This window comes from Ciconia boyciana, chromosome 9 (genome assembly GCF_034638445.1).
Source record: "Ciconia boyciana chromosome 9, ASM3463844v1, whole genome shotgun sequence".
Classification (NCBI taxonomy): Eukaryota; Metazoa; Chordata; class Aves; order Ciconiiformes; family Ciconiidae; genus Ciconia; species Ciconia boyciana.
This window is the reverse complement of record NC_132942.1, coordinates 26,855,161-26,927,249: the sequence shown is the minus strand read 5'-3', so window position 1 is coordinate 26,927,249 and position 72,089 is coordinate 26,855,161. Positions and strand designations below refer to the sequence as shown.

The following is a 72,089-nucleotide window of genomic DNA, read 5'->3' as shown; positions in this document are numbered from 1 at the left end:
GCCCACTTAGTGCAGAACACTTCTCTCGAACCTGTATAGTATAGAATACCTATCCTTTCAGGTCTGCAGTTTACTGATTAGTACAGCAGAAAATGATCTTGAGCTAAAAAGACTAGTGTGGTGGGTTTCTGCTAAGTCTGAGAAACCAAATCTCCTTCCAAAGTGGTGTCACTCCCAATGAAATTCTCTGGGACATGCACAAAAACATTCCAAAGTTCATGCCAAGAGGCATCTCCTGTTTCTCAACCCTTATATTAGCATCCCTTCTTGGACCTAAAGTTAAGTTTAGTGAGTGTCTTTAGCTTAAGAACATAAGAAAAGCCATGATAGTTCAAAGAAAAAGTCCCATCTAGCTCTGTTGTGGCTGTCCCTGGTGGTCAGGAGTACATGTCTAGAGAAGAACATAAAGACAAGAAGCACATAGCATGATTTTTCCGTGTATAAACTTGACAAGCTTCTAAGAGTCAGTGGTTCAGGGGCTGCCAGAGCTGGAGGATGCCTTTAGACCACTTTGACAGCAACTGATTGATTTGTGAACACGGTAAGTGTAGTATGAACTCTATTAAGTTTAGTACTAGAGTTGGGATCAGATCTGGCGTTATTCACCATGACTGTATGCATTTTCATTGACATTAACATTTCCTACCTCATCTGTGGGCTGTGAACATGAACTGCAGAGGCTGGATTTCACTGCTTAATGCAGGTGAATGATATATAGTTAGCCAGCTCACCTTGACACCCTTATTTTGAGGTAGTTCATAATCTTTCTTGCTCGTAAGAGCTCACAGACCTGTAGCATAACAGTTTTCATCACCACATATGCTCTAAATGAGCAACTCAAGCACCTGAAAAAACACAGCCTACTTGGCAGTTATAAACAGCCATCACTCCTGGATCTTCTTCTCATGGTTCAGTGATGTGGTATTTGGCACACTCACTGTATGCAGTCAAAGGAAGCACAGAGTTACCAATGTAGCATTTAGGTCACAAAAGAGCTTGCAAAACTGAGGGGTAGCACTAGCTGCCCTCCAAATGTGTTCCCTTCACTGTGTACAGCATGTGTATGGGACTCCCATAAGTACTTCTGCTGTCAGTGTAAGCAGAATAAAGGTCTTGTTTGTCTTGGATTAATTTTAAGTTTGGAACAAGAACAAGTTGCAATTTCCTTCTTTCACCCTATTTCATTGTGTCGCAATCCCATGCACACTTACCAAGTCTGATAACACTTAGCATGGTTCCTTTCTCCTGACACTTCAGCAAGGAAGCTTTTCAGAAGAAAGCCTGACTCAGATACCTCCAGAGTGGAAGCATTAGTGCTTTTCAGTTACACATGGTTCCAGGTGATGTGTACTGCACAAGTGTCTGAAAGTCATTCACAGTTGGCTGTAACAAACTTTGATAGATCTTAGTATCACTTCAGACATTTGTGATGCCTTCATTAGCACTTGCTGCCTGACACAGAGGACACAAAACAGATTATATAAGGCCATCTTCAGAATGTCTCTTTTTCTGCCATTAGTATAGATGATCATTGAGTACAACTCTGGAAAATATATATTAACTGTAACTTCAGCAAATCCTATTGTAAGAGAATGGAGAAATTAACTTTCACCTTTTTTACTTGCCAACTAACTTCACCCATATGTTGGAAGTTTTTAGATGAATTTAACATTCTTGAATTATTTGGGCTCCATATTCTTATAAATATTTATACTCAGTATGAATCCAAGACAGTGTCTCCATCTAAAAATAGCATGCTGATTTGTGGCTTTGCAAACATGAGGTGAGAAGTCAGAGCATTACAAACTACATACAGCAAGTGTGTGTAATTATGCTCATTAAAATACTCTAAGTGCAAAAATTTTCATTATGCTGGGATACAAGAGAAGCAGGGCAGACACCCCCTGGATCCTGGTTGCAAGCAACTTTTACCAAGACCATGTAATCCCATATTTCTAGCAATTTGCTCAGACTCTCAGGGACTTGCTTCTAGCCCTGAAGCTAGAACCTGCCCGTGCAGAGCTGGGGCAGATGCACAGCCACTTCCTGAGTAAATCCCTGTAAAATTACTCTGTGGGTTTCTGGAAGGCTAATGGGGGAACTCTGGTCTGGACTTCCAAATGTCAGAGTTGGAATTTGAAAAATGCCATGGAAGAGGTCTAAGCAGGACATTTAGAGTCCTGGTCTTCCAAGATTTTACTGTTCAAAAAGCAATTTGCTTGACTGCAAGCTGAGTATTTAGTGTTGCTGCTCAATGGATTCTGCCTACAAGGGGGATCTTCTAGAAGCATAAGTATAAATGAAAACATCATAATCCCATAATTGCCATCTGTCTGATATTCTGCAGCTGCCTTCATTAGAATGGACATTTTACTTTTATCTACCACTGTCTAGTTTAGTTTTAAAAGCATAAATCCCTAGTACACATTTTCTCTCCCCACACATTTAGAGTTTCTCCTTTTCCCCTCCAAAAACCTTCACATTGTTTCCCAAAGATCCCAGTATGATTCGGCCCTACAGAATGAGGGGGACCACAATCCTTTTCACTTCTCCTCTGAATGAATGCACAGCAGGAAGAACTCCTGTAGTAATGTTTATTCAGCTGTGAAACAGTCTTCCAAAGGAAGTAGCAGAATTGCTAACACCTGAGTCATTTTATCACAGTGACCCAAAGTACTGCAGAATGTATGTCCTCCACTAGCAGAGCAGAGGTGACCCTGTGTCGTCAAAAACCTGTAACCCCATGCTCCCTTGTCTGAAGAATGCAAAATAAAATACAAATCAATAAAATAAAAGTGGTGCATCGATTCTTCTTATTAGGCAATAGATGCTTTGTTAAGCTTCTAATTATTGTTCTTTTCCAATCCATGTTGCATGGAAATGTGCTCAGTTTAATGTCTTTCCTCTTGATAGGTGACTGTGCATAGCTAGCAGGAAATCAACACTCTGCAGAACACATACTTACTGAATGTCTTAGAATAATGAAGTGACTGGAATTTAACTGTTTTAATTTAATCCCCCAACACACTTTCCTTCTAAGTACTTAGTTATAAACCTAATATTCTTGGTAAACTACTCTCTCCTGCATTGGTCAGGCTGTCAGATACGTTTTTAATATATTTACTCATTTCATTGTCACAGATATGTATCCAGAGGAAACATGACATTTACAGCAAAAGCCATCATAGTCCTAGTACACTTGTTAACTACAGCACTTCTGCTGTATTGTAAGTATAACTCTTTGGCCTGGAGCAGAAGCAGAAATAAAAGATGGCAGATAAGGAATCAAATTCAGATGGTTCCATAATGCCCCTTGCCTAACATTTTCTCATGGTCTCACCCATTCTCTGCGCATACATGACAGTGATCCAATGGAGTGTGCACTTATTGACTGGTCAACCTGTAAAAGAAGGTCCTGCTTGTGTTACTGGATTGCTAACGCTGCAATGGAACACATTTTAATGACCTAAATATTAAATCTTTTAATTCATTTCATGTTGGTGTAAGTGCAGAAACTTTAGATTATGTCTAATTTTTTAAATTTGAATCTTCAAATAGAGTAAGAAACATCACCCCATTCTGCAGTTTCTGAACCAATCCAGGCTCCAAATGGTTAACAAAAGAAAAAAAAAAAAAGGGCATTTTTCCTTCTGGGCTTCCTCACTATAGCTGAAACTGAAAACAGAAGTGCCAGAATACCACAATAAAGGCTGCTCTTACTGTATTTTTGAACTGACTAGAAGAGACAGGAAGATCAAGAAACCCTATGAGAGATAATAAAAGACAAGTGCTTGAAAACTGAATTGTGATGTGGCCACCAGAAATACCACTCTCAGAAGTAAAAATACTTGCAAGTGCATCCCTAGGGAATGGACTGCCAAGCCCTGGTTCAGCAGCTCCGCTCTTTTTTCAGCTAGATTATGCAAGAATCTTCTGTGAGCGCATAACTGGAGAAAAGCAGCAGTGGCTTTTGTCAAGCATCAAGCTATCATGAAAATCTAGGAATTACCATATTAGATTAGGCTATGCCCCCTATCAAGTTCCTCTTAGCAGTCATTAGCCCCAGATGCTCCAGAGGAAGCTGAGACAGTTCTAGTATATCATATTCCCCAGGAGACCTTGCCCCCCTGTCTCTCATAGTCAGCATTTGGATAAAGCACTGAAGCATCAGAGAAGGACTGCCGCCTCTGTGCTCAAAAGAGCTCAGAGGAAATGCATATAACTTGGCCACTAACTGGTAGGTCTCTGGATCCTTTCAGAGCAATTCAAGGTTAGCTCTAGTCCAAAGAACACTTCATTTGTAAATGTTTTTAATAAAGCAATGGAAGCGACCCACATTCTGCTGGGACAGTACGCGTTTGTGTTTCTGAGCTCTTGAACCATTTCAGAAAAAAAGTGATGCACACCAGGATCCTTTTAAATGTCATATCAGGCAGTAAGTGATATTTTGCATGGTGAGCTAATTAATTTTTTAATAAAAAGGAGTCATCCAACTAAATTTTTGCTATGAACACACACAACAGTAGCCCCAGCTCAAATGTTTATGCAAGATGAGTACACAGCCTAGTTTTTTCCCTATTACCTTTTGAGAGGCAGCAAGGCAGCCTCAGGCAGGCCTCTATCTCCTTGGGAACGTCACTGGGGAGCTGTACCACTTCAGACTTCTTCAAAATAGGAAAACATTTCAAAACCAACCACACACTTTAATTACTGGCAATTAGAAATTCCTGGTTTTGTGTTTACAGCTGAAAAATGTTAATGTGTGCCAGTTGTGTCAGAAAGTTTGATTAAGCTCTTTAAACTGAACTTGAAAAACTTAAAACGCTCCGAACACTCTATGATCAGAGTATCTTGGGGGGCTTTCCAAAGTGACATGTAGAAGTCAGAACTGCTTTAATAGTCTCCTCACTGTTCCCAGTGGACCACGGCTTGCCTTGCAAAGACACACACCCAACATAGTTGGCAGAAGAGATTTCTATCTGGCAGTTTTACAAAGACTAAGAAGCACCTTAATCACATCTAAGGTCACTGAATGGTAAACTGGAGTTACAACTGAGGTTCAGATGAATATACCTGGTGCGTAGTGGGGTATATGAGCAGCTATGAAATGAGATAAAGGTGAGGCTGTATGGGTTAGCTTCTTTTTCAGCATACAGCAGAGCTGTGTTAGTAGTCTTCTTAGAAAATTAAAGACTGAAGGAAACAGCATCAATAAGAAAGTGATGTTAGCCTAAGTTCATAAGCAAAATACAAAGAGAACAAAAGGTACTTTTTCTGGCCTAACAGAGATGATATTTCCATAGATATGTAAGGCTGATGATGAATGCTTGCTACAGAGCTCTCCATGTGTCATAAAATATGAGCAATAAAATAAAGTCAAAGAATTGAAAAGACAAACGACAAGCCTCTGTGCATCATTAATGAATGATGAGGGTAGAAAGGCAGAAGATAACCCACCATGCATATAATAATGATGTCTTTGACTGGTGGTGCTTCTCTATGCTTGCACGTTTAATAAGATGTGTTAGAATTAAAAATTTAAAAATCACATCCATGTGCTCCATAAAGTATGAGGAAAGAAGCAACTCTAGCCTAAGTTAAGATCTTAGCATTATACATCTTCTTAAAGAATGAGATGTGTTGATTTATGCAAATACTCATAAATTAAGCATGCCAGTATTCTAATACTGATAACAAAACAAGTCATACAGTCAGTAATCCCATGTCTCATTAAAGAAAGAATTTTGGTACTTAGCAAAGAGTTGGTAGTCCACAGGAAACTATCTGTTATTGTATCAACTGACATTTTGTCAGCTGCTTTCTACCTGAAGCTGCTACAGGCACCGCACCAGGCTAACTAGTAGGGTACTGTATTTTTTCCTGAATATCATGCATTAGAGAGAAGATACTGAGTTCACGTTTTGCTTGTAACACTGTCCATTGCAACAGAAATGGACACACTATTTAATGAGCAAACCCACATGGTACAGCCCTTTCAGTATCACATGTACTTCCTAGAGGAGAAATGAAAGCACTAAGAGTGACAACTTTATTTTTGCATGTCTTTAAGAAGTGTTTTTATGCTGTGCTCTCTATTCCACTGAAATATAACCTAATACTATCCAATCCAACATGCCTTTACTGGGAGTTAAAGCTGCATTTCAAACTTTCTCCAGGATTAATGACATCTCCACTATGTTCCCACAGGCATCCTCAGACAAATATACACAAAACAGCTTTCCAGTTATAAATATTTTGGGGACTTCTGAAAAGCAAGCCTTAAAAGGGTGATGTCAAAGAACTGGAGGGGTGGCAGTGGGACCTCTCAGCACTGGTCTCAAAAGGCAAGGAGACATCAGCAGGCGCGGGAGATGTGCTGGGGCTCCTGGTAAGAGTTCAGAAGGACATCCAGCTTTGTGCTGTTGATCATGGGTGACCCAAAAGACAGAGTCCCATCGGTCTGAGACTGTAAGTCATGGCTTTGTAAAAGGGATAAAGACCTGCCTATTTGCCTGCTTTTTGCCTACCACAGTGAGGATACAACAACATGTTAAAGTCACAGAATCCATAAAATTGTGATCTGAGAGGATAACTGCACCTCTGCAACATCCAGTCTGAGAGGGATTACCAACCTCCTGAGAGATTAACAACACTCCCCACAGCAATACTGGAGCTGGTACCCCCCAGTTTACAAAGGGAGAGAAATTGCATCTTACAAGTCAAACAAGCCACATGATTACAGCAGATATTTCATAATCCTATTGACTAAGTATTTAGTTCTTTCCCAAATATTGCCAGTAAGACAAAACCAAACGGCACCTGATGTTACCCTAATCACACCCCAGCCATGCTGGGTTGTTTTTGAAACATCCAACACCACTGTTTGTGTTTTTTTCCTTTGTTATTGTTATGAGTAGGTTAAAAAATGTGAGTTTTCACATTTTACTCTCTCTTGTTCATATCTACACATACGTAGCTGGGGTCACTTCCCAGCCTGCCTTTGTTGCCTGTCACATTACTGTCATCCCCATATCTCATTCACTCAGCTACTGAAAGTGCAGGAAAGACCAGGCAGTGATCTCCAGTAAAATACACAATATTTCCTGTACTCCACATATTATAGGCACAAATTAGGGGGCCAGTATTACACTCTGAGATGGATTTCACCACGCTTGACTTCTCTGCCACCATAATCTCAGCTGAACTTGCTGGCTACATGGCGGTGACAATTGTTTTTGCATTACCAGGCAGAAAAAAACCCAAACCCCAAACCTTCCAACCCTAGCTCTGTATATTAAAGTTGTGCTAAAGAGCAAAGACACAACAGATATTTCCTGGCATGTCCAGAATCTGGGAATGGCTCAGGTCCCCTCAAAGTTCATTTGATTCCATGTTATCAGACTTAGGACAGGTATTTTGCAAAGCATGCAGCAGTGTCTGCTCCCCACGGGCTGGAGCCTCCAAGGAACATACACATTTGAGGAAGGAGAGAGCTAATTTTGGAAATGTCGCATCTGAATGAAACAGAGGGTGCACATTGCTTAGAAGTCTGGCATGTGGCTAAATCATGGGATGGCAGGCCACTGACTCACCTTAACAACCCTTTAGCAAGTGTCTTTGACTCAAATCACCAACAATCTAGTGGTTAAACCACAACAGCTTGGATTTCATTGTTACAGCTGGTGCTAAACGTTCTGACCAAACTTGCAGAAAAAACTAATTAATCTCTGAATTATTTTGTACTATGACCTCGACACAATAAAAAACTAATTAAAAAAAGTGCTGGTCACACACAGAAAGAAGTTTCTTGTAATAAAGTAACCAGAAGTAGAAACAGCATGACCATGCTGGTACTCAGAAATGCCATTGCAGTGAGTTTTATACTGAATGCCAAGTGCAAGCTGTGCCTCTGGAGAGTGTGCTGGAGAGGCAGAAAGAAAAGTGGGTGTGTGCAACCAGATGATGGTGTGAGGCTGAAGTCCTTGAGGAGAAACACATCATAAAACAGGTAATGGAGTAAGAGCATGTCACATCTTTTAAAAAGACAGACCCACAATCCATCATGATATCTCTCATACCTTGACATATTTTTCTACAAACACCATTAAAAACTCTCTTTTGTTCTCCCCCCCCCCAAACTTTGTTTGAACTTAAAAATGATGTAAATGCGCTTTAATGAACCATTAGTGTCTCTCAATGTCTTCCAGGCTAAGTCTACTCAATTTACAAAGCAAGTGATATTCTCTTCTCTTTTTTCCCATGCTGCCAGCTCTGCAAATGCAACCTGGAATCAGGAGTCTGATCCTAAGGGCTCAAGTATCATCACCAATAATAAAAAATCTGCTAACTGAAATTTACCTGAGAGTCATGCTGTTAATGTGCCAGACAGAGCAGAAAACCAGCTCACTTTCCCACAACTATATTGTCTCTTAATTGTTAGCAATGATAAAAGCTCATTTCCGTTAAGTAAGCAGATACATCAGACATATGGGGAGCAGGTCTAGGGGGCGAGTGCCATTGTTTTATAGTCATTTCCCTCACTGTAATGGCATTTAAGAAGTTACTTGCAGCATTAAACTAGAAGTAGGATATGCATGTGGGCTTTGTGTGAGAGACAGCTGGACTAAGAAAAGCATCTGGCTTCTATACAATAGAAATCTTAAACTTTAAAGCAATTAAAAGTCTTTAAAATAAGGAACCCTGTCCTGTTCCCCAATGAAGTGAATGGCCAACCTTCCAAGGTCTGCAAGAGGAAGAGTCCACCATCAAAACTTTCAGGAGTAAAACACCAGCTATTTGTTTTACTACACTTGAAAAGTTCTCGGTCAAAACACAAAGGTTTTTTTTGTAAAGAACTCATAATGTTAAGGTTCTTAGTTATGCAATTTTCCTTAGGATCTAGAAATTCCCGTTTACTACATAATGAGAACAAAATTATTTTTAGCAGTATATTCTACACAAAAAGGACTGTGAAAAAATCCATTCTCATGACTCACAATGAGGAGAGAGGAGAGGCAGAACCTTTAGCCCACAGGGGCTGGGAGAGAGAGAAGCATTGCTGGGCTGTATGATAAAAGGTGCTGCCCATGCTTCAGGCAAGTAAATTACACATCTTCTAAACATACATTGCTGCATAGCTCTCAGAAAGAGAAGTAACAGACTTCACAACTAGTATTATATGCCAGTAAGAGGGGAATGATTTTCCACATAGCCTTGCCTATTCACACTTTTATTATAGCAGTGCACTAACACTGCACAAGTTGACTTGGCCAGCCCAAACTTACTGTTTGGTAGAAGTGAAAAGCAGAATGAATGCAGCAAAATTTAAATCCGAGGCTTGGTGTCATGGGAGAGAAAAAGGCAAACTTCTTATAAAAGGAACTTGGAGAATGGCAAGTAAGAGCTGTACCAAAATCATATTTTAAAATTATTTTTATCCAGCTGAATGACAGAGCTTGTCACTTCTATGTAGTATAAATGACTGAATAGTTGGGATGAGCAATAATACCATGGCAGATTGAGTCAAGCCAAGATTTGATTCTTAGCTCTGCTATCAATTCATGCAGATAAATCATTCAAAGTCTTTGTGCTTTGACTTCCCCATCTGAGAAAGGAGATATTCAGCTTAGTTCACAGAGGTGTTGAAATGTTGATCATTTTTATGCACACAGCAACGTGAACTCATTGGGTGAAAGGTGCTTTGGAAGTATTAAATATTTTTCTTGCTATTACGCCTGCTTTCCTCTTCGTACTGTTTATGAGTAGTGCTATTCTTTTGACTGAACTTCAGCCCATTAGAACTTGACAGTATAGAATTTACATTCTTTGCAATGATAAATGCACTTAATTTTCTTCAAGCAAATACATTCCAGTTCAGCATTTAAGCAAAAGACTAATCTCTTTTGTTTCATATGACTATGGAGTAAAAACAAGTGCTCAAGTGCTTTGTCAAATTGAGGCCATAGGAGTTTCTGCAAGAATAAGAAGCAATTGGCAGTTGAACCCTGTAATTTGAAAAAAGTTCTCTTCCAAATCTTGAAGAAACTATCAATAATTTGGTTACCATCCCACCAAAATGGATGTGGTGTAGTATCTGTACACACAGGTTTAAAAAAAAAAAAGAAAAGAGACACAAATTTCCCATCATAGTTTTGACTCTTCCTCTAGAGCTGCAATATCCCCTGTTACATCTTGCTCCGACTTTGGAGGGGAAAGCACCACGAATTGCAGGTCCAAGAAGTTTGAGGGAAGAGACAGATTCCTCCCTTCACCATCCTTACCGGGACCAGGTTTTCTTTTGCAGTTATATCAAGTGTGGTGCATTTCGTAAAATGATGAGAATCTGCTGTCTTCCTGTTTTACACATCAGTAGCAGTTCTATTTCTTACACAATCAAAAAATTCATGCAGAGTATAAAGAGTTTTGTGCAACCTATGAGATGTAAATTCATGAATTCCTCTAGAGTACATGCAGTGAAATGAGCTATATCCATGCATATTTCATTGATTCAGATCTGAATATTCACATTAGTAACAAACAATTGCTATGAATCAGTTCTCCTGATATCTGCAATAAACCAGAAAGTAATACAAACAGTGCTTAGACTGGTTTTCCTGAGACATTGTATTAGGTCAGAGACTCACTGTGACAAGGGCTGCAGTTTCTAATCTGCAATGTTACAGATTATTAGGATTTCATCTGACTTCAATATAAATAGGTTTCCTTGATCAAAATGAAATCCAGAACACTGAGGATGATCTTTCTTTTTTTTTTCCGTATCAAAACTTTGAAATCTTGAGATATGACAAGCCAAGCAATCATAGCCCCAGCTCTACACACAGTATCAGGGAACCTTAAAGAGCCTGATGAACTTAAGTGAAACAAATGAAAATGGAAGTTTCTGTGCATGCAAGCTAATGTACCTATGAAATAGCCTAGCACAGAACAGTCTACAGGTAAGTCATAGTAAGACTGAATTAATGAGCAAGATACACACAAATATTCCTTGAAATCATGAATTCTGGGAGGGAAATCTGGGCCTACTCTGTCTGGAGCAGAAAACCGGAAGAGCTAATGTGTAAAAATGGCTGATGGACAGACGATGCAAAACCTAATAAAGCACTTGAGTAGCTGGGACACCTAAAGAGCCCTCGTTCCCCCAAACTCAGGTATTATTAAGGTAAGCAAAAACTAAATTCTGTCCTCAGGAAAGGTATTGGGTCAATTCTTTTAGAAATACGGTGAAGATTAACTTACACACAACTGGCAGTAGCAAATGCTGAGCATCACTATGCTCAGAAAGGGGTGCAGAGGGAGGACTGGGTCTTGGACCAAGAGTGTGAAAAAGCTTCTTGTCTTAATTTATGAGATCTCTGTAGACCAAAATAAATGGTAAATCACTTATTTCATTCCCCAAAGAAGCCTAAATGTCCTACCTCACCTTTGGGAACACAGAAAGTTGGTTTTTTAAGGTTACAGATTTCTCATTTGCAAATTACCTGAGAGAGATTTGTAGACTGCAGGCACAAGCACCAGAGGAGTGGACAAAAGCTCAGTAAAGCAGTGTCCAGAATGTAACCAGTGTCCTGGGTAAAACATGATGTCTCGTCTCAGGTGATATGTGGACTGCCATTCCCAAAGCTACTCAGGAGTTCAAGCAGAAAAAGATAATTATTTATGACTGTTGAGGTTGCAAAGACTCTCAATGTGAAGAGCTGAAACCAAGACAACTTCCTGAATTTTAAAGTATATCCCTTCCTGGAATAGGAAGATGACTCCATCACAGATGGTAATCCTAAAAAAATAAAATAAAGGAAACAGTAATACTTACAGACACTGCTGCACCGTAGAAGATGGCATGTTTTCAGTAATGTCTTAGTAATGTTTTCAGTAATGTCTTTTAATCCATCATTGTACACAGAAGTTCTCACTGCTTATTTTACCATCATCAAAAAACATGTATTGATTTGCTTATGATCATAATTCCTAATTCAAATCTTCCTCTATTACATCACAGCAGAGGGGAGAAAAGGAAATCCAGAAATAAAACCAAAGTAAATCTCCATTTAGATTTCAGTGTAAAACCTTAAGCATTTTATTCTTTGAAACCGAGGAAAAAACCATATGATCTGGATTTTGTGTGCAGCAGTAGTAATATTATTTAATATCATCTTAAAATCAGGAACAAAAACCAGTATAAAACTTGTGCCAGTGGCCCTAGAATCAGTCTTCCTGACAGGAAAATGTAGACATACTGTAGGTCCCATCAAGTTGCCTCTGGAAGTAGTTTAGCCATTTATTTGCCCTGTATTAATAATGGTCAAGTATGAAAGACATTAACGGCTCATAAAAAAGCATAGGAAGTGTAATAAAAATGTTGAAAGACAAAAAATTGGAATTTAATCCCTTTATAGAAGTATTCTCACTGACCAATAAAATGCTGCCTTTATTCAGTCATTCCCATTAACAACTAACACAGACCGCTAAAGGATAGGCAGGTGGTGCCGCTGCTTCAGGTTTTCACTCTAATGGAGGTTTTCCTTTGAACTCAATACCTCCCGCCTAACCACTGAGGGCTGGTAGACTTTTCTCACTTCTCCGTTTGGGATTCCCATGGTGCCTTTAGATTTTTCTCCTTTTTGGCATCTTTGAGGTTGTGATTCTGTTCCTGAGATCTGTGTGATGGACCAATGACCTAGTACGTCTTGTTAAAGGAAGAGAAGCTGACCTTGATACCTAATTATACAAGAAAGGAAGTCACTAAATAAAAGCCACGAGCCTGATTTACTTAACAGCCTGCTCAAACAGCTCCTGCTACACGTGCAGTGCCGGTAACTGTCTGAACAATCTTGGTATAGACACAGAACATACTTCTGCACATCTGAGCTTGAAAATAACCCAAAGCTTTTCTAGGATGATGCCACAAAATACTGCACAACCAGAGGACAGTCTGCAATTAGATGAAATTTACTTTGGTTTAACATTCTGAAAACAACTCAAGCCCAGCCCTGGCTGCCCTAAGAATGGCTGTACGTGCAGTAACAGCCCAGTGCTATTAAGTGATATACAAATGTATCTGCCAGCCAAACAGCCTTAAATAATCAAATATGAGTAACAGCTTACTGCAGCAAATTTATGATAAAAACAAAAGAAAAAACTCCAGATAAAACTCCCCCATGACTGTGCCCAGGAATTTAATTTTAACAGTTTACAAATTGTAGTTTTTAGCAGTTGGTTGAATTACTGCATGATAAGTTAGTAATATAAAACCAACAAACTTTTTGCAACATTACCAAGAGCAACCACTGAAGAAATCAAGTAATGTCTCCTTTCCAGGGAAGTTATTTTCTATTTATAAGATATATTTATATTTTTATATTTATAACTAAGAAATTATTGCCACTGTAAAGGTAAAGATGGTAACTACAGATGGTTGAACGATGTTCAAAATTTATGAAACATTTTTTCAGCAACTGCTGAAAAATTGTGAATCATATTTTCCTACTGTTAAACCATTTCTATAGCTAGTAAAGAAGACATTTCTGATTTTTTGCCAGCTTGCAGTGACTAATTTATTCAAATGCAATTTTTTCCATTATTCATCTCCCTCTCAAGGCAATTTTTTTGAAAGATCTTGATGTGACTTATTGACCAATTTCCCTTCGTTCTATTAAACTGTAAATTTTGTTTAATTTATTAGCTCTTGTATATGTAGCAGGTAGTTATTCTTGTTGGTTGGTTTTGTTTGTTTGTTTGTTTCTGATGGTAAGATCATAGATTGGCCTCCATGCACAGGATAGGGAAACTGAGCAACCCCAAACAATCAACTAATCCCGCAGAAAGGAAGACCCATACCTTAGTAGATCAGACCAGATGATAAACCTTAAAATACAACCCACAGCTGTAAAATCAAAGCTACAAAGATCCTCTGAATTTTTACCCTGAGAAGGCAGAGTAACCAGCAAGATTATGAAGTCCATTCAAAGAACTTCATGAAAGTCACTGCAGTAATGGGATAGCAGTATAGTTCCCCTAGATAAAAAACATATTTCATAAGCAATTCAGGTGAATAAAGGTATACACTAAGACCAAATAAATTGAAACAAATCCAACTGCCATAAGAAAACCATGTTCCCTGGCACAACAGGTTTAATCTACAGCAATATATTCTGCTACATATTTGCTTAAGTCCAGTTATCATAGCATAAGCCAGAAAGGGATGTAATTGATCACTGCACGAGGCTGAACTCTTCAAAAATACATGAATTTTCCCTACATTGTCTGAGTGAAAGCACTGCCTCAGTTTCCTTTTATGTGAAATAAGAATTCTCCTACTGCCTTGACAAGAGTCCTGGAGTGACTACCCGATCCATACACAACATTTTAACACCCCATCTCTACAACAATAAATGAGTATGTAAACATCATACAAAGTTGTGTTCCTTTTTTTTCCCTACCAATACAGACATTTTAAATATATGAAGATTTTAGAAGGAGAAAAGGTGGTAGGAAGGGGCATCAAATGACTTCAGGCTCCTTGGCCTTACCATTTTTCCAGTCTATAACAACAGGGACCTCTCTGTTTCAAAAAAAGCCCATTCTGTTCTCTGAATCTGCTGTAATGAAATGGAATTTGCATTCAGCATACAGCACTATTGGTCAAAGGGAATCACTGTCTCCATCAAAGACTGTGCACTTTACATCCTTTGCTAGTTCAACTGCTATATATTTGATTTTAATTAAAGTTCTGTCATGAATTATAAAAGACCAGATCTTCAAAGTCATTAATTAAGGCCCCTCAGTGTCTGAATACTAACATTATAATGACAAGTGAGATGTACAGTGCCTATCAACAAGCAGCTGCACAGCAGCAGCAGCAAAGCAAGCAGAACTATTATTCTGACATGTTCAGGATTGCACTTGCCGATTGTTACAGCAAAGAGATCTCCCATGAATACAAACAGAACAGCAGTGGGGAATAGTCAAACTCTGGCGTGGCACTGTTTGTAAGTCATGTGTCTCTTCCCAGAATTTGAGATATGGGTCACTCAGTGAGGTACTCCTTAGGGTCTGTCTCTGAAATTTGAAAAGCAGAAATTCCATAGCTCTGTACTATGGGGCTTAGGAGCTGATCAAACAATCATGTCAACTTAGTTCTTGCTCTTATGATGGGTGTAGTAGCGGCTACCTTACTAGCTAAGGGCTAGATCCCATCATGCTTACTCACATCTTTCACTGCAAGGTGCCTCATTAAGATCAACAGGCTCACTGACAAAATACAATGCAAGCCAACGTCAATATGGATGGCAGGATCTGTCCCCAGTGCTCATTATGATCATGCTGAGTTTACCAAGCTTAAGCAAATACAGAAGCATCAAGACTTCATTCTTCTGCTGAGCCACCAGTGATCTGGAGTTTCCTTTAAAGGCAAATTAGTTCTCCACATTTTATCCACAAGATCCAGTTCCTTTTCAAATACAGAAGCCATTGGCCAGATGACACTTCACAAAGTGAAATACGAATGAACACAAAACAGCCAGGTGTTTTTCATAGATTGCAACCAACTGGGCAAACTCTAACAGTAAGTGATAACCTCATTTCTAAATCACTGTGCAACTGGATGCTTGAAAATAAGGGGAAGAGTCAATATGTGAAAAGGGAGAAAAAGGAGAAGTATAAAATCAGGTAGTAACAGTCATGATGTTTTTCTTTGAAATAATACAAACTGATGCACTTCTTTATGTTTTAAGCAGGGTGCTTGGATTTACATCAGAAACAACCCAGGTTTTCTGTGCCCTTTACAGATGCACTGTCCTCAGAGAATACTGATAACTCAAAACTAAAAAATCCTTACTCATAATCAGCTTGACTCATTTTCCAAATAAAGGTTTCCTCTTACTCCTCTGAAGTTGAAAGCTTGATACTAAAACCTGTTTCTCACCTCACTGCTGAGGAGCAGTTTGAACTTTGTTTCCTCTCTACAAATCACAGGTGGCATGGGCAGCCAGCCCTGGTGGAACTAACAAGCAAGGCCCTTGAGGAAGCCAGAGGCATCTCCTCACTCAAGCTTTTCTTTCCTTGAGCAGCTTATCTTGACCAATAGACCAACCTGATTTCCTTTAATTCAACAGCCCTATAAGCTAGAAGGGAGTTCTTCAGACTCATTCTGAAAAACATTATCAATACACACTTTCACAATATTCCGCACTAGTTGTCCAATTTATGATCTCTATTATTAATTAACTGTTCTTGTATAGAAACTACTTCTCTGAGTATTTTCACAGTTTCACAACAAGGAATTGCCTTATATTGTGCTCCATTTATGGCAATTTAGGAATATTTCCCCATTCGCATCGCTTACGTTATTAAAGTACATCATTTTTTGTGAAAGCACTATACTTTCCATTTTATTGTCATAATTTTCACTGAAGACACGTCTCAATTAGTGACCTTAACAGTTAATAGGTCAGGCATATGCTACTTACTATAATCAGTCTCTAAATGGACATACCTAAAATACATTTTTTTTTTTAATTATATCTATTCTCTGTCTGAAATTCAGGAGTGACAAGCAGGCAATGACCAACTTCAAACAGAAGTGTTTGAAATTAGTTTCTAACCAAATTCACAAAGGCTTTATGATTTCTGAACTAACTAGCTAGCAGAATGCTCAACAGCAATGAGTAATCAGAACGCCCCAAATTCAAGTTACAACAACTCACCAGGTGTCACTTCACCCTACCAGATACTTGAAATCAAAATAGTTAAAACAGGTAAGAATTACATTGGGAAAATATGTAGGGACAAGAGATAAATTTATCAAAAGAGTCTGCATTTTAAACCTTCTCTAGACTACCTGGCAGTGTTAAGAAGGCACAAAGAAGTTTGTCCTGGTGAGACATGTAAACTTGGCCTGGGGTTTTGCCCAAAGTAGTTCAGCGTATTTCTGCTGAACTAATTCACCCAACAGGAGCTTTGCAATGCCAATTAACACCAGCTGAGGACACAAGCAGGAATTTCTGGTTCAGGCAGAAGCATAATGAACAAATACAATGGAAAATGCTTTGTCGAGAGTAAGAGATTTACTTATAATTCATTTCTAATTTAGTAACAAGCGAACAAATGAAATCCATGTGTCAACGGAACTTCACATCCTTAGGACCTAACTTCCCAAAACAGAAGGGATGAGAGAAACAAAAGCAAAAATATAATTGCTACCTTAAATGCTGAAATTCACATCTGGTACCAACTGTTGACCCTTTGTACATTGTCCCACTCTCACCCCTCCATACACGCACACACACACACACACACTGATTTCCAACAGTTTAAAGACTCCCTCATGTGGTGGTCAGATATGGTGAATTAGATCACTGGAGTCTGAGACAGCCGCTGAGCAGGCAGAAAGCATATCCAGATAATAAATGATGTGGATGTTTAAGGCTTATGTTCTGTGAGGATCAACCCTTCAACATACATGTCTTAGATGAGCTCACTTGCCTGCAATATAAATGAGTTCTTGCTGAATTTATTAATCCTTTTAAACTCTAATGGGGACTGCTGTGACTAATCATTGCTTCCTGGAGACAACTTTACTAAAACAGATAAACTGCTAATATTATGCCTTTCTCTGTTCCTACAGGGGCACGCCTCCATCAGTCAACTGCAGCAGACACCCACTATTTCTATTATAGGCACCGAATAGCAGGTACTTGGAGCTTAGTGTCTTGCCAGTGCCAAACACCAGGAAGAATGTAGTCCCTTAGTATATTAATACTATTACTTGCATAGATGGTCCATCTTCAGCAGAGGTACCACTAAGGAAGAGCAGTGAGAAAATAAATGATACATATGCATCTCAGGTTTAGTGGGGCTTCAGTCTGGCACCACGCTGGTAGCCTTGCTACTTTCTACTGCAGTGCCCTACAAGTCAGACATGTGGCAAAATGCACCAAAATCCCTCCTTCAGCTTAGTCCAGTCCCATGCTTTCTTCCATAAGCTCTTTGGTTTCCTGGTCCTTATAAACACCTCTTCCTCAGACAGGAAGAAAGAGGCACTAGAATGATGATCCAGGAGAAATTACAGAATAGTGCAAAGGAGAATGAGTCACAAGGCAACCCTGGCAAACTGAGAAGGAGCCAAAGGCCTGGATAAACTGGACCTGGGATAGTCCCGTGGGCACCTTTCCTGAAGCCCAGGCAAACCTCTCCATCACCTGAGCTTTAGGTTTTCCAGTCGCTTAGAAGTTCTGAATGAAACACACTGAGAACACCACACTGGCTCTTTCTGACAATTTTAATCTGTTATCTCTTTTTGAAGAACCCTGCTAAAATCAATGCAAGTCCATCTACGTTAATCAAATTGCTGGTTTGCTTCCTCAACTTGAAGGTATAGACTGACAGTGCAGAACCTGGAAGAAGTAACAAATACAAGACATTATATACATGTACCGCAATAGTTTACTTGGAGCCACACATCCCACTGCACCCTATTACAGCCAGCTGACTCTGTAATCAGATGATCAGCTGCTTTCTTGAGATCTTAATTGTCCTGATGATTATTTATTTCTTCAGCCTAGCAACAGGTTTCAATTTAAAACATGAAAACCCACTAAGAATAAATCCATCATTCTCCCACGGACGATTGTGTTCACTGACACTCTGCCTAAAGTAATCCTCTGGAACCACCAGGAAATCATCAGCTTATGATAAAATTTTGGAATTAGTGACAGTAGGAATCACTACAGTGCATTTCTGGAGGGATGACTACTCTGTCAGCAAATTACCTAGGACACCATCTGAAGTCTAATCCTGAAACTGCTGAGTGCTCCTGAATCATTTCAAAAACAGTTTTCTGAAAATAGAAAAATCCTTTGATAAAAACAGCATGTTAATACACGCTCATGTGTCTCTCATCATAGTCAGATCTACTGAGATATGCAGCTTACAGCTCACAAGACATCATGATTCCCTTTTTACTGTTATTACTGAAGTATGTCCTCAAAAGAGGCATTTTGCCATCTCGGACTGTGTGGCTTCTGCCATACAGTTCCTGTTAATGCATGAACGTAGGCATTTAAAAAATCAAATCTGGCATCTTACTCGTCAAGTAGATGGTTTAAAATTTTCTATATGGAGTGGTTCTAACCTGAAACAAACACGGTAACTAGAGAGGAGCTTTTTATGACTCGGGAGAAATAAATTAATGTATGTATCAAATAAATATCTTACCTAATATGGAAGTTATATGCAACACTGAAATGATTTTTTTCCACAACTACATAAAGGCTGTAGTTGTAGTTATAACTGTATTCATTTTCTGTAGCTAATCCAGAGGTAGCATCTATGTACATAGACAAAATATCTCATAGAGTGAGTATTAAGGTAAGAGAAAGGTTACTTTTTCAACTCTTCCATAAAGTTGGTAGTTGCCCTTACGTTCCCTTCTCAAGGGGGCTTTTTCCTCTCTCTGTTTTGTCTTGCTTCTTTCCTTAATTTTTAACTTCTAGGAATCTATTCAGAAGTCACTAATTAGAAGTAATCTCTTCACACTATGGAGTGTCAAGGACTGTTTATGCACTAAACATTAATAGCAGCTAAACCATCAATCTGTCAATGTCAAAATACATCAGTTCAAATGTTTCAGCGTCTGTCTCCCTGATTTTAAGTGTATGTAGCCTGAAAACAGAAAACACATCATATCACGTCTTTTCAAATTCAGCAAGAGTGGAGTCAATCATGGAGTAATTTGGGCTGTAACAGACCTCAGGAAATCATCTAGCCCAACCTCTGGCTCAAAGCAGATGCCTGCCAGCAGCAGAATTTCCCTGCTTTCAGGGAAACTGCTCACTAGCTGGAGTAGCACTGGCAAAGCAGTTTATCAGCAAAACGACAATCAAAGGTGAGAAACAATGCTTCACTGCAGGTTTGTATGGTTTCTGTTACTTTGGTGATTTTTTTGAGGAAATGTATTTAGAAGGTGACCTCCACCTACTCTCACTGCCAGCAAAGATAAGAAACAAAATACAGTGAGATTTTCAAACTGCAGGGACCTCACAGCCCATTCAAAAGTTTCCTCATCCATTTCTGATTCGACATTCATTAGGACACACTGAGAATTGAGCATTCATTAGATTTCAATGAGGCTTATGAGTACAACAGGAATGTGCCAGGACACTTTTTACTTTAAATGGCTTCACTGCAGTACCCTTCTAAATGAAAGCTACTAAGCCATCATAAATTACATTAAAATTCTTATGAAAATGACGTGATTCTTATGGTTTAAGATTTACAGCAGCCCTTGACCTACTGCAGAGCACAGCGATAACTGCAGAATCTTGCAACACAATACATAATATTTTTACTTGCTTAATTAAGGATAAGTTAAGAGTAACTTGGCACATCTAGAGAAGGCTTTCTTAGCCTTTGTTCTCTTACAGTTTCACGTGGCTGGACACAAAATATGAGCTGTCATCACAAACAAAGCAGGAGAGCATTCCCCACAACCAAGTGCAGGGCTGTGGAAAAACTGGATCATATTTTCAGAACTGCCTTTTATTAAGGCAACTCCTAGAAATGACTGGTTTTTTGCTGATGGGGAAAAGCTAAAAAAGAAGATGTAATTTCAAAGCCGAACCATTAGGGGAAAGTTGTTCACTGTAACTCAAGTGCCGTTAGAATCATACATGAAAGGATGAGAGGGCATAAATACAAAGCTACTTGCTTACAATGAAAGCTCCATTCACGTATGAAGTTCCTGTAACTCCTCTTTCTCTCCTGAGTGTTAAGTGCTGCTTCCCTTGGCTGATTCACCAGCAGCCGTGCATACAGCTGCAGTGTTGGGTTGTCAATGGAACTGTATGGGCAGCAAAAGCTCCTCCTAATGCTTTCTCTCTGAACCCCTCAGCCCATCCTTTGAAATCCTTGCCTTTATATAAGACTATTCACTTCATGGATGATGGGGTGCAGTTAGTAAAATAGCTCGATATTAACATAAAGCAAAGAACTGTCAATATTAACTGTTTACAATGAAATATCAAAATATTATGAATAAGTACCAAACACCAGCAAAGTATTTCCTTTTAATTAACAGCCCTATTTGGTAACAAGAGTCATATCTGGAGAACTTTCATTTAACATTCAGTGGAAAGCCATGACAACCTTTATGCTGACATACAGCTCAGAGAAACCGTGATGGCTAGACACATGTTTAATAGAAACTGTCCCGTGACACTTGGCTGGCCAGAACACAGTTTGCATTCATGCAGAATTGCCAGTCTCCCGTCTTAAGAAGTCATGAGCCAAGCCTCTAGATAGGGATATTCAGCTAAAAAAATATTCTGCTTGTAATAACATCTCAAAGCTGGCAATATTATGAATGACACAATAAAAAGACTGTCCATTAGAATGGCCGTATTTACACCAGAATTTCAGACTAAGGCAGCTGCACCAGCAGACCAAACCCCCAGCATAAGCAAACCCTGAATTTTGTACAATTACCCTGACATCAGTTATTGAGGATAATTTCTATTGCTCAGTCTGCCTGGTAATCTCTTACCCTGTAGATTAAGGTGATACACAGTGCCTGTTGGTAGCAAAGTCTCAAACTGGTTTTAAAACCAAACGAGCCACAAGCATCCTATTCAGAGAGCTCTGCATGCACGTTCTGCACAGACCAGGGAGGGAGTGATGCTCACGCCAAGTGCGGGTGAGCCCTGTGTACACAAACCTACTATTTGTGTAGCCTAAGCAGGAGAGGGATAAGAAGCCTCACTTGGCTGCACTGGCCCATGCAGGGTCTGCCTCGAAATCCATGATCAAAACATTTACTGTAAGGCACCATGTAGGAGTGTAACCACATATTGACTAAAGCAGATTATTATATCTGTAGCAAGAAAATAGGCTAAAAAATAATAAAAAATACTTAGCCAGGAAAATAATGTTTAGGAATTTTTTTTTATTTAAAATATATGTGGGACACTTCATCTTCAAGATTAAGTCAGATTTTGCTTTTTGCTGTGCTCTGGCAAAACTAAACGCTTTCATATATGCAAATGAGGAGAAAATGTGGCCTCTTTCAGCAGTAATAAGTATCTGCCTGTTGCTACCTTAAAATCACAGCAATCACATCTGGTAACTGCCCTTTTCTCATGTTTCCACTAGTTTTCAGACTTCCTCTTGTGGTAGCTTGAGACTGCGCATCTGGATGTTTTAAACATACAAAGGAATTGCTAGAGCAAGCAAAAGAGAAAAACCGGTGCAGAGAGTTAAGATGGGCAAATAAGCAACTAGTGCACCGTGCAGCTAAAGTAACGGACAGGCAGCCGGGGAAAATCTTTTTCCAAAGAGGAGAGCACAAGTTTAGGCAGAATGAAGACTCACATTGTCTGTGGCTTCGTTTTTAAAGTACTATTAATCCACGTATATCTTTTTAACAAAACTTTAGCTGCACCGTCACCAATCATTAAGTTTCCTGGAGACAGCACTCCCAAAACAGACAAAGAACTAGCAGTGGTAAGTGTTGGTTTCATCTTTGCTTCAGATTTATATTGTTGTTTCATAAGCAGATGTTTCTTTCTTGTTTCAGCTGAGGCTAAGGAATGACTGTACCATTCTCTCCCTAGAGTCTCTGGAAGCGCTAGCTAGCTAGCAAAGGTATCAGCTTTCAAAAGTTAAAACTAGAGCCAAGTAATGTTTCCTCTCTTAAAATTTTTAAAGCCAGCAAAGAAAGTCTTTTTTTTTCCCATTAAGTCTGAACATACAAAATAATTTCATTAAATCATGGCGACTATAATCAAAAGATTGCAATGGTAAGAGGGGAGAAAGGCAAATAAAAGACATCTAATTTTTTTACTTAAATCAAGTAGAAGTGAGGGCTGTTGAGACTCACTTAATGCATGTATCACATCTTTCAGAAGTTTTTCCAGATTGTTTACTGTACATTGCATAAACACAGCTTTAAGGAACAATTACAATCAAAAGCTGGCTTGAGTTTCAGAAGCCATTGTGACTAGTTTTGACTTTGAAAAAAAATCTTATCAGAGGTTTAAAGAAATATTTTTTTCCAAATTCAATATGGAACAAAAAAAGGAGTTTGGATTTCTGTGACATTAGCAAATTATAGGTATAACTCCACAGCATTTTATTCTAACCTTATTTTATCCCTGTGGACCTTCATAAAAATGACATTATGGGGAAGTCCATTTAAGGAGAGATTGAGATGGATTATCCTTATCTTAGCATGTAAATTATAGACATTTTTCTTCTTCAGCAGTAAGTCCATTTTAAGAAAGATTGAGATAAATTATTTTTATTTTAGGACATAGAGGTTTGAAAGTTGGTCACTTTTCTTTAGGAGTTGGTGTGCATCTGGGGAAAGCTTGCCAGGTTAAAGAAGGTCTGGGGGAGGGTAGAGAGAGAATTTCCAGATGGTAGCTGTGGTGGGAAGTTTAGGAAAAACAGACAAACTGACCCAAAAAGGGCACTCCTCAGCCTTTAACAAAACACATTCACCCAAGGTTTTGCCTTAGCAGCACAGCAGGCGGCAGGGGGGGGGGCGGGAGGCAGTGCATGTGGGAGAGGAGAGTGGGGTCCCACATGTCTAACAGTAATTTAACTAATCTTAAATGATCTATTTTCTTAGACACAGTCAGGCTTTTATTCAATAACAGCATTTCACATCTCCTCTCATCTCTGTTTCTTTCAGACAACCTATTTATTATGTGTACTCAGAGGAAAATTACAAGCTGGTGTAATACTGCAGTTCTTCTTTGTCTTTCTTGTAGTATTCTTGGGTAATGCTAACTGGCTGCCTTTCTCTCACACCCTCCATCAGAACAGCCCCAATACTCAGCATCAGAACACAAATTGCTATGTTGCAGCTGGACCCTGTTTCATTAATGGGCTGGATCAAAATTCCAGATCACCACAGCTCCCTGCTGACTCTGGGGAAACTGAATTTCGCAGCCTAGGCCAAGATGTGGTTTACACAGACACTACATTTTCTTCAAGATTCTCTTCTCATAGAACAGCTGGTTATGTTCATTTCTCATCTTCAAGTAAAATCTCCATTTTAGGAAAAACTGAGGGGGGTTAGCTTTTTATTTAGAATCCTAGCAAGTAAAATTCTTTACCATGCCTCATTTTATATTTTTGGTTGTATATCTTACTCCCAAACCTAAAATGGCAAGAGCAGCATCCTGCTTCTTCAATAAACTTCAGTTCTGATGTATAGTCTATTATATCATGGTATCTCATTGGGAGATGCAAACAGAAGCATAAGAAAATCTATCAAACTACATTAAAATGAAAATTGGGATAAGAACAGATACTCCAAACTGGCCTGTTTGCTTATGTTCTTAATGCATTTCATATGATTTCCACCAGGCCCCATTAATTATGAGTACACTGAAGCTTAGTGGTAGCAAAGGTGAAACCATTCTGTATCCATTATTTGCCAGTGCCACAGTCTCCACTGGAGAAATACCACATCAGAAGTTACAAAAATCACAAAAACTAGGCATAGTCTGTGCTTAGTCAGTAGGTGGATGCAGGAACTTCTGAAGGAAATGGTGTAACATCTTGATTAAATCCTTTTTCTGAGTAAGCTCTGAACCATTTCCTGTGCAGGGTAGACGAGGTACGCCTGGACTTAATGAGGTGGCGGTGAAATCCAGGCTTGACCAACTGCAGCCATCAAATATCCTTTGCTATATTTTACTGATGTAGTGGTCTTATCCCCAGTCTCCTGGGTGAACTTCAGTCAATTAATTAGATACATAAAGTAAGGTTTCCCTCAGGAATACTTCCCGGCACAAGAACTTAAATGTACAGTCATTATGTAAGGCTTCTTGTAATCCTCAGTTAGAAATAATTATCTTTGATATTTCTGATACATTTTTGGCAAATATACCTTTACCTTATTTAGTGTGTTTTCCTACCTTGGATTTGTAGTTAATATTTTGGATACAATACCTGAAGGATGCTTCTTCCTCTGCTACAGACTGTTTTACTGGAAAGATCAGTGACTTGCAACCTTCCTGTCTAACAGCATCATTGTCAAGGGCATCTCTCAGCTCTGTGCCACGCTAAGCACCAGTTTGGGTGGCCTACACATCAGTTTGGGAACATCTGCCATTTGACATGGCTGTAGCTTTTCTTTTAGAGATAGACATAAAAGACTGCAAACCCAGACTTGAGTGTGGAGTTCCTGAAATCTCTGTGCAAGAGAACCATAAGATTCACTTTACTGGATAAAGCCTACAACTCCAGATAGTTTAGAGCCTGTGAATTAAAATAATTAGATAATGATAGGTTATTATCATTATAGAAGTACCCAAACTAACATCTTCATCATAATGCACTTACCTACTCCTCAATGGAGGATATAAATTCAACAGTCTAAAGCTGTACATAATCTAAATAGTATGACTGAGCCTATCTGTGCAACAGTCCAAGCTAAGGCAACAGCTTGAGCTACAGGTTTTCTCAAATTCAGTCAGGATCCAAACACTGAATCCAAAACCTCTAGCTAGCGAGCAGTTTGTTGCGTGGCCATGTTTGTTAGTCTCCAGTTAGGAACAGAGTTGATAAAGGATTTTATACAGTTGCTGAAGATACAACTGGAAGTTTTCTCATTTCCTTCTTGTCACTCTTTTTCATTTGAATGGCTATGTTTTTATGGCAGGTTTCACCACGTGTTAGAGACTGCCAGGCATTCTCTCAGGCTTGGTCCCTACCCCAAGAAGCTCAGTTATTCTGCCAGTCAACACTGAACTTAAGGGAAAAAATACTAAATATTAAATTGTTTGTGTGAGCTCACTTGTGTATTACACAGAAGGTGGGGACCATGTATGGATTTTCAGGACCACAGCTGTTTACAGTTTAGTTTAACATAAATAAGCAACTTATCAACACACATCTGAAAGACATGGCTGCTTAACTGGAACAATTGCCAGGGAACAGACTAACCCATTGCTCCTCTGGGATTAGAGGCAGCAGCAAACAACAGACAGAATATTTTTTTTTTTTAAAGTTTTTTTAACCATACTACACCTGCTACTTAGGTCATACTGATCAAAACGGAAAGTGGAAGAGACTTGGGTGGGTATTATTTTAGATAAGAGATGAAAACAATGGGATTTGTGCTGCCTTTTTGATCCTTTATGACCACTGTTTTCTAAGGAGAGATAATTTTGTATTATCTGATACAACCATCTGCCACCATGGTTGTATCAGAAAGACCAGTCTGGCCATAATCTGCTGGAGGGTTCGATGGAGTTTTAAGTATGCAGATATTGATTAGCTGCAATGTCCAGGCAACTGAGATGTTACCAAAGACCTTCTTCCTCAGGTGTTTGCAATGTTTGACTCAAAAGCAAACACAGAAAACATTCCAATAGCTCTATGCAGTTTGAATAAACAATGGGGTTTTTTTCTTTTCAATTTAATGTAGTCTCATTTGTGTGGTTGCTTTGATACCTTGACAAGTTTCTCAATAATCCACAGTCTTCCAAGAAAAAAAAATACACAAAATCTAAAACTGTAAGCAGGTTTGTACATCATAAAGAAACCAAAAAAGATAAACCGATTTTTACTTTGTAGTTCTACATTAGAGCTCTATGCTCTACTTACTAATGAAGCAATTCATTAAGTAAAGGTGATAGCTAATAGTGGAATTATTGCTTAATTAGCAATGTTGTGTGATCAAGGATGGTTTCTGTCAATTAAGGAGATTCTGCTGGTCTCTGAGTTACTAATAATAGTAATTTTGAAAAGAAAACTTGCAAATTACAGATGGAAAGCTAACATGGAATTACAGTATTTATTAGTAATGGTTAACTATTTCTTTTATGAACTTTAAAGTCTTTGTTCTGTGCTTTTTTTTCAAGCAATACCTGAATAAATACTATGGGTGCCCAAAAGACAATTGCAATTTATTCGTCCTGAAAGATACTTTGAAGAAAATGCAGAAATTTTTTGGGCTGCCTGAAACAGGAGATTTGGATCAAAATACTATTGAGACAATGAAGAAACCCCGCTGTGGTAACCCAGATGTAGCCAATTACAACTTCTTTCCAAGAAAGCCAAAATGGGAAAAGAATCATATAACATACAGGTACTGACTGGTGACATTGGGTTTTGCTCATACATAGCCATAGAGCTTTTAAGAACCAATGAAACAAGACACTTAGAAGTGGAGTAGCTGCTTAGTGGGCTAGACAGGATTTCTTGAATTAGATTCTCTTTGTGTTAGGATGACTACCAGATGTTTTAGTAAACACCTCTGAAATTTCAAATTGTAAAATTTCAGGAATAATCATCTAAAGATCAACTTCATGGTTCTGGTTGAGACCAAAGAGATTTTGGTTTTATTCTTTGCTCTGCTGCAAGCATCCTAAGGGAACTGCAGCAGGAGTATCTCACCTGCCCACCTGCTTAGCAGGGACCACAGTACTTATTGACTGCAGAGGCCATGTAGGAGGACAGACTCCTCTGCACTCAGCAGTCATAAAAATGGAGGTCATCAAATAGATTTTAAAAGAAAACAATTGTATTTCAGATATATACAGAAATGATTTAAAGCAAACCTGCTGCTATAGGTTTGGCATGTTTTAATTTCTTACTCTCACTCTGAAGAGTTAGGGACCAATATAGCTCTCATTGAAGTCAGCAATAAAAAAAAAAAATAAATCTCATTACCTTAGGTGGTCCAGAAACAAACTTTTAGCACCAATGAGAGCAAACAGCAGATTTGTCTTAGCTGCTTGACTTGGTCTGCTGCTTCCTCACGAGTTATGACTAAAAGCATCCCTCGTTCTGCGACTAGCCTAATAAACACTGAAAAACATCTGTGGCAGCTCTTGCAGTCCCCTCTTGCTCATGTGCTTCCTCTGATTCTTCCTCATTCTCCTTAGGCACAGAGTAGTTTCCCTCACTATGCACAGCCCCAGCAGCAAAGAACTGGAAACTTGTCTTTACATGGAGGTTAGCTGGATATAATATAAGGCACTAAGAAGTCCAATGAAAATATAATAAGAAGAAAGCAATGCACTTAAGAGTTTCTCCCTTTCTCATGTCAGGCCTATGGCTCTATCTTACATGCTTTTACCTCCTATTTCCCCATGTATCTTATTGCCAATGTAACTGACGCTGCTAAAGGATTAGCATTCAACTGGGATAAAATGATATACAGCTAACTACAAAAGTGAGGGAGAAGGGCTGTTTTTCTGTTATTATTAAAGAGTAAAACAATTCACACTTGAAACTTTCAGAACATTATTGAGCTCTTTTTCTGGCAAATAAATCTTATATATCAAGATGTGCTTGTACGTTCATGTCTAAAGTGACAGCATGACTTGCAAGCTAAGTAATCTACAAAAATGTAAATCTCAAATCTAATGGAGCAAAAGAACATAAGGTGATGTCTTGCCAGCACCTCAGTGCTGATGCAAAATCCTGAATATTTTGTGCAAGGCCCACTGCCGTGCAGGCCTTACACTCTGGCTATAAGTTTTCTTCACGCTGCTGCATCAATTCCAAAGGAAAATAAATAGTAAGTACCACATCTAAACACGTCTCTCAATCAAAGGAAAGTGTCTAGATCTCACATGGAGCAGTGTTACCTCTTAACCAGTTTCACTACTGAGTCTACTCAGCATTTTGATCTGTAAACAACAAATACTGGGAGGTGGTTTATGCTTTATTTAACTCTTCCTCTTACCTCTAAGGATTATAGGCTATACCCCAGATTTGGATCCTGAGACAGTAGATGATGCCTTTGCTCGAGCCTTTCAAGTCTGGAGTGATGTCACACCGCTGAGATTTAACCGAATAAACGATGGAGAAGCAGACATTATGATTAATTTTGGCCGATGGGGTATATTTTTCTATTTTTACATATGGTTTTGGTTTTGTTCCTTTCATTAATCCTTAGTATTGGAATAATAAGTAGTATACTCAATAAGTAGTACCCGTGAGCCTTTCTGGCAAACCTTGTCCTAGTTTGCACGTGGCTTATACAGGCTAAGATCTAATTTCACCAAGATTTTTTTTTCTTTCTTCTACATGAGAGAGAGAGAAGTATTTATACAACATCCTTATATTATATTTATCTTGCCACAAGAGAATCGCTAGCGGCAACATTTTATTTTTAAATTTACAAATCAGAAATACAACTGGGAAATATTGGTACAGATCTTCAGATGATGTAAGCTGGCTTCCCACTACAGAATAGAATGGAATGCCATTGTACTGTTTATTTATAGCTCCATACTCAGTTTTCCAGTGATAGTGGTGGAGGTCCTAACATACTGGAGCTTAAAAATGGATTTGTGACTTTCAATTTTGACTCCATAGCTAGTCTCTGTTCTTTAGCATAGCAGAATGCAGGCTTTCAATGCATTCTTTGGTTTTGAGGAATTTAAAAATATGGATCGTAAGCTGAATTATAGTTTGAGTCCACCTGATGATAGGGGACTTGATTCCTTTTTGTTGTACATGCCTTCTCAATTAATTTTGGTTTCTCCTGAAAGAATGTTTATAGCTTCTCAGCGTAAACCTGGGGCATTTTAACTTCTTACAGACAGTCACAGAATTGTTAATACTAATGAAGATACTTGCACAGCCAATCACTTGGGAGGTAGACTTTGGAAGTGAAGTGAACAGTTCAAAGAATAACTGAGCTCTTTGTAAAAGCCTCCATTTCAAGCTGGTTTTCTTTGCTTTTGCTATTGATGAGCTGACCTCAAAAGCTTCAGAGATTCTACAGAACTCAAAATTTCAGATCCTCATCCAGGCTGGCTTGGCTCACAAAACAGAAGTCTTACAAAAGCAGAAGTGTTTCTGCTAGTTTTAGTACTTGCTGGTTATAGTCAGCTCAAAAACAGTGGGAGAAGAACTTCTTCCACATTCATTTATTCTTATCCCTTTAGTGCATGTCAGATTCACAGGAGCTGGGACATCCACAAGGCTTTTCATTTTTAAGCTTTCTTTTAAGCAAAGGATCTACTTTGAAATAAATGGAAGTAAAGCATCTAATATATGTCAAAATCTTCTCTTTGACAACTGACACACTAGTCTACTGAAATGAATGAACTGAACTAGTATTAGGAGAGTGACACCAGCATGAAATCAGTGTAACAGAGCAGAGAATCGGGCCTGTGTATGTAGGGCTTCTGTTAAATGGCAAGACATCAGACCAAAAGGCCTGAAATGATGCAACTGGAGATGCTGGCAGCCAGCTTTGACGCACAGGTCAGTGTGGTGGGAAAGCTATGAATACCAGGGTTATGCCCTTGCCAGCCTGCCTTACCCACATGTGGTGTACTTCCAAGAAAAGCCTACAGTGCAATAACAGGAGAGCTACTTAACCTGCTGTTGCCCTGTGAGCTGCCTGAGTCTTGGAGTGGTTGATGTGGAGGAGGAATAGGCTCCTTCACAGAACTCGGAGCACTGAATAAGAGCTAGGTTTCCAGGGGCTCACTACTGAGACACTCAGCTGATTTGCTTTCCTGCTTAAAGTAGTTAGTATCCTGCACAAAGAAAAGAGCACAGCAGTCTGAGGTGCAGCAGAAAAGAGTAGCCTGCAAAAAGAAATCTGCCTTTACTTTCCAATCTCTGTGTTGGAGACTGATACGAATTATCTGAAAATACCTCTCATCTACAATGTTTATTTTACAGCTCCTACCAGTCTCCATTACGAAATAACAGTGTATATGCAGTCATACATCTAATGTACAATATTTCACTGTTCTTCACTGTCTTTGATTCCTTTCCACAATACTTATGAGATATAAAATAACATGTTGTCACAACTGCAGTACTGACACTTAATGTTCTTTGTAAGAACTGGCGGCTTCTCTTCTGGTTCAGTCTTGCCAGCACAACCCATACCAGAAAACTCACTCACTATTCTGCTGCTGTCTTGGATGGGAAAGTACACATGATAATCATTATTCATGCATAGACTCTGACAGAGTTGAGGTCATTAGAAACTGCTCTTTCTTGCCTGCTTCCTCCTGCAGAACACGGTGATGGCTATCCATTTGATGGCAAAGACGGTCTCCTGGCTCATGCCTTTGCACCGGGGCCAGGAATTGGAGGAGACTCCCATTTTGATGATGATGAACTGTGGACTCTTGGAGAGGGGCAAGGTACCAGACTTTTTAATGTTTCAGCACACATGGCCTGCTGGCTGCTATGTTTTAATGTTTCAGGCACTGCACTAAATGTTTTCATTGACACATCAATAAATGTTAGGAGATGAAAATTAGCTTATACAATTTAAATTGTTCTCTACAAAATGTTTACGTAATTCCTAAATAAATGTTACCTAGGATTTCCCTTTCTGTTCCTCTACTATTGCCCCTTCAAAAACTGAATTAATAATGGGCCTGATGCTGCACAGCCTTCATGAATTGTGGGAAAAGTACAAAGCCACGACTATGATTCTGAATGCTTCAGTTCTCAGGGACTCAAACTACAACATCTTTAAGTTCATTTAAGAGGCAGACTGGCCAGTGCTTTTTGGTTGACATACCCTTTTTAAGATGACTTAAGCTGTAGCTCCAGTTGTTAAAAATGGAACCATCCACCTGAATAAGTATTTATATATTCATGGTATCTGTCCAAAGCAAATGGAATATAAATCCCTCATGCTGATGACTGAAACAAAATCGACATCAAACAGTGGATTAAGAACATGTCCAAGAATCTTTAACAGACAGTTTGCCACACCCTTTAGAAGAAAACAATTGAAGTCCAGATAATATCACCTGAACTACACAAACAAGACCAACTATTAGTAGTTTGGAACCTCTTTTTTTTCTGCTTGAACTTTGCCACAATCATACAGTACTAATTATAATTCTTCTACTGTAAAATAATTTGGAAAACTTAGAATAAGAATGCAAACTCGTGTTTGCCTTTCATTTCAAATTCTCAGCTGTCCTCCCATTGAAAAAAATAATTGAACTTTAATACCAAAATAGTCAAATTCCTTCTGTTTGGCTTCCTTTTAACTTAGCAGAAGCATTGACTGGTAGCTGTACTAACTGCACTGGATCCCTGCCTCAGACTAACAACGAAAAGGAGGAAACTGTTTTCTGTATTAGTGGAAATATTGCACAAGCATCCAGTTAGTTACTGCCATTAAAGAAATGCTATGGATAAGTGAATTATCTATACATTAACATATATTACAGCACCAGTACTGTAGTCTTAGGACTACATGTGACAAACTGAAATAAAACCCAGGATCTGGGTGTGTCTGCCTTACCACCCGGTCCCCCAGTGCCGCAGCAGATTCATTCAAGTTGAATTAGAAATACCAAAGTGGTTTATGAGGCACAAGGCATGTTCAGCTCATGCTCAACTGCTGCCTGGAACCTTTCAAACTATACTGAACATTTTAGACCATATTACCAAAGAAACTAAATTACTAAATGTATTAACAGCATGTTTATAAGTTTGCATTGCCATAGTAACAACAACATATATATTTTTCTGGCCTGATTCTAAGGACTGTTCATTCTAACACTTCACCATGAGTAATACCCATGTAATTTCTTTCAAAATTACCAGTTATTATTTCAGCTATGATCATCTTGCCAATAGAGAGACCACCAGCATATTGAATTTCAAAGTGGAAATTCAGACTACATTTCTATACCAATGTCCTCCAGGAAAAGATGTCCAGAAACTGTATTTTTTAAATCAGTTGGTGGCTAATTTCACCACTGCATTTGTTCTCTTTATAGTGGTTAGAGTGAAGTATGGAAATGCAGATGGTGAATACTGCAAATTTCCCTTCTGGTTCAATGGCAAGGAATACAACAGCTGCACAGACGCAGGACGCAGCGATGGATTCCTCTGGTGTTCCACAACCAAAGACTTTGATGCAGATGGCAAATACGGCTTTTGTCCCCACGAGTGTAAGTAGATCATTGTTTCTACTGCTTTTTTCCTGGTAGACTGTTGCCTACTTATTTTGCCCATCCACTTCTCCTTGTACTCTTTCCACTTCCTTTCTGGCAGATTTAGAACTACTGCTCTTTAATATCTCCTCAGTATCTAAGCAGAGAAAAGTCCCTAAAGGCTCCCTGGCGTAGGAGAGTTTGTAACTGATGATGACCCAGGATGGGGCATTTCTCTAAAAACAAGGACAAATTGAAGATATGTCTGAAGTAATGTCGGCCCCATATATACATCAAGGACACTACAGGTTCAGTTTCATGATCCAGGAAAGACAACCATCTTTTAGAGTAAGGATAAGGCCAAATTTGGAGATGGAGCACACTAAATGACAGAAATCTCTCCCTAAATTGCAGACCATTCCACTAACAATTGCAATTGCATCTCCTTCAAGAGCAGTAACTGACAAAACCCAGCAGTTAAGGATGAAATCCATTAAGCCAAACCTCCATAACTTCACATACAAATTTTACCAACTGGTGGCCCAGGTCCTCTGAGTCTGGGAGCCCTTTTAGCGCAACATGACACTATTATTGTCACAAATCACCCTTTAAATGACCTCATACTGCTTCTCAACATAAAAAATTATTGATTTCAAGTGAGTATCTATGCTGATACAAAGTCATTTATATGTTGGTACATTGCAAATTGCTAGCCAGGAGAGCACTCGCATGTTTAGAATTTAGGTTTTTATTTTTAACACAGATCTTAGGACTCTTACTCATGAAGCAGTTCCAACAGCTCACTTTAGATACAGGAATGACACTACATTTCAGAAATCATAACTCTGTATCAGTATCTGTACAAAACTATTAGAGGGTCTAGGAAAGCTAAGATCGTACTTAATTTCTAACTTTTTGTAATGTGAACAGAATCCTCTGTGTTTCACAAGCAAGTTATTTCATATTTGGAAATGCTCATTTACAGATTAGACAATGTGTATAATGTTTTCATGTAGCCATAGCTTTTTAAAAATATACACAATATGATTATTATCTTTCAAATGAAATTATGACAATATGTTTCCTGCTAAACATCGGGAACATGTATTTATAAGCTGGAAGATTTTGATGAGTCTACTGGATATAAGATTTCAGACAATTTATTATTATATGAGTGTTAATTTGATCTCCTGTATATCACACAGCAGGAAACCTTTAGAGAAGCAATTAAGTATAATTGGCTGTAGCTTACTGTGCTAATTTATCAGCAGTGAGAAGAATAGAGAAGGTAAGGGGCTTTTAGCCGCTTGTTCCATCTCCTGTTTGCCAGCCCCAGTGCTGGCACCTGTATTCACGGACATTCCCAGTATTGCAGTTTCCCACATTTACTTTTTTCCCTTTGTACATAACTGATTGCTATAAGCTTTTGTCAGCAGGGAGTGTCTCATCACTCTTGTTATCTTATGTCCTGAGCAATGGACCCATAGGGTCACTAAAACTCCTGCCTGCTACTGCTGTGTCATAACAAATAATAAGAGAGTTATGAAAGAGAATGAAACACAAAACAATGGAGCTTTTTGTTGGACACACGCTAATCCTGCTTGTAACAATAGTAATAAACTTATTTATAATATTAGGGCTACATGCAGTCAGTACAAGGAAAGAGAATGCAGACTGCTGAAAGAAAATTAGTGATGCTTAAGATGCAAAGCTAACAAAACAAGACATGTTCAGGGTTTTGCCAGACCAACAATGCACAAGCACAGCCTGACATGTCCCAGGCAAGCCTCAATGAGTATTGTAAAAATACATGTATGTGCATTAATATGTACATGTCAGTTAAGTACACATAATTTTTCGAAAGACCACAGGTATGTGTACGTAGAAAAAGTTCATATACCCTGTCTTCAAAACTTCTCTGGTATCCTATTGTAGCCAACCATAAATGGATTCCTGCTTGACAAATTTTGGGGATTTCTCAAGTTCATTTGCAAGACCATACAGTTTCCAATATAAGATTACAAATTTTCTACATCAAGATGCCAGTGGTTTGCAAAGATCATCTGTTGTAGAACATATCAGTCTTGTAGCCCTAATGTGATAAAAAAATATTCTTTAATTTCCAAAACCCTAACTGCCCATTATAGATCACACCTATAGCTGGGATCTACCATGGTGACAGCTATTTATACGACTATAGGGGATGAACAAGCAGAAGTGTGAACTTATAACAGACTTCAGTTAATTAAAAAAAAAAAAAAGTTATCGTTAGTTACATGACTTTCAGAACTAGCTTCTTTAGCTTAACATTTACTTCAGTAGATTATATCTACTGCACATATATGCGTGCACACACACATACCCGCACAATCATTTTTTCCTAAAACTTTGCCATCTCCTTCATTCCCCACTTTTCCCGAAATCTCCTCTCCCTCAGGTTACTCCTTCCACCTGAAAAAGAGCAAAATTGAGCTTATTTCTTTAAAATACCCCAAATGCTCGGATATAGTCAGAACAAAGCCCAGATTATAGGTAGCTGGACAAACAAAGATCCACATACCCTGACTGACACCTTTGTAAAAACCCAAAGTCATACAAGACCGAAAATGTAAGCAGCAAAGCACTCTCAGGGAGAGTTGGTTCTGGAAGTTGGTGTTCCTGGAAATGCTTGTGTCAAGGTTTCTGAAAGAGAACAGAAGGGTTTCGGCCTTTTGTTTCTGATGTAATTGTTTCACAAGATCCTTGAACAGTTATGCACAGATGTTTCTTATTAAATTCAGAGCGGCATTGTTCACTCATTATTCCAAGACACCATTTGCTAAAACCCAGCTAATAAATTCAGAGAGGGAAGGATTTACATCATAGAGTCTGTGCTGGGGGTGACATTCCTAGTTGTCAGTGTGTGTTTCTCCCCCATTTAATTCACTGAAGTTAGTTTCAATTCTTCTTGTTATAGAGCCATGCTGCATATTTGGAAACATTTTTAAAGCTATGGTACTGCACCTGGCTTTTCTAAAGTTAATCTCAGATCCGTACGCTAATTTTGTGGACTGATTCAACTATCATTTATCAAAGCAGAAGAAGGGAAAGCAGAAAGTTATCTACCTACTACACAAATCTTATGCAGATGTGCTGAACCTCTCCTTTGCTGTATTGGATCAAAGGATCTTAAATCTCTCTCTACCAAACTCCACTGACACTACAAGAAATTTAGGCTCCTTTGGTTCTCTGGTATGTAACGTTACTGATATCTGGACTCTGCCTGTACCTCCCTCACACTGGACACAGTTCTTGTAGGCTGCTGCTCAACTGCTCTCCCAGGCAGAACCCTCATGTAGCTGCAGCTACCTCCACCTTGGATCTGTGCCACAGGGTTTTTAGCAGCCTTCCAGCCTGAGGTTTCCTTACATCACAACTGGCTGATTTTTCTGGGAAGAGCTAACAGTGCAGTGCAGCTCACAGATTAGTAATGTCCAGTCTGCATCTGATCTCACATCTTCACTGATTTTTAAATTGCTGAGCTTACCATGATGAAGAACAAGAGTCAGGCCCTTTAAGATCCCCTTACAAGTAAATAAAGCTTTTGTTTTGTTTTTGGAAAATGACCTAGTCTCTGTCTTTAACTTTCGTTTACATTAAAGCAAAGAATTTTCTAGTTAAGGCAGGGAGGAGGATTTGAAAACTTAATAAACCGTTGTTGTTACCATCACATGATGTTACCTCAAGCAAAGTGAAAAACTGCATTTTGACTGTGACTCAGAAAGACTCCATGCAACGCAGTAAGAGATTGACTTTCCATAAGATTTTTGCAACTTAGCCACATTTAAGCCAATAAGAAAAGGCTATTAAAATACAGAGTTTGCCAGATCTAGAGCTGGAAGCAGCTCATGTGGTAAATGAGTCATCTAAACAACTCAGTTTAATTGTGCCTTCCAATTCTATAATTTCTTTATAAAAAAATAAAGTCTTTTTCCAGTCACGATAGCCACAGTCCTAGTTAATGCACGTTTCCTAACTTATTACAGCATCTGAGACAAATACAATCATTGCAGCTTGCTCTTTTGGGGAGGCACAGTGTGTGTTGCAGTTATCTTGATGAGCACCTTTTGCCTAGAGATAGGACCTCTGTGTGGCTGCTTCCACATCCAGGATGCAGAAGGATATAAACGAGAGCTTGGCCAGATCAGAAGTTCAGTGAACTCGTGCATGTGAGCCAGGCCTGCAAAGCTCTGAGTCCTCTCCTTAGGGGGACTGGAACTTATCTCAGTAACTTACTGGTTCATGCCCCTGATACTGTGGCCAATTACTAATTTAAGCGGAAAAGGCAGAATGAATCATCTGCAGCACAATATCCCATCATCAGAACCCTTCCCAGTCACCCCTCTGCCAGAAAAGGTGTTGGGTTTTTATTTATTACTACTCTAAACAGTGAAGCATGCTCATAAACAATGTCTCTTCCCATCAATGTATCAGACTAAGCAAAGGCAAAACCCCTCAAATCCTACACAAAGACACTGAGGCTACAATGGCTTTTTGGTCATCAAAAATGACAACAGCAAAATTAGAAATAACCTGCCAAGCCTTCCCACATACACATTTGGGTTTTAGCTGTAGCTTTAAACTGGGGGAAGGAGAGGGAGAAAGGTGTCCCCTTGGGTGCCTTAAAAAAGGCCAAATCATGCATACTTTACACTGGGAATTCAAACAGACGCGTTTCATTCTGAGGTGCCGTTCTTAAATCTCAAGGGGAATTAGCGCATGGCTGCATGAAGGATTTTTTGTCTCTGTTCAGTGCAAGGCCTGGCCCACTTTGTTGCCCTCACGGTTTCCTCTCACCAGCACATGGCACTCGCAGACACAGTCCTACCATTGAGGATTCCCACGGATAGAGCAGCCAAGAGAAGACACAGGCAGATTCAAAAGATGTCAGATGCTCTGAGCCACCTGCATTTTCTTGTAATTCAATCTGGACATACATTTTTTAAATAGCAGCACAAGAAATTTTACCTGTCTTCCTCCAGATATTCCAGAAAGTTTACTAAAATCGTAAAACAGATCAGAGAACTCTTGACTCAGTTTAATCTATACTCCTTCATCTACAAGAGAGATTCCTGGTTCTCAGGGTTGACCCATGGGGCCTTGTTTGTGTATAAACAACCCCTAGAAGACCAATACACTACGTTCAGGAATATTAACGAAGCAAAAGACCGGAGAAGCCTCCAGTGTTCAACTTTGTCAGAGGAGTCGTATTTGTCCTCTGTTGCTTATCTATTGAGTGCCTGAGCCCAGCTGCATGGATTCTCAGAAATGAGAAGTAAAGCCTAGAGGAAAAGCCTACAGGGTATTATCTGACTTTAACTCTACTGTATGTCAGCATCTTAAAGAAACTGAAAATGTACACAGATGGCTGTTGGGAAAAACTGATCTGGCTTGTCCGTGGCTCTGTACGAAGTTTGAGCTAGCTAACATTTTTGATGCAAGGTAAATGAATCAGCAAAGCACTAAGGAACATGAGTGACTTCCCCAGCATCCTCTTTCTAAATGTTGTTTCAAGAAGGGATATTAATTTATTGTTATAAGGCAGGCTATAAAGGATTCACACAATTCAAACCACATTCAAACAGCTTGGTAGAATTTTCTTCATTCCCAGTTCATTTATAAAGATCAGTCATTCCTTTCTATACACTTGTGAGATTGTAACATCCCTTGTCTATCTTGCCAAAGCATTTCATTGTTGGTGCAAAATAGAGATTGTAAGTGTGAACTGCACCATGCACAACAGCTGTCTAATCTCTATCAAGACCTTTGCACGTTACCATTGGCACATTGTGACTCCTCGTTGATATGGAGCATTGCGTATTGACATTTTTCTCTTTCATTCTCCCTACAGCACTTTTTACAATGGGCGGCAATGGTGACGGGCAGCCATGCAAATTTCCCTTTAAATTTCAAGGCCAATCCTATGACCAGTGCACCACAGAAGGCAGGACAGATGGATATCGATGGTGTGGAACCACTGAAGACTATGATAGAGATAAGAAATACGGATTCTGTCCGGAGACTGGTACGAGGAATGTTGTTTGCATAACACAGCCTAATTTGTCATTGTTTTAAGTAACAAAAGTGTCCTGTTTTACACCTTCATCAGAGCATACAAAAGTTGATGAGTTAGGCACAATTTCAGCATAGGTGGCCAAGGAAGTAACACAAGTGATCTATGTAAACGATACAGTATGCCATAGCACACCAAGTTTATCAGGGATACGCAAATGTCATTGAACCATAGGACTAAATGTCTACCACTGCAGGATAATTACAACTAGATTACAATTTGTTAATGGCCCTGGAAGAGAAGTCTCATGTGAAGGAAGAAAGTGAATATAATTAATATTTTAGCTTAATACTTACCATTTACACTTGAAAAAAGAAATCCTGTTTAGTATGTTAAGCTTGAGTTAATAGATCTTTTCAGCAATTCAAAAGAACTAAGTGAAATGGTTTAGCCAGGAGAATAGATTCCTGCTTTCTTCAGAATTTTTTATACTTTTTAACTTGAGTTTTATTACATAAAGGAACAAAAATTAATGTATAGCCTTGTATAGCTTGGCAGGTGTTCAATTTTAGGATACAGACTAGAGCCATAAGTATTTAGATTGTGTAAGTTAGCTATAGTAGTTCTAAAGTCTTAGGCTTTTAACACAGCCAAGGTGAAGCTACATTCACCCTGAAGCTACATGCAAACCTACACGCACCCAGGTTTTTTGAGTCTTTTGAAAATGCCCTAACCATTTGCAATAGGGATTTGATGTATTGGTATTTGGTTTCCTGTTACTTTTGATAACCAGGTGTAACCCTTCAATTTTACCTTACAGATGTTTAAAAAAACAATAAAAGAAAGGAGCAAATTCATTACAACTTGCTACACAGTTAGGGAAAGAAAAATCGAAAGGGTAGTTCAACAAAAAAAAGAACCAATATATCTGTGATTTATTTTTTTTTTATTTCTGGCTTATTAAACAATAATAATGAATGAGAAATAAATAATAATGAATAATTAGGGACACAACGAGATTTGCCTCTGTGTTGCTCTCCTGTACCTTCCCAGAAGATAGACCATAATTTGAAAGAAACTGTAATTGCCAGGTAGCAGTGTAAATAAATTTAAATGAGTTTTATATTCCTTTCATATTGTTTATGATACCTACTTTAAAGTGTAATTTTAAATTTAGTTACACCCTCTTCCCTCTAGAAAATACTTGTACACACATATACAAATGTTATTTCTTATCTATTACTGCCATATACTACATAGTTGAGAACACACTTGGGGAAAAAATTACAAGTTTTTACAAAAATACTAGTTTAAAAAAAAAAAAGTCATCCATGTTTTATATCCTTTTCTTTAGAAACTGTTTTAAACCATATGCTTTTAAACTGTACCCTGCTCTCAGCATAAAACAATTCCTCAATTTATTTGATATGACTCCTCTTCTGGACCTTTTGGGTTTTTGTGGTTGTTTTTTGGTTTGGTTTTTTTTGTTTTGTTTTTTTTTTTTACTTCAAAGCTTATACTTCAGTGGGAAAGGTACTAACCAGGTGGATACTCAATAGCCCTTTAACCTTTCTGACACGAAACCTACCTTCGACCTATTTCAGACACACTTTAAAACATCACCAGGAAAGACCATCAAAATGACAACACAAAGATACTTGCTACACAATCACCTTCCACAAAACACTGTTAACTGCTTTCTCAGAGCTGTGAACATGAGTTCGGGGCTCATTCTTATTCCCACCAAAACTATTGGCAAGTTCATTGCAACGGCAATGCCTAGACTTTTTCCTTTTTTTCTGTCTCAGACAATTTTCTTTTCAAATATTACTTTTAATCTTACTCCTCATGTTCTTAAGAGGATTGCAGAGTTTCTGCTTGCTTTCTGGTTTTAATGTGTAGTTTAGGAGAAGATGCATCAGCTTAATCTCACAAAAGGATTCCCTTCTCACTGTGTTTTTCTGTCATTTTCCACAGCCATGTCAACAGTTGGTGGAAATTCAGAGGGAGCCCCTTGTGTATTCCCCTTCATCTTCCTTGGGAATAAATACGAGTCCTGTACGAGCGCAGGTCGCAATGATGGCAAGCTGTGGTGCGCTTCTACCAGTAGTTATGATGATGATCGCAAGTGGGGCTTTTGTCCAGATCAAGGTAACAGTTTGTCAGAGCAATACCATGTAACAGCGTATTGACCACACCAATGACATCACACAATGATGATTTCATTCTCGTTTTATCACTCCTGTCTGGTTACTGTACTTCTCCCCAGCCCAAAATCTGAGCAAAACCCCTATATTTAAATGTAAGACTGTTGTTAAAGAGTCAGTCCCAGAGCTCATCTGCCCGAAACATTCAGATTTTCTAAAGTTATAACGATGAAGTATCTTTCCAAAATATAACAAGCAAAAACATTTTCAAAATAAATAAATGTATGTTTTTCTCATTACCAATTTTTCCTTCCAAGGCGAAAAACCACAAGTACTATAGTATTTCACTAGTATGTAATAATTATACTCAGATATTGGCCAAATTAGGAACAAATGCTAAATGTAAAAAATTAATATATTTGTGACTGATATTGGGGAAGATGAAAAACATGGCTAAAAAATGAGAGAGAGAGTATAACGTTTGTATGGTGAATATCAGTATTTAAAATGATTTTGGTTAATCTTTGTCCTTATTGGTAACATGGGTAAAATGAAATATAGCAAAAGGTTTTTTACACATTTACAAACAAATGCTAGATTCAGGTTTTTCTTTTAGGAGGAGAATAACTGCCAAATTTCAGAGACTGTTTGGGTATAATTGATAAAATGTCATCCTATGATAAAAGATTTTTTTTAACCTAACAATATTTGGTACAACAGTAGTGATTCAGGCTCTATTCACAGACACAGAGATATACAGACCTGTTTATCACTTGCTTGCCATTTCATGATGAAAAGTAAGATTTGAAGTCTTGATTGCAAGTTTAATTCTTCTGTGCTTAAAAACAAAGTCTGATTTTATTTGCTACACTTCCTTATTTCACAGAAGTATTAAGACTGTGGTCAAAGTCATTTGCATGTGAGACAGCAGCAAACATCAGCTACAGAAGTTTTAGAATCTCTCTAATGAAATGTCCTTTCTGGCAATATGTATGACATTCACCATTGGAGGCTGTAAATACTAATTATGATATTTATTATTGGGGCATTTTTGATGGGTAGCAAGGAAAATAAAATTATAAGACTATGAATAACCTGTGTGGTACACTTCTATTTAGATGCAAGCAGCTAATGCTATCTTGCTATGTTATTCAGGATACAGTCTCTTCTTGGTTGCTGCTCATGAATTTGGCCATGCTATGGGATTAGAGCACTCTGAGGATCCAGGAGCTCTTATGGCCCCTATCTACACCTACACCAAGAACTTTCGACTTTCTCAGGATGACATTAAAGGGATCCAGGAGCTATATGGTAAAGTCCTCCCTCGTCAGCAGAACTCATCAGAAAAGCATGCAGCACAGGTTGAAATTTGGGACTCAGAACTTGCAGTAAATTACATACTGCACAATACCACCAATGCGAGAAACATCCTCTGTTCTTCTCCCTGCTTTCTTCATGTTATTAACCAGGGCTCCTACTTCAATCAAATAACACAATTTAAGGACAACAGGTCACTAAATCTACTGAATGAACAGGAGCCCCAAAACTCACCAGAACCAAATCTTTAGATGAAAATTTCTAATGCCTTTACTGGGACAATGAAATGCCATGCTTTTCTCTAGCTTGAAATACCTGATGTGGGTGGTTTGGGGTGTTATTGTCTACAACACTCTGAGCTTCCCAAACTGCAACTCCCTGTAAGAGGGGAAGGACATTGTTTCCTGTCCCAGCTTGGAAACAGTTCACATTGCCTTCCCACAACAATTCAAGCTGTACCATCACAATAACATTTGCAGATAGTGTGTAGGTTTACACACTATCTGCAAATGTTACTGTGTGCAGATGTTGTGGTTTAGCCCCAGTCAGCAATTAAGTACCACCCAGCTGCTCGCTCACCCTCCTCCCCCAGTGGGATGGGGGAGAGAATCGGAAGAGCAAAAGTAAGAAAACTCTTGGGTTGAGATAAGAACAGTTTAATAATCGGACCAAAATAAAATAATAATAATAAAATGTAATGAGAAGGAAAACAACAAGAGAGCGAGAGATAAACAAAACCCAGGAAAAAACAAGCGATACAACTGCTCACTACCCGCCGACCGATGCCCAGCCAGTCCCCGAGCAGCAACCACTACCCCCTGGCCAACTCCCCCCAGTTTATATACTGAGCATGATGTCATATGGTATGGAATAGCCCTTTGGCTAGTTTGGGTCAGCTGTCCTGGCTGTGCCCCCTCCCAGCTTCTTGTGCACCTGGCAGAGCATGGGAAGCTGAAAAGTCCTTGACTAGTGTAAGCATTACTTAGCCACAACTAAAACATCAGTGTGCTATCAACATTATTCTCATACTAAAATCCAAAACACAGCACTATACCAGCTACTAGGAAGAAAATTAACTCTATCCCAGCCGAAACCAGGACAATCTGATACTTCGATGTAAATGTATTTGGTAAGCTCCTGGAGAAAAAGTGGATTTAAGTATTTTTATGTTGGTGTATCTTTAAAATTTATTATTTTCTCCACAGATACTCTTAGTAAAATGCTTAAGTATTATGATGATTAAAATTCCTTCCATGTGTATATTTTCTACCTTGTAGAGGCACAAGTATACTACAGTCAATTAAGCAGTTGAAGAAAATCTATACCATTTCTCTTTCTCTGCTTTTCACTTTTCTACTGAGATATCTTCCTAATTGTAAGTGACTATATTAAACACCTTAGAAATGAAATACGCCAAAATGATTGCCACATGGGACACCTTTTTATCAAAAATCTGATTTGAATCTTCATTTTTTCCTTGTTCTTAGCTGCTTTAATTAAGACTGGGAATTGAGACATGGGCAAGGTTAAGTGAATTTTCTAAGCTTGCACAGCATGTATTTGATAGAGTTCAGAATTTAACCCAGTTCTCCCAAGGCACACTTCAAAACCTGAGACAAAACTATCTTTCTTGCCTCTTTATAACTGATATAACCCTTTACAAACTGTGTTCTATATAAAATGTATTCAGAAAAACCTTTGTTTCCTTCCATTATTATTATCTCAAATCAGCTGCACTCCACTTTGTTGCATACAGTAAATGAACTTGTTGTCTAAGAGAAAAGGCAAATGCCTCATAAGGCAATACAGCAGCAGCCAAATAATAAAACAAAATAAAATAAACCAGATGGCAAAGTGCATGTTCTGAAGAGCACATTTTGATTATTGATGAGGGCAGAAAGATCATACAAATGGCTCAAAATGCATCTTTGTAACTTGCAAAATATTGGCACCTCTAGAAAGAAGAGAAATCCACTTTGACATCTCTCTCAGTGGAGTTGCAGATAATTCTGAATAGAAGGACTTTGAAATGCATTTCTCTCCTTTTTAGAAGCCAATAAAATAAAAATTGTAATGTTAACATTTGAACCCAGTATAGTCACTTCTGAATACCTTTCAAGTTAAACAGGCAATTCAACATGGATAGACACTCACACAGGCACAGTGTCTTGAATGAGACCACATAGCAAACTAAGGCAGGACTGGAAGCCAAGGCCTTCTCAGCTATACGTGACCACCCTTCTTCCGAAAAGGTTTTATTTTAAGTTTTTTCTCTTTCAAGCACTGCCTCCAAATTATTCCCCTTCTAGAAATTATGGTAGTTCATGTTCTCTATGTAACCTATGCAGCACTGTATTTCAGTGTAACAGAATATCTCTGTTCAACATTACAGAAGTATCAACTGACGTTGAACCCGGACCAGGGCCAGGACCAGGGCCAGGCCCACGTCCAACCCTTGGACCTGTTACTCCAGAGCTCTGCAAGCATGACATTGTATTTGACGGAGTCTCACAAATTAGAGGAGAAACATTTTTCTTCAAAGATAGGTAAGTGAGATAAATTGCTTACCAATGGGGCCTCAAGTGGAGGAATCGGTCAGCCCTATTCATCAAAATCTATAAATTTATTATCAGGCACAATCTCCGCCCTTTCTTTCATGTGTTCAGAGACAGCAAAGTGTCCTAGTCAAATCCTAAGGGAAAGAGATGGCAAATTCTGGTTTTATGGTTAAATAATATGGCCTTCTTTGCCACAAGGGTACACACTGGCTCGTGGTCAACTTGGTTTCCACCAGGACCCCTAGGTCCTTTTTCACAAAGCTGCTTTCCAGCCTGTTGGCCCCCAGCATGTACTGGTGTTTGGGGTTGTTCCTCCCCAGGTGCAGGACCTTGAACTGGCCTTAGGTTAACTGCGTGAGGTTCCTGTCATCCCCTTTCTCCAGGGGTCAAGGTCACTCTGGATGGTAGCACAACCCTCTGGTATATCAGCCACTCCTCTCAGTTCTGGATAATCAGCAAACTTGCTGAGGGTGTACTCTGCCCCATCATCCAGATCATTACTGAAGATGTTAAACAGTCTTCTACCCAGTACTGACGCCTGGGGAACACCACTAGTTACTGGCCTCCAGCTAGACTTCATACCACTGACCACACCCTCTAGACCCAGCCAGTCAGCTAATTTTCAGTCCACCTCACTGACTGCTTACCTCACCCGTACTTCAACAGCATCTCTATGAGAATCTTATTGGAAACAGAGTCAAAAACCTTTCTGAACTGCTCTCCCCTCATCTATTAAGCCAGTCATTTCATCACAGGTGGTTATCAGATTGGTCAAGCATGACTTGCCATTGGAGAATCCATGCTGACTACTCCCAACCACCTTCATGTCCAAAAGATTGTCTGTAATTAGAGATAGGTGAGATGATTATGCCATAAATTCACCTTTTCTTAGAGCTACTCTCAAACTTCTTTGAGAGTCTGGAATTCAACTTCAGTCATTATTTTAGGCAGTTTTGTGGTGGTTTTTAACTTCTGGTTTTTGCCCTACACTGGGATTGCGCATGCCAAGATGCTATGACAATGACTGGGCTGGTGGTAGTTCTAGCTAAAATCAGGACAAGGAAATGCCACAAATCTCACAAAAAAGCCTGTTCTCATTATATTTTCTGCCCAATTTTACAGATTGGAGAGCAAAAATTAACCCTGGTGTCAGCCCTGCTGGCTTCTGTGGAGTCACATGAGGGTTGCTCAAAAGGCTGAAGTAGCTGGGAGACACATCCAAACTTCTAAATGCTTATGCAAACCACATATGACCCCCAAAATCTTTAGAGGTTTACCCATCTGTAATGTTAATAACAAAATTAGCAATGGAAGAGATGCATTAGCCAGTCTATTGCCTGCCAAAGAAGGATTCATTCCCTATAAAATATTTCCAGATGCCTTTTGTAGCAAAACCTACAAGGATTGTAATTCACCAATGGAAATCCCATCACTTTCAGTGGAGCAGAGCTCTGGAGACACTGTCCTTCCTGATTTCATTTCATATAGTCTGCACTCTGGGGGAAAGCATCAAATCTGATTGCAGGAGAATTTCCAATCTCAACTTCTAAAAACACCCCTCCAAAAAAGTAGTTCATCCAAAGCTAGTGTCAATAATCTCAAATGCCTCTTCCACCACGGAGACGCTGTTTTAGCAAATCTTCAATTTTAGCATAACTTTCATTATGACAGACTGGTCCAAAGAGGATCTGTTCCTTTCCCATGTTCACAGATACAATAATGAAAATCTGTGAGCAAAGTCTTATCCCCGAGTGGTTTAATCCAGGTTGAGTCCAAATCATTAAATAACAGTATTATGTGACTCACAGCTGCTGTAGTAACACATCAAGGACACTGGTGATTGGGATAGGCTCCATGTGTGCAAGGCCTCCAAGGCAGAAGACACAAAAGGCATTTTTGATGCAATAGCAGAGACATTCCTGATAAAATGAGGTGGCTGCACAGCTGCAGCTCCCACTGCCTTTGCCAGGGCCTATATTACCCAGCTGCTCAGCAATGAAGAGCACCTCCTAAGGAGTACAGGACTTGGCAGCACCATGGTGAGAGACACTAAAACTCATTTTTCCCTGCCATAATTCAATGCCCAATTTGAAATAATTTATCCTCAGTTACCCTGAATATTCTCCCAAAGCCATTGAAGATCTGGGCCCACTCACATTCACTGCACGTGCCTAAATCAAATACTGTCTCCTATCATATAGAAACATATACAAGCATCTGAAGCTGATGGAAGTATTACAACTCACTTGTTCATTGCTCCTTGCCAGATGTCAGCTGAAATTTAAAAGGAAGCAGGAACCAACAAACAAGGTCCTCCTCACAAAACAGCAATTTAATAGTTGTTTGAATCTCCTGGTGGTGTAAAGTCCAGCCATCTCCTTCAGATTTAAATTTTCAGCTAGAAGATATGAAGGATTTATTACTATGCTGCACAGTTTAACTCTACTCACCAGCTTCTCATAAGAAAAAATCATGGTCAACTGGGTAATTTTACAGGCTATGGTATACAGTAATTCCTTCAGTGCATTTCCTTCTAGTTTCCATCTATGTGATACCCAGAATAATGGTGCTTTGGGTTTGAAGCTTGACTTAATCTTTATCACAGGCTTTGTGTTTTAGAAATGCAGAAAGGGGATTTAAAACTTCTGGTTCTAAGAACAAAATGTTCCTCATTTCTATTACAGCTGCTAGGGGCAAAAAGGGTTCATTCAACATGTCTATGGGGACACCAGTGATACCTTTTGTGCTATTCCTCTTGGCCCCATCAGTGGCAGGCTGATTCCTTACAATCCAGTGATCCCTAATGGCAAGAAACAGCCCTTTCTTGGCCACAAAATGGCCCCACAGTACCAACAGATCAGCCTCACAGAAAGCCAGCACTGGACCCTACTACCAACGAGCTGCACAGAACTGGCCCCACCACCCTGACCTAACAAGTTTTCCAAAACCAGTGCCCACTTTTGCTAGCACAGTCATCAGAGAGCTAAAGTATTCACCTCAGCTTCAAAAGTGCCTTCAAAAGGAAAAACATAGTCTTACAGCAGTAAAAAACCTTTCAAGTTCCACAGTATTCACAGCGTACTGATCCTGGTTTGCTCACTTGTGGGCCTTAGTTTTCAGCCAGACCTCCACCTTGCTTCTGCTTTTGTAAACTGGTAATCGTGCAAGGCTTGATTTAACAAGGAGCCATTTTAAATCTATTCCTAAAACAGCAAAGCGATTAAGTATTCTGTATAATCCCAACAAAATAGAAGTATTTTGCCTTCAGATACAGTTGGTCAAAGAACTATGCAAATACCAAAACAATCTGTTCAAACTGACTCATGCTCTAACATGCAGCAAAAGCAGACAATTGTTGAATTGTTTTGCTCTGGAATGGCTTTGCCCATCTCACAGCTTTCCAAGTATCAGGCAAGCAGCATTATGACTCACTTTTGGAATTCAAAAAACAAACGTCTATCATGTGTCGTGTGACTTTTATGATTCATGAAAATGACCATAGCATCCAACTGTCATATTACACAGGCAAAAGGAGTAAATAGCAAAAAGGAGGTCAGATCAGATTAATCGTTTCAAAAAAGTATTTTTCCCTCCCCCCTTAAACCAAGGAAATAACCAGGGAATTACTGGAGGTGCTGTTGGTCACAGAGAACAGTTGAGCTTTTCCACTGGGCACAGAATCCTCCAAGCAACCAGAGTGCCTGAGTACAGCATTTACACAGATGTTTTTGTTCTGAAAGTGAACAACAATTCAAACTTCTGAAGTTTACCAAGACATTAAAAGACCCACTGATTTGGTCCCTCTACATAACTGCATGTAATAATAATAATAATAATAATAATAATAATAAAAAAGGCAAATCTTGTGTTACAATATAATGTAAAATATTTACTGTAACAAAGTATTAAATCTGTCTATAAACTTAACATTAAAATTTAACCTGAATGAATTAAAACATTTTAACATGCTCAAAGTGAAATGAGAAAGCCAAATAATTAATTTCATCATTTCCTCAATAAGATGAGTAGAAATACAAATACCTCCTACCTGATTCAAAAACAAAAGAAAATTCAGCTCTTACAAAGTTTCCCCTTCCACAAGAAAACCTCACCATTTTAACAAGTCCCTTGAAATGTGTGCTTTAATAAAAAGCTAGTGTTCAAGTCTCCATTGGCTCTGGAAAATTTGGAATTCATGCAGATAGTAATTATTAGTGCTGACTCAGCCATAAATCAGGTCCAAATTTGATTGAGAATTGTGTAACTTGGATTTTTGAAGGAGCTACTTTTATGAATGCAGTGTTAGAAAGATTTGTTATATAGATTTCAATTTCATATCATATTGGATCTGCTTTTCTATCTAAAAAGAGACGCATGAAACAAATGTTATTATCTTTTACAGTGTTTCATATGTGTTTAAACACTGTCAAGAGCAAGAGTAATTAGCTAAATGCCTTATTCCTTGAGTCTTTTTTTAAACAAAAATTATCATGAGTTATGCTCAGAGATATTTTTGTACATGTTAAAAATACATGTATGTGTGCAAAATGAGAGTAAGTTAACATATTACTATCTTAATTATTAGTACCATATGTCAGGTTAAATTAATACGTATTTTTAATTAAGAGACAAAAACCAATGCACTTGCCAGTTGTACTATTCCTCATATCAAACACTATAGATTATCATAATTCAGAATTCAGTATGCAGCAACTAATCATACTTGCAAATGCATTTCAAAATGTTTTATTTGTCCTAGCTAGCTCTGTTCACAGTCAAACTTCTGTTGATAAAAATACAGCAATTTATTAAATGAATTTAGGACTGCTCCTCCAAGATTTAGGCAAAACGAAAATTCAGTTTCAGATCCTGGGTTTCTCAAAGGTTAATTATTCTAGGTAGGAATAGGTAATGACTATTCATACTCTGCAAAAAATAAGACACCAGTAGCACCTTGAGCTTCAGCAACATAATAATGGTAAAAGCTGTTTGACCTGAGAATTTAATAGCTATAGCTTGGTGCAAGAGTGATTCCACCACCCTGCTGATTTTTCATTTTATGACCATGGCAAAACTTTTGTTCTGTTGGGGAAAAAAGTTGTTCATTCTATGGAGAAGGAAATAGCAGTGCCATTTTTAATACCAAAAGCCCTGAGCACAAAGCTCTGCCATTTAAAGATAATTACAGCTTTTTAAAGCTTACATCAAAGGATGATCCTACTTATACATAAAATAGCCAATAAATTACCCTTTGCATTTCTCTAATGAAAATTTTTAGTGCTAGCAGTTTCTTTTACAGCCAAGCTCACTTCCAAGCAGTTTGATACACTGTTATTAAATTTGAAATTTTAGTCACTACAATAGTAATTGCAAGAGCAATTCATGAAATACGAATCTCTGCTTTTGTCAAACGTTCATCCATCTGCTCCATAAACAACAGCAGGAGAGCTCTAATAGTTTAAATGCCTTGTAAATGAGTTTATTTGTATACTCAAAGCACAGAATACATTTTGCCCTGGTGCAAAAAGCAACAGGAACTCCAAAGCAATCAGTGCAATCAGTGCAAGCAATTTCACCTGCAGTCCAGCATGCAGCTTACTGTGCAACTGTTTTAGCAACACGCTTCTAAATGAACGATCTGGCTTTTCAGTCACTGTAGGAAAACAGTTACAAGTGTGTGTTGCTGCTAATATGTGTGTGTGCGCATGTGTGTATATGCACGCCTATGTGGCCTTTGCCAGAAATGATGAGAAACAGATGTGCTGGTGAATTAGTTCATTGTAAATCTCATACAACTTTCTGTTCTGCTCAGATTCATGTGGAGGACTGTAAACCCCCGAGGAAAACCCACAGGTCCTCTTCTTGTTGCTACATTCTGGCCTGATCTGCCAGAGAAAATCGATGCTGTCTATGAGGCCCCTCAGGACGAGAAGGCTGTATTTTTTTCAGGTATTGGTTTTAAGTTTTAAAACTTAAGTAGTCATTTGCATAAATGTTGCATTCGAGCTCAGTTTCCTCTGAGTTGTAACTGAGCCAGGGAATGGCCTGCCTAAAAGCCAGTATAGCCAGCAGATATGGATGACAGATCTCAAACATCCCATGCTGAGGATTTTAGGACAAAGGCTGGATCTGAAAGACTCTGAACAGAATTCAGCCCCCATTACAAATAGGGGAGCTATAAGCACCCAGGAAGATATATTCAACAATAAACAAGACTAAACAAGAGTCATTATTTAAAACAAAAAGCAACAACAGTGGGAGCTCTGTTTCATCAGCGAGTGATCTGTTTTTCTTCTGTTTCCTCTCATTTTAAGCTATTGTCTCTGTACATGTTGTTTGAGAAGCTTAGACCTTTTTTTTCCCCCCATGCCTTTCCTTGTCTCCTCCTCTTTTGCCAAAGACTGACTTCCATTCTGGCTTCCAAGTATCTGCCTTGGTAGATACTTGGAAGATCAGGTAGAGGATACAGGCGGCTATGCGAGCTACCTCCATGGGAGAGGAGGATAAGAGGAAGCTCTACTCTGTTGCAAGTCATACACATGGTTCAGCTGTACTGGCCAAATTAGTGGAGCTGGGAGGCTGTTTTCAACATGAAAAACTGAGCCAGCAAAAACTGGGCTCCAGTATCTACTAAAAACATGACTAAACGTCTCCAATCATGTAAAAACCATATGGCCAATGTTGCTGTACATTTTCTGTACAGGAGGGAAAAAAGTAATGATAATCTATTCCACATGTCTCAAAGGCCATTTGCTTTAGTTTACATGGAGGAAAAAAAGCTTTAAAAAAGTTATATTTCAGCCAAGCCAAAACACTTTAAATATTGCATATACTATATATAAGCCTATTACATCTACACCTCTCTCCCTCTCTTTATAATTTCCAGGAAAATGTAACTAACCTGCTTTAAAAATAAATAAATAAATAAGAGCTATCAAACAACAAAGATTGGTTTGAAAGTTACCTGTAACCCAACTATCTTAAAATACTTACTACTGAGACCCACACTTTGCTCCTGAATGGTGCAATAGTAACTTCTCAGGAACTCAAACGGTGTACTTCACACTTTTCTCATATTAATATTTTACTTACTTTCTTTCCCACTAACTCTATCACAGAATCAAAGAAATGTCCTTTCATGAATGAATCTTCCCATGGCTTTCAGTGAATCCAGTGAGGGTACTTACTAAGTAAATTACAATTCCACGTAAAGAACGCAGAATCAGACCTCTTCCACTAGTACATTTTCGGAGAGACATTAGAAAATTTCATACGACAAAAGACAATGGAAACGGGAACTCTGGGCAAAAACTTCCTGTTAATTGCTCAATAAAAATTGCTGAACAAAACAAACCATGGAGGTAAATTGCTGAATAAAACAAATGGAGAGTGAGCACGAGCTTCTGCATTTGACCTCCAGGTGCCCATGCCTGGTTTCAGACCATCTTCATCATACAAAAAATTACCAATATTAACTATTTGCTCTAACATAACCCCAACTGTATCTTTTCTAGAAGTAGCTGCACATTAGACTAAGACAGTGTCTGCCTCAAAGATGAGACGGTCAAGAAGACGGGAAGCAAGAACACACTGAGATTATGTCTTTTGCTGAGAGGCAAGGAACACTTGAGAGGCAAAAGCAGAAATTGTAATCACAGTACACCTGCACTCTAATCTATGCTTCACAGATGGTAAAATACTAGAAAGACTAGTAGGACAGTTAGTGCAATAAAAAGTCCTATAACAAAGCATAAAAGAAGAAATATTCCTCTGTATCTGATCAAATGGTGTTTGTTTGCTTTGTTTTCTCCCCTAATTAGGAAATGAGTACTGGGTTTATTCAGCCAGTAACTTGGATAGGGGCTATCCAAAGAAACTTACCAACCTGGGACTACCCCCTGATGTGCAACGCGTTGATGCAGCTTTTAACTGGGGCAGAAACAAGAGGACATACATTTTTGCTGGAGACAGATACTGGAAGTAAGATGCATTAAGTGGTGGTGGTATGCTGTTAGCCAAACATGTCTCTAGGGCTGAACGCACACTGAGGTTCAGGAGACAGGAACCAAACACAGGGGTTTCATCCTTTGAGAATACAAAATTCGCATTGACAGCAGTGGTGAGCGAGGATGCTGAACCAGAGAGTGTGGCTAGGAAAGAACTTCAATACAGCAGCAGAAAACTAGCATGTATTTGAGAAAACAGCTTGCAAGGGAAGAGGATATCTGGGAGTCTCTGTCAGGCTGCTCACCACTAACAACCCATCCCTCACCTCCTGTGTACCAGCAACTGCCCCACATCAGTCTCAGGCTCTTAAGAGGGGCAAGCTGTCCCTCCTGCCAGCTCACAACTGCTGGGAGACAACTCTGAAAGGAATTCCTAAAAAATGAGCTGATCTCCAATCACTTGAAGCCAAAGACTGACCAGATTGCCTTTGAAATTCTTTCACTAAGCCATCAGGTTTGGCGGATGTAAAAGAAACAGCAGTGTAACTAGCAAAGCACACTGGGGATGACTGTAAATCCTTTCAGCAGCTGATGTACCAGTCACTAACACATTTGCTTTACTAATAGAGTTGGCACTGAGGAGATCTGAACAAACCACAAGGAGTGTATCTGTTAGTACTCTGGGAAAAATCTTAGCTTCAATTCATTTTGACAGTCTTTACAATCCTTTTCATGATTCCAGTACATGCTCAGAGAAGTTTTTGTTGCTAAGAACACCACAAATGTGGTATTCCACAACCGAGTGTAACTCTGTATTTGCAGTAAGGTTCCTGTTTGAAAGACTGTACAAGAAGCAAAATATGATGCAACATAAGCAACCAAACTCAGGTGACCTAATATCACGCTCTGTCCAGGAAAGATCTTGGACTCTTAGATTAGGAAGGAATGTCCTTAAAATGTCTCAAGGCTATTATTGTGGTAGAAATAAATACGCTACATTGCACCTGATGAAGAGTCTACTAATTGTATTTCATAGAATTTCATGATCATAACTGGCAGGAAGATCTGGCACAAAATATTATCTTAAAAAGCAGACACACTTCGGAGCTTCGGAACTTCGTGAGCTACCTCTGTGCTGCCTATCAGAATGGCATGAGAAAAAAACCAGAGACACTAACTCCTGCTTTCACCATCAGAGGTTTCTTCCAGGAACAGGACTTTACTTCGGGAATGCAGACATTAAACAACAGGCTGAAACTTGAACCATTCATTAACTGAAAATTTAGAGGAAAGTTAAACATCAGAAACACCCACCAGAAATCTAAAAGATTCTCCAAGCTATAAGAGTTCCTTCTGAGAGATGTTCTGCATAAAATATCAAAGGAGGTGTCAGTATAATTGAGCCCATTTTATGTGAACATTAATTTCATGTTATGATCTAACTGGATGAGTGTCTTTATTATATCCTAATGGCTGTGGATTCCTGTAAGTAAATAAAATACCCTTTCACAATTGCCACTTGATCATAACTTTCAATTACTTTGAGGACAGTACTCTTCTCCATTATCTAAAGAAAAAAAAAAAACTTAAAAGCTAAAGAATGTTATTCATTTTTTAATGTCATATTGTAGAGAACATCTTAAACATTTGCAAGTAGTTCCAATACAGCCATTTGCAATACTTTGGATTCCTACCAAAACCTACAGACTATGAGTTAGCAAAGCTGCCGGTCTCCTCTTTACCAACTATTATTTTGATTAACTGTACTCCAGGGCCTCCAAGTAATTCATCACTCTAATCACAGTATTTCTATCAACGTACCTTATCAACTGCAGTCACTGCACAATGCGTAATTCATTGTTAAGGAATCAAAGTGATTTCTATCTGTGTAAAGAAGAAAGCAAGCAGTTGACAAATATTTCAAAAAAAAATGCATCTCTGTTTAACACAGACGCTATAACCCTTAAGTATGTGGCTGTTTACTTTATACAAGGACTCTGCCACATGGAATCAAAATAGTTACATACCATAGTCCTTCCTGTGCCATTATCACACTTACTTTAAATGGATTTTTTGGAAGCCTTCTCCTCTCCCTCCTTCCAGCCCCAAGCTATTTGAGTGTTATTATAACAAGATTGTAAAGCAAAGTGAAGTTTTGTGAGGGAGAAGAAGAGGAGCTGGCTCAGATGCCACAGCTGAAGTTTTAAAGCCACCCAGCAAAGTACTAGATTTTCCTTAAATATCCAAGGAAAAAATAGTAAGTAATTTAAATTAATCATTTAAATTTATTTTGACCAACCTATTGCTCATTTTTACTGGTGTAACTTTGGATATAATCCAAGTAGTTCCATACAGCGATGAGGGAAAGGTGACCCGAGATACATATAGATGTGGATAAATAGAAATCAAGAATATAAATGCTTCCCTCCCTCCAGTACTAGTCAAAGACAACCTCTCTGAAGTCCACTGCTCCTGAAGAGGTGCTGCTAGGGTGACTGAGGCCTCACATGCATTGGAAGCCTGGTTCAAACTACATCCCATGTCACTGCTCCTCAGGACATCTCCACTCCTCCTGCTCAGCACTGACTCCTATCTATGAATCAGAAAAACGGGGAAACCAGGCCACACTCTTGCTCTTTCCATCTTCACTCTCAAGGACCTTGCATCCCTGGGACATTTATTCCCTACATATGGAAAGGGAGATCCTAGATTACTTGTTTGTGGGAGTGTAAAACTGGCTTTGCACAAATCTGTCTTTGCATTCTACAGTGGAAAGCACACACAGTAAATGAAACAACTGATCATCTGAAGATGTGGATACAGACAGATCCACTCACTTCTGAAGGACACTGAAAACTAGATCTGACTTCCATGGAGTTAGGTGGATTTACATCAGCTAAGTTTTTCCGCTTTGAAGCATAGATTGTGAAAGCCATTGTGGTTTGGGATTTTTTCCCCCCTCCCAAAGAAAAGCATGTATTTTTAGCTTGGCATTTATCTGTTGATCGTCACTGAGAGAGAGACTATGTGAAAATAATAGGGGTTTTTAATGAAATGTTATGGAAAGTAATTAGTAATTTAATAGCAATCCATCAATTACATTGACTACAAGCATGTTTCAAGTAAGATTTTTAAAAGATAGCCATTTCACATGAAAATCTGGTATCTTCAGATGTTGGCTGCTGCCTGCAAAAAGTTACCTTTCCTAGAATTATGTTTGGAATTTTAAAGCTACATTTCTGAAAAGGGTTTTGCTTAGAAAGTATATTTTCAATTCAGCAAGAATTGCATTTCCAAAAGGAAAGATGTAAAATTTCACATGGTTTTAAAGGAGTCTGGAAAAATTATAATGAAATAGAAACAATGTTACAATCTCAGTTATTAGATTTCTGTTTGATTGTTTTATATAGTCACATTTGTTGAGGACTCCCTGAAAAATTATGTTGAGTTTTAACATTAAATACAGATTTGTAATGCAGGGATATAATTTTCTTCAGGTATAATGAAGAAAAGAAGAAGATGGAGCTTGCATCCCCTAAATTCATTGCTGACTCTTGGAATGGAGTTCCAGATAATCTCGATGCTGTCCTGGGTCTTGGTGACAGTGGTAAGCTGTAATTCTGATTTAAGCCACTAACTCTCTTATTTGTCTGCTGTGAAATGTATTGGAGACTTTAATTTCTTGTGGTCCATAAGTAGGAGCCAAATCCCCATTCAGCTTTGCAAAGTACTGGTTCAAACAAACTTTTTTGTCTCTTTATTTTCCCATTAAATATCAGTTGATAAATACCCTACTAATCACAGTTTAAACTTTTTAAAATGAAACATTTAGGGAATACAAACTCTGCTGAATATTTTTACCCAAGCAAATAATAATAATAGTTATGCTAATTTCCCTTTTCATGAAGGTCATTTAATTTCAATCTGCTACTACTCTTTATCATTTACTTCCTTGATGCTGAATGCTTTGCAAAGCTTAACAAGGCAAGAAACAGCCTTTATTAGCATCTTCCCCCTTTTCTTCCTTGCTTTTTTCCCTCTTTTTTTTTTTTTTGTAGAAAAAGGCTATATACTGTCTTGTTTAAGTATCTTGAAGCATCTTATGACTTTCCATTGCTATGTTATACAGATCTAGAAACCTGCTATACAAATGTCAGACAGGACATGGAGGAAAGTAATCTGTGATGCAATCACTTTTATGTCAAGATGTCCCTGAGGCTCAGATCTGGGTTCATGTTGGTTTTGCAGTTTGGGCACGGGGAAAGTCAGCTCTGTGGGGAATTCTCTTTCTAGTGTAGTTTGAGACAGAGACTAAAGTGACTCCTGCCACCCAATGCCTGATGCACGGGACGTCCTAACACCAGAAGGCATGACCGGGCCAGTCCCTATGGTTTGGAAATTTCCAAACTTCCTGACAGCTCCATAGGTTCCTCAGTACCAGCATGCAGTCAACAGCATCACTTCAGCATCATCCTGCTCTAGCACAGCCAGAACTCAAGTATGATAATCTCCTTGATTACAGGCACAAATGGGTTGTATTTTGCTCTTTTTTTTAACCTCCTATCAACTGCAGCTGAGAGCCTGGCACATGATTTTAAGTGGCCTCATATTTTGCACAGATACATGTAAATGTCTGGAAGCACCGCTGATATCACATGAGTCTCGACTCGATTACATTTTCAACATCTATTTTGCCAGCAAACATTTCTTCCCAGAAAATTCTGGCTCACAAGATGGTAACCTGACTTCAGGCTCCATTTAACAAGACCTCTCTTCTCCACAATGGGAATTTTTATGTATTTTTAAAATAAACCTTTTTTATTGTGTATAAATATTTTGGGGAAATAATTCTTTATTTAAGCTCATTAAGCTTCATGAAATCAAACAGACAAAAAAGCTTTGATCAAGAATTATGTGCTCCATAATCTCAGTACGCTTTTTTATTTACCTTCACAGGTTACACCTACTTTTTCAAAGATCAATACTATCTACAAATGGAAGACAAGAGTTTGAAGATTGTTAAAATTGGAAAGATAAATTCTGACTGGTTGGGTTGCTGAACTGTACGAGATATTAATAACCAAATATTTACTTTTTCGTTATATGCCTTATCTGTAATTAGAAATAGATCTGAATGCTAATTACTGGACCAGTCTGGTACTGGCACCAAAACATTAAGTACCAGTACTGTACACATCAGATAATTTAAGAGTGTTTGCCTCCTCAGTACACAAAAGATGTTTACGTATATATTCTGGTACAATTTTTCAGTTTTCATGCTAGTCATAGTAATGTTAGTAACAGAACATCCATCATTCTTTATTTCCCTGGTGCTTAAACAAAGCATTGAAACCATTGGAGACTGGATCACACCCCTGTGTTACACACATCCCAAATAGGCTCAAATGAGATGTACCAGTAGTGCACTTTGATTTTTTTTTTTTTTTAAATACAACTCTTTTATAAATAGATGGTTTGTCTTGATGTTTTTCACCCTCTTGCGAGTTTGATCATTACTTCCATTTATTTACATAATAATACAGAAAGACTGTCAAAGGCACAGGTTGCCTCAGGATTTGATTTGTGTTGATGCATGATGGAATCATGGCAAGAAACTGTGTTAAAGTATTGTTTTAAAGTACTTTTTATTTTAATACCTTAGTTAAATTTAGCAATTTGCTTCATGCACTTTGTTACTACTATATAACTTGTTTATATGGATGGAATGACTCAGATTTTTGAAGTCAATGCATTTTACATAAAATTCAAGTATTATTGTTTAACTTGTTTTATTTTTCTGTTCTTTACAATATTGGGGTTTTGTTTGGTTAGGTTTTTTGCTTATGCATTGGGCAGCAGAAAATGTTCTTTTCACAATCTGATGGAATGTTTCTCATTAAAAAAATAAAACAGAAAAGAACGTCCCACACGAAGTGCCAATGATACAAATAAAATCAAACTACACTGTCAACACTTCTCATGGCCAGGCTTCCTTGTATCATTTGAAATTAGAAATTCAGTAGCATGTTACAATGAAATACCTCTCAAAGGAAAGACAATATTACCCCAGTATATAACTGCATACTGGATTTATTTAGAAACCTATGTTATTTTCTCTGTTAGTTCTAAGCTGTAACTGAAGCAATTTATATTAAAGAGATTATATGGTCCCACGCCTCCACGAAGCCTGCTGCCTTCTCAGAACAGTTTACATGCCTGTCTATTATCCATGCTCTTTCTGCTTATCAGCAGGCTACCTCACCACAACCCAGACAGGAAGAGTCAGCACAGACACAGCGGTATACATATCCTATAGGGAACGTAAGCTTGAGAAACACAGATCTAAAACCTTACTCCTGCCCATGAGATCAGACACCATTTGGCCAAGGATCTTATCCAGCTCCATGCACATCACAGAATCACAGAATCGTATAGGTTGGAAAAGACCTTTAAGATCATTGAGTCCAACTGTTAACCTAACACTACCAAGACCACCACTATGCCATGTCCCTAAGCACCTCATCCAAACGTCTTTTAAATACCTCCAGGGATGGCGACGCAACCACTTCCCTGGGCAGCCTGTTCCAATGCTTGATAACCCTTTCAGTGAAGTAAAATTTCCTAATATCCAGTCTAAACCTCCCCTGGTGCAACTTGAGGCCATTTCTTCTTGTCCTATCACTTGTTACCTGGGAGAGGAGACCGACCCCCACATGAAACGCTTTGTGAGACTACGGACTGCATCATGCAAGTGGTCAATCCAGATCCTTCTCAACACATCTCTCGCATTGAGTCCATGATTCATAGAACTGGCTAGTAACCAACTAACACCTGAGCCAACGATCAATTGCTTTCTTCTCATGTCCTCTACAACTTCATGTTTACACTCAGTGCTTTCCTGTTCTAAGCAGAGTTTTTTTACTATGGTATTCTGAAAAGATACCGCTTCTAAAGTGGCTGCATTTTCCAAATCATCTTTCCATTGCACACTATCCAGATATAAATCCCACTTTGGGAAGCTGTTGATTACTATGGACAATTCTCACCTGGATGAACCAGTACTATTTTCACCTATGCCAAAAGAAAAGATGGCTTATCTCCTTCTGAGCATCCTCATTCTCTTCAGAAATCATTAATTGCCTTCCCAATTAGTCCTGCACCAGAGTCAACAAAATAAGGCACAAAACAAAATAGCTGTAACTGCAAAATGTTAGTGTTGCAGTTTTTACAGACACCTGACAACCTTCGCAGGATTGCAGGATCTTTTGAGCCATTGCAGGGATGTATGGTCTCTCCTGACCATAAACATCTTCCTATACTAGTATTGAAAATATTCTGTAGCTTTAATGACTGCCAGGAGTTCCTTTTGAGTGTGGCAATAATTCCTCCCTAGAGAATTTAAACTCTGTTTTAAGCATCCTCAATAACCATCCCCTCAAGATTTTTATGTTCTTGTGTCAATACTGCCCCAAACTGCATGCTCTAGCATCTGTATTTAATACGGAAGCTTCTGAAACATAGATATACTAGAGGAACATTTGCAATGAGCCTTTTCAGCTCTGAACTTGCTAAATCACGTTTCTACTGATGACTGAAATAGTTTCCTTTTCGTCTACAACTTACATATATGTTTTGCAACATTGGCAAATCTACCAGCTTACTTTCTGTAATAAGACCATAATCCTACAAACCCTGCACATCTGGTGGGTTTATGGAGTTCTGCTCAGCTTCTTGTTTTGTTCTTGCCTGTCTAAATCCATTCTCCAATGACTACATCACTGGCAGAAAACCAGAAATAAATTTTCTATCCTTAAATCAACTCACACTTCTTTGGGTTCAGTTTCAGACTGGCAACCTTAAGCTTATCACAGGTCATTTGTAAACACATTTGTTTCTGTTCATGAACTAACATTTGCCAGGTTATCACCTATGCATATCAGATGACCTGGAGGAGTATACTGACCCTTCTCATTAACCTTTCACATTTGACCTGTGAAATGCCAAAAGTCACAAAATGTGTCCTGAAAAGGTCTTTGAGTCTCATTCCACTTGCTAGTAGCCACTTTTAAAACCTCACTGTTGGAACCCAGAAACACCCTGCTCCACCTCCAGGATATTACCTAGTCATGATAATTGAGAAGAAACTTTAAAGTTACTTTAATGCATTTTCTGTAGTTAGGGATGCTTTTCTTTTTCCTATGGCCAGAGCTCAAGAAATTGTACATTTCCTCAATGATTTTGTACCTCCTCTTTCCTGTTTGTAATGAGTTAACTATGAGATGGAAAGTCCTTGCCTGAGCAGCATTGCAGCTTTGCCTGTAGCTGGCTATGTCTCATACTGATCTGTCCCACTGACTTGCTTCCCTGTTTGACTTTGGACCTGCCCCATCACTATGGACTTTCCTGGTGATCCCTGGCCTCTTGGCTGAACCAGATTACCTTCCCCAGGCCTGCTGTTTTCACCTGTCTTGGGCACTGTGAGACTGTGCCCTTGTCAGCAAGGCCCTTGCCTTTCCTGCCCTCAACACGTTCCTCCTAAGACGTTTTCAGAACTGAATCAAGATTTTTACCTACCTTCTTTACAGAGGTAGAAACAAAGGCCAAAAGCATAAGTGTTTATCTCAAAGCCATATAAAACCCAGCACAAAACTCTATCAAACCTTCACCTAACTTGTTCTACTTCTACAGTTTTATTACATTGAAGTCAGGTTCACTTCGGACTTTTTGGTGTCAGGGTAGAGGTGCACACATGCTGCACAGGGGCTTCTTGCGACATGGAGAGAGCTCAGACACTCTTGCTCCTTGAGCTGAAAGAAATTTTCTATCATCAGTTATGAGCAGGACAGGCTGTACACACCCAGCAGGGCAGTTCCAAACCAATGGAGTAAAGGGCAGTGGTTTAGTAACCGCTCTGTCACAATACATAAAAAGCAGCCAAGGCTATAATAAAATGCCACAGATAGACACAGCAGCCTGAACTGCGAATCATGCTTAACAGTTTCTGTCTCACTAACACTCTGTATTTGTTAAAAAACCATTTTCTTCCTGCTATTCTGTCATGATTTTACAAAGCAGCAGTTACCCATAAATTTAAGCAATTGACTGTAACTGTGCTGTTCTTTAAATCAGGAGGAAGTAAGTCCTTTGGGCGCATTTCAGACAAATTATTTCTGTTTATGAACCCAGACATGCACGGTTTTAGCAGCAAAGACTAGGTGAATGAACATTCTTCTGCTTTTGGAAGAGATTAAGCCAACGAATGAGCAGGCTTTGGGCTCTGTGTGATCGCTGCAAATGCAGAGATTTATACCTGCAAGTCGAAACAGTCTTGTTCCAGACTGGTTATGTAAAACGCTCATAAGTACCAAGGTGTTTCAACGTAGGGAACTGTAGTAAGGACAAAAACATAAAACTGGAACAAACCCCCCAAAACAACAACAAAACCAACAACTCTGAGACTCTGTCAGAGAAATAGCACAGTCAGGCAGAACTGGAGGTGTCTCAAAAGCTGCCGGCAAGATTTCTGCATGCTGAGCCTGTCAGTCACATGCTATTACTTGTAATACATCTCCTTCTGGCATTGCCTTTTAAAACAGAAGTGAGGGCAAAATGGCATCTTAGGGTAAATTGTCCAGTTCTGAGATTTACAGTTGCACACAAACAGACATGATTTCATGCACAACTAGCCAGGAAGCTGGGTACATGGCTTCCCCCCACTCCGATTGCAACAGCAAGTCTTTACTTGCAGAAATAAATGGGCTCAAATTTTCCAGGTATATGATATTCAGTATAAACAAGGCAATTCAACAACATTCATTCATTCTCATCATTACACTAAAAATGTTTTTTAATAAAATCTCCAATTAGTCTTTTCTTAATTGAAACAAATATTAAGAAACCCCATTATTATTTCAGAACTCTTTAATCTACTGGAGAAAGATATGGCATGAACCATTGCCTAGAAAATAACAGAATCTGAAAAAATGCACACTTTATTAGTGGTAAAAACAAGAAACCTGTGTACCAGGCTACCAAAAGAAGTGAGAGGCCTTTTTTTTGTGGGTTTGGTTGGTTGGTTTGGGGTTTTTTATGTCTTCAAATCAAGACTCCCTGCCTTTTTGGATAATATCCTTCACTCAGACAAATTATTTGTGGTGTTAATACAGCATATTTGGGGAAAAAATCCTGGCCTGGACCAAGTGGGGATTGGATTAAGTGAACCAATGGCCTCTTCTAGCCTTGAACTGCCTTAGGCTATGAAACAAATTTATATAATTTTAAGAAGTATATACAATAGCTTTTTAAAATTATGTATTAAATATATGCCTGCATGTGTACACACATATACACACACAAAGAAATAACTCATGGCTATATTACAATATCTTATTTAATATTAAGGATTTCATATGAATATTAGAATAGAATAGAATATTTCAGTTCAAAGGGACCTACAACGATCATCTAGTCCAATGGCCTGAACACTAAATCGACCTTAACCTGCTTGGCACATCATACCAGTTTTTCCCTTCTCCATAAAATATGCCACATTCTGAGCAAAGGACAATACGGTGAAATAAAAGTACAAGTATTCAGTCTGCACAGGTGTTCTTCCTTGGTAGCACTAGTGGAGATAACAGTCAAGAATTTCAAAATAATCAGTAGTTTATTGGTTTTATTGCTCAAACAATAAGTAATTTCTCCATAGCTGCAATAGCTGAATGAGTGACCATTCAACAGGTCATAGCAGCTTCTATCAACACTACCAGGTTGGTCAGCCTAACCAACGCTGGGAGGGCTGTATCCACACTGCCTGCCGATACAATATCTGGATCATTCTTTCACGTCTTTTTGCAAATCCCCAAACTCCTAGGATACTTCTAAAATTCAGCTTCAGCCAACTTCACCATGCGCATGCTCAGACTCTACCAGACAACCAACAAGCCACTCTGAAAAAAGGGAGATAAGACTAAAAGGCCTCACGTCACTACAGGTCTGCATTTCCCTTGCTAAGCCTGCTGCAGACTCCCTGCACAATGAACCAGAGGGTGACAAAATAGAAAACAGTTGGGCTTTGAGCTGTCTGTTACTAACCAGTGCTTTCCTCTGGGACTTCTCAGAACTATTCCTGAGTGACTAACTCACTTTGCTGTTAAGAATTTGCTAGCATTGCCAAAATAAACTTAAAATTGTAAGAGGATAATTGTTTTAATTTACATTAGCCTGGAGCTTGGCAGTCTGTCCCTGGAGTTATTTGGAGGTGGTCTCCCCTTCCTAAAAGACAGGAATTCACAATATTAAGCTATGCAAGTGGGCTTGTTTTTCATGTCTCTAACCACTGCTCTAACCTTGGACTGCTTCACAGCTTTATTCTGTCTTCCCTATGCCTATTACAGCAGCCATAATACTGCTGCCAAAAGGGCTGAAGCTAGAAAGCAGCTTCACATTCTGCAGTTGAATGCCAGGCAATGATTAAGACCCAGCACCTCCACTGCACAAAGTTTCTAACCACCACTAGCCAAGGAATTAGGAAATTCAAGCACAGGTCTCCCATCCAGTGTCACATCAAACAGCCACAGAGAATTTGACTTACGTAGAATCCCACCACAGTAGAGTTCACTGCTACAGGACAGCAGCTGACTATCCTATTAGGCAAACCAAGCTGAAGCAATTTACCAAGAGGCAAGTCCTGCATGCAAAAGGAAGACAATCAGTCTGCTTTCTCTCTGTGGTCAATGCACTAACTGTTGAACCTAGTCCTCTAGAGAGAGAGATTTCTCACTATTTGAAGACTTGGCAAGGCTCGTTAAATTCTTACATTTTCATGCTTTTCTTTTCCATTAAGAAACATGTACTTTTCAAGACCACTGACAATTCTCTTGTTCAACAGCTCAAAAGTATGAAGTAGGAGGACCTACCCTGAAAATCCTTTTTCTCGTGTCCCATGTGGTCAAAGAGACTTCTATTTATGCCCTTTTAAAAATCCTCGTTTGTAGGACTTTGTAGGACTCTCTTCTTCATAAATAATGCCTTTCCTCCATTCTTAGATTTAGATGCCTTCCTATGTAGTACAGCACAGCACTGTCTCAGTCCTCTATCTCTTGTCTTGTATCACTGATTATGTGTGTACAATTATGGCTTAATTCTATGCTTAAATCGGTAAATTCCAGTTCCTCTCACTTTCTGCAGTATTTTTTAATCTAGGAACATCCTGAAGCTAAAAGGGAGTAAGTTTCCAACCCAAAAGGTAGAGCACCTCCCTAACGGATCTTCAGCTTTCAGGTTTTGCTTTGGCTTTTGCTTCAAGCAAGTCCTTTGAGGAAATGCATAATATGTCAAAGTACTGGCCTTTACAGATTTTGTTTTGGTTTCATTGCAGTTTTATCATCTCTTTATTCTTTTGTTCTTTCAGCTTCGTTTCTTACATAAACAACTAGACATTGGGACCAAAAAAAGAAATTGGTAGGGAGGAGTTAGCCATTACCTGTAAATCATCATTTCAAACCCACTTTAGGAAACAAGACTATGTCACCTTCAGATATTTTTGTCTACATACACTCTTTATTTTTGCATGCAAATTCTGTACTATGGACAGAAAAATTGGGAAATATCAGACAGTAGAAGTTGCAAGCAGATGTGCTTGATTTTCTGTATTTTTTTAGTGAAACCATGAGCTTAAGTAGAGCTTTTCCATTTAAATCTCAGCCCTTGGCTGCTACTACATCCACTACGTAGACTCTTCTACTTTTGATTTCAAGTCCAGCATAAGGGAGTTTCATCTATATGTATTCGAGTCAGAGAGGCCACATAAGAATTTTAATGCCAACTATTTTCTTACATATTTATCCTAATAAATGTGTAGATATTTATCTATATTTATATTTGCATAAAATACTGTATACCTGCATTAAGCAGAAGTACACAGTTGAGAGTGGACACTTGGTATGCAAAGCATGGCAAACTGACAGCAAGACATATCCCTATGTCAGAGGTCCTAATTAAAATAAACAAGACAAAAAATGTGGCAAAACCTGGAGAAATTAGGTAGAATAGAGTGAGATATTTACTCTACCTAGGTCTCAGAAAACCTGTTACAGGCATAGGAAATCAATAGCACATCAGGATTTAGGTCATATTTTCTAAAATATTTAGGAGTCAAAAAATTGCAGATGAACCTAAACTAGACCATGGTAACCACCTCCTGCTTAACCCCATAAAGCATTTTTAAGAAGGGCCAGCAGGTGTCTAGACACATCATTTGGCCATGTTGTTTTTGACAAGTTTTATGCATAATCACCACACTGAGATTGCATTAAACTGAAGACTTCAAGACAAGGTTACTTTACATCCTTTCTAAAACTATTTTCTCTTCAGGGTAAACTGATGCTTGTCACAACAGGGTCATGCTCTCAGCAAGTACTCTTCACTTTGTCTACTAGAAACACAGCCCATCTTGCCATGTGGCAAACATGCTTTTCTGAAAGATAACCAAGCATTTAATTAAAAAAAATTAGCAAATTTAAACCCTAAAAATTTACAAAATCCTCATATGAAACTGCAAACAAATGAAGTTGTTAAAGAAGTGACAACTCCAGAGCTTCACATTTCCTACTCAGGATCTGAATCTGTATTTCTTCTTCACACAGGAGATCCCACTGATTTTTGTGGGTAAGAATGTAGTAAAGAGCTGATTCACCATTCCTGATGTTTTGGATCGAGGTGTGCACACTTCCAAACAAAGATGACACCATTAGGCACAAGCAGATTTTAGCAGAGAAATGAAGAATAAAATCTCAAATTTAAAGCAATATTAACATTTCATCATAGGCCCCTTATCTGGTATGTCTCCAATCATAGACATAACTATGCACTTGTACATCAACCCTATTTGAAAGATGCTCGCAGATGGCATTCTTATCAGGTTACCCTCAGTACAATAAATACAATTGATTTTTCCACTGTGTTAGCAATTCTTCACATTAAATTATTGAAAGCCATACTCACCAATACATCCAGAAAGCTATTAAATATGGATTGCTTATAACGCTATGAGATTTCAGTCTCCCATGAAATAGACACTACAGTGGATTTTAACCTGTTGAAGGCTTTCAGCATGTTAGAGCTAGTAATCAAACCATGCAAAAGCACTTCATCAGTTTTCACAAGATATTATGACAGGAAACACAACTAGACAGGCAGGGTAAAACTGTGCAGGCAAGCTCTTGTCCAGACAAAGTGGGAAGCTTGCCTGGCCATTCTGACATCCCTTTGTGGTCTTGTCTATACCATTATTTTTCCAGCTGCTAGCTCCCTACCTGACACCCTTCAGTGAAGGCAGGAATAAGAGAAGTTCTGGGCACTTTTTTTTCAGTTGTGCAGTACTAACCTTCCACAACATAAAAGAAACATTTTTTTTTTCCCTCATTGAGACCAAGTTTTCCACTAAGACAGGTCCCTGCATTTGGGACTGTATGTCAGAAGTTTAGTTTTCTGGTCAAAAAAAACCCCAAAACCAGAAAAAGAAGAAGAAGAAAAAAAAAAGAACACTGGCTGCAAAGGTGGCCCAGAAAACTGGCCAAGGAAGCCTCCGTAAGCTGATGATGCCAACACTGTGGGTTCCCCAGGCTGCACATGGACAAGGACCCCATCTTGGTAGCTCTGCTGCTTTCACAGAGAAGAAGGAAACCCATCATTTTTGAGAAAAGGATTCCATACACTTGTTCCCAACCCTCCCTAAGAGAATGATGGCTCTGTGCCACCATCCTTCCAAGCCACACAGACATCTGCAAGCAGGCTCAGAGTTATGGTACACCTAGTACGCGAGACTGCCTTGGTCCAGCCATGGCCTCCACCAGTGCTACGCTGACTAGAGGGAACCACACAATGGGCAACCCCAAGAAAGAAAAGCTGTGTAACTAATTCTGCTGCTCGACCACTATCAGAAAAGCACCTTGAACATCAGCTGAGCATGACTGCTGACTAGTACTGCACAATTAACTTTCCCAATGGATAGCTTTTCTCCTGTGACCTTCTTGGAGAGCTTAAAAATATGAACGTCCCAGCATTCTTTGCACAAGTGTGACAAAATACACTGGAGACACAGTGCTACAGACAGCACGAAATAAAAACTATTTGCACCCACTAAATGAGTTCGGATAACTTATTTGCACTCATTGACAGAATGCGTGACTCTAGCATTTAAGCCTGGATTCAGTTAGGGGGAAAATCCTGTAACTAGGATTCAGGAATGTGAAAAGTTCCCGAGAAGATGGGAGGGAATACTCCTAAAATTGAAAGCTTGATTCTCAAACCTTACAGGGCCTCTGCACGTGAAAAATGAAAATATTTCTTTTTAAATAATTCTAGTCCTTGAAACGTTCTGTTCCATAAATTCTAGCCATGCAAAACCAGATGTGGTCTCTGAAAATCAAAACTAACATCATAATAAATATTGCTAAAATAAATTATGTTTCTAGGGCACACTGGCAGCTTTTAGTGTTCCTGAGAAAACTGTCTATTCAAAGGTTGTTACACACAGGCAGTGAAGACCTGAATTCATGGGGAATTCTTCTTTTATGAAGTTGAATGGTCTAGAGTGAAGGGAACACATTCTTTCTCATCTTCTTAAACTTTACAGGTAAACACCAAGCCTAATTCACCTTCCTCATCTCTCGTCGGAATATTTCATTCCTCCTCATTACTATTTTAATCACTGCTGGCAAAGGCTATGCTGTATGGAACCTGAAGGGCTCAAGAACACACATGTTACAACATCCATTTAGGTGCTAATTTTTTAAATTAACTTCAGCTTTTTTCATGTGTTGAACTGGCCCTGGTTTCTCTACTTAAAAAATTAAAGACAATGATTCACACTTTGTCGGTAAGTGTACCATGAATCCTAACTACTTTGCTATATAAGTGCAAAGATCTCTCAAAGCCATAAAAGAATCCAGACTCCCAGTTCCATATCCCTTCCTCAGCACAATACAGCCTCATAGGAGAACCACCTTCCCACACTTCCTAATCAAAATTTTATGAGAAAAGAGGCCCTCTTGGGTTTCACACTCTTTGTGGGAATACATTCTAGTTTTTCAAAAGTGAAAAATCACCCAAAATGGACCAATGGGAAATGCACTGTTGTTGTCAGGTATATCTGGAATACCATGATTAGCAAACTATTCAGAATTTCTATTCCATTTTCTCATTGAGGAGATACATGAGTAAAATTGACTGCAGCAGGTAAAGAAGCAGCTCCTAGAAAAAAAGACACTCTTTTAATACCTGTACCTTCATAGAAGATGTAGCTCCCTTGCTCGCCAATGCTAAAATTCTTAAGAATTATATTTAAATAATGGAGTATGACCTGAATAACTGTGGCATGAGCTGAGCTGCTGTAGACACCACATGGCACACTGTGAAAATGCCACAGGAGCCTCTGCAGAAGTTACGGTGGAAATAATATAACCAAAGTTCATGAGACTTATACAGTCCGACTTTCTCCTAAGTTTGGAAATAGGCTGCATCCTCACTAGACTCCTACATACAATTCCAAGGTAGGCAGCTTATTCAGAAGGGCATTTATGAAATGTGGATGTAAACTGTAAGTGTTCCTGAAGTTCAAGGATAGAAAAGCCTCTGCAGTGCCAAGAAGTGGCTTTACAATAATTGATGGGTTTAGAGCAAACCGAGGGAGAGTTATTACAGTTGACACAGCATTGCTTCTAGTTTGATTTTATTTCCAGAGTCAGCAAACAGGCTGTCATAGACAAACATTTGAAAAGAAAGAGCTATTCTGAAATACTTGACTTTAGGTAAGGTTTTCAGATAAACTAGACTATCAAGTCCAGTAACCAGACAAACAATGCCACTTGCAGGCTAAAATGAATCACTGCACCTGCCACCCTATTGAGCTCGTTCAGTGAGAACTAATGAAAAGTGCCTTCATCAAGCCCAAACCCACTCCTCCCCCACAGCAAAATCATGGCCCCAGAACAAGCCTGTGCACCAAAGGCAGCACAGAAAATAGCTGTATCCCTCTGAGTCCTCGATGCAGAGCAAGAGACTGCCAAGCAGGAGGCTTGCAGGATTTTCTTCTCTTTGTGTCAGTTTTTTTGGGGGTAATTCCAAGCTATTCAAAAAGATAAAGGGTATTTAAACATCAAAAGGAAAGCATATTTTGTTGGGAATAAGTGTGAAAATGCATTTACAAAGGCATTTCTTTAAAGAGAGGGAGAACTGTTGTACCATCTTGCACTACTCTCAGATACTCTGCTATATATATGCTCCACTATATATACACTCCGTACTCATTTAGGGGAAGCTTTTTCCTTGAGCTTGTCTGTCCCTCCCTCCTCCCCATGTCCCTCAGGCTCTGCATTTTAGTGACCAACCCTTCAAGCCAAAGGAGGAAAGTCATCCAAAGCCGCACAGCCTTCAGCCAGGAGAGGGTGGGGAGTGATTGAGACCGGTTCAAGGCATTTCCTCATTGTAGGAGGTAAGTCTCCCACAGCAATTCCTGCCAGTCTGAAGAGCAAAGATCCTCTTCATAACAGCACAGTGTGCTGCCAGTAAACCTCTGCTCTGGCCCACGTCTCAGCAGTATCTCAGCCATGCACTATTTATATTCCAACCCATTATCTGTATTTTTTCCAGACACGCACATTGTTAAATTCTTTGTTCTTTAAACTGATACCACCTGAATGTAATTTTAACAGGTCACCTTACTGCAATTCTCCAGTATAATTCAACACATGAAACTGTTTATTTAACTCTAGAATTTCCTTTGCAAAATCATTTTTTAGAGATTTTGGCACGTGACCAGCATGCCAACTTCTCAGCCCAGAGAACAGGAAATTAGGCAGGCCTTGCCTCTACAAATAAAAGGTATGGCACAACTATGGCATCACAGTGAAAATATAGTCTGAAATATCTTTGTGTGCTTGAGAATTGAGTAGATACAGTGAGAAATCTTGCTAATTAGGAGCAATGATTGCTGCACACTCAGACCCCCTGTCTTTGGAGAATGACAGAGGAGGAAGGGCAGTGCAATCCAGTCTCGGATTAACAGTGAAACTACAGAGCTACTGGCCAATAACTTCACAGGATTAACTAAAACATGTAGAGGCCATAAGTGAGGATGACCATAGAAAAAGAGCAACGGAAGTGGTAGAGTAAATGGATTTCTGAGATAAGCAGCCATGTGGCTCATCGCTGCAGAGATTATGTCTCTGTTTCATCCTTGGGAAGCCAGCACTGGTCTCGTCTCCCCCATGTCATCCCACCCTGTACATCACTCAGCACTCACTGTGGGATCCTGAGGGGCAGCAACATAAAGCTACACTTTGAGTCCAAAAATTATTCTTCTTGACCAAACAGCTTTCCCAACTGCTACTGCACTTGGGCAGATACCAAAGCTTCAAGCATTATGGAAATATTAACAAAGTATTGACAGTATAAAATAAATATTCAAGCAGCTCAAAACTCTAAGGTGGACTACCTTGTCATTAGAGGGGCAAAGCAGAGGTCTTCCTTCTGCTATTATTTGCAAGGGGGAGGGAGGGGATCACCAGAAGAGGAATAATCATAGACAAGGTAACAGATAAATTATTACTATAGACAGAACTACTGAATTCCATTCCAGCACTTGGGCAGGTTTCACACAACTATGGAGAGTTATCAGGATATAAAATCAGTTCAAAACATAGACCATGCTCCTGGCAGGCTCTTTACTGCACCAGATGTTTGTCAATAAACAGGAATTTAACTGTGCCTCTATGGCATTTCATTATCTGGAGCTGAAGAATACCACTAAATACTTCACATTTATATAGATTAATCTATTCTCCCTTACTGTCTAATATCCATCACGATCTAACCTATATTGGCAAGACCTCTCCATTTCCCTGGTGGGATGGGTACATACTATTAACATGACCAGGTTTTATCTGTATCACAGTGCTGGTGGCTATTCACAAACACGCCTTTACTTTATCAAAATGCAAGCTTATCTTGTTTATTAGGGGAAAAAAACATTGACCTAGAATTAAACACAACAGCACTGCAACATGGATAAAGGAGGGATGTTCTTTTCTTCCTTCCTACTTGCACGGCACTTTAACTCAGTCTTCACGCTGAATTTGCGGAAGGGAGCATTAAAT

At 38.9% G+C, this 72,089-nt stretch overlaps 1 protein-coding gene across 2 annotated transcripts; it reads left to right on the top strand.

Moving 5' to 3' along the window:
* Positions 1–22,181: 22,181 nt before the first annotated feature.
* MMP2 (matrix metallopeptidase 2) lies at positions 22,182–59,102 on the top strand. Of its 2 annotated transcripts, XM_072873829.1 has the most exons (13): positions 22,183–22,512; positions 26,889–27,115; positions 28,728–28,876; positions 31,023–31,151; positions 32,757–32,930; positions 38,803–38,976; positions 40,942–41,115; positions 42,267–42,422; positions 44,821–44,974; positions 50,799–50,935; positions 52,807–52,966; positions 56,430–56,539; positions 57,889–59,102. In XM_072873829.1, exons 1-13 carry the CDS (start codon positions 22,369–22,371, stop codon positions 57,990–57,992), a joined length of 1,992 nt encoding a protein of 663 aa, XP_072729930.1. In that variant the 5' UTR covers positions 22,183–22,368; the 3' UTR covers positions 57,993–59,102. The 2 variants fall into 2 exon arrangements, with proteins under 2 accessions (XP_072729931.1, XP_072729930.1); XM_072873830.1 differs by lacking the exon at positions 52,807–52,966 and having other exon boundaries at positions 22,182–22,512.
* The last annotated feature ends 12,987 nt before the right edge of the window (positions 59,103–72,089 follow it).

Coding starts and splice junctions, on each gene's coding strand:
- MMP2 (XM_072873829.1), top strand. CDS start 22,369: ATGAAGACTCACATTGTCTGTGGCTTCGTTTTTAAAGTACTATTAATC. Junction 22,513..26,888: donor CAGACAAAGAACTAGCAGTG/GTAAGTGTTGGT, acceptor TTTTTTTTCAAG/CAATACCTGAATAAATACTA. Junction 28,877..31,022: donor GATTAATTTTGGCCGATGGG/GTATATTTTTCT, acceptor TTCCTCCTGCAG/AACACGGTGATGGCTATCCA.